The sequence below is a fragment of the Aquarana catesbeiana genome, linkage group LG02 (genome assembly GCF_042186555.1).
Source record: "Aquarana catesbeiana isolate 2022-GZ linkage group LG02, ASM4218655v1, whole genome shotgun sequence".
Lineage (NCBI taxonomy): Eukaryota > Metazoa > Chordata > Amphibia > Anura > Ranidae > Aquarana > Aquarana catesbeiana.
The window spans coordinates 52,644,218-52,716,306 of NC_133325.1; the positions used below are offsets into that span (position 1 = coordinate 52,644,218).

The 72,089-nt window shown below is 41.9% G+C and overlaps 1 protein-coding gene across 1 annotated transcript; it reads right to left on the reverse strand.

Annotated features, from left to right (window-relative positions):
• Nucleotides 1–34,201: 34,201 nt before the first annotated feature.
• On the reverse strand, nt 34,202–51,487 carry LOC141126868 (kelch-like protein 35). The gene is made up of 7 exons (XM_073612886.1): nt 51,275–51,487; nt 45,861–46,730; nt 44,177–44,361; nt 40,778–40,896; nt 39,354–39,542; nt 36,204–36,392; nt 34,202–35,242 (listed from the first exon to the last, which is right to left on the reverse strand). The coding sequence occupies exons 2-7, from the start codon at nt 46,727–46,729 to the stop codon at nt 35,054–35,056; spliced, it is 1,740 nt and encodes a 579-aa protein (XP_073468987.1). The 5' UTR covers nt 46,730; nt 51,275–51,487; the 3' UTR covers nt 34,202–35,053.
• Nucleotides 51,488–72,089: the final 20,602 nt, after the last annotated feature.

Here is a 72,089-nt window from a genome sequence, read left to right on the forward strand (position 1 = left end):
ACGAACGCGGCTGACAGAACAAAAAGGAATAGGCATTCCGGGAACCACAGATCAAAAAACCTGCGCAGGTAAGAAAAAGCTTTATTTTTCTTATATTCTGTGCTCCCCTGATTTGTGCCTATCCGTTCTGTCAGTTACGGTTCTCCTGGTTTTAAAACACCAGCCTCTGTAGTGGTGAGTCTAGAATTACTGGATATTTTAGTTTATATTGCTGGAATTATTTGTTTGTTTTGTCTGTCTTGTCTGTCTTGTCTGTCTTGTTGAGAAAGTGAATGAGCCTTGTCAAGGATGGTATGAGTTAGAAGGGGATTGCCGAACTAAGCAACGGAATGCGCCTTACCTCACACGATTGGGAACCTGAGGGCTTGTGAGCTTGGGGGTCTGACGCTTATGCTTAACCTCACATCTAACTCATAAACCATAGACGGGTTGAGAGTATAAGCCCTGTCTGCTCCATAAAGCAGGGATAAGAGTGTATGAGAGGGATTCCCAGATACGGGGAGGGAATAAGGTCTCAACAAAGTCCCGAGATCTAGTCGGATACCTGGCCACTTAAGGGAATGCTTGTATATGTTGTAGCCGCATTTTTGTATATGTTGTAGCCGCATTCTGGTTTGTTATTGGGCTAGCATATAAAGTAATTATTTATTATTGGGCTAGCATATAAAGTAATTCGGTTTCAGAAATCTCATTCCGGAGAGGTTTCTAGAATTCTAGCACCCTAGGAGGAAGGCAACGAGGAACTAGTGTAACTTAGCTGGTTTGCTATTGGGCTAGCATATAAAGTAATTATTCATTCTTGTATATGTTGTAGCCGCATTATATTGTACACTAAGTGTCCCACACGCTACCTAGGCAGGACTGTTAGAATGGGCCAGAGGAACACAAAACCCCGTCAGGGAATTGTGGCGCACTATACGGTGCCACAGATAATAAGGAACATTTATGGGAAAACCGAAGCACAGGACTTAAAGGATGTCCTTCGTAAATTTAAGGTGAAAGGAGCAGCGGGCTTAGACCCGGATGTATGGAGTGAAATAAAAAGGGACAGACAAGGAGAGGTGTTAGAGAAGCAATGGATGCGTCAGGTTCAATGCTTAATTAAGGTCTCAAATAGAGCGAAAGAAGAGGGGTGGAAATATAATCCAGATTGTGATGGTTGGGATATGAAAGATAGAAGAACAAAAAATGTCGAGGCTCCCAGCTCAGCCATCCCACCCCCATACACTGACGTAGAACACAAACCACACAAGATATATCCGGTACTTGAGGGGAGAGGATGGGTTTGTCAGGATTGTGGAGCACAAAACCCAGAATGGGCATATTTAGTGGAATGTCTTCTACAGCAACCAATACCTTTCACTGGTTGTTAAGTCCAATGGTAATTATTATTCTAATATTAATATCACTTACAATCACGAATATATGTGTATACAGGAAAATAAATAGGAAAATTAGGAGAATAGACAGGGTATACTGATAAATGTGTATTGACATCACCCTACTCCTATAAAACTCCTCTTCTTGAATTTTAAGATGTTGGTAATACCTAGGGGGATGGGTTCTACCCCTCTGACAACTCGCGGTCAGGGAAAGGACTCTGGGGAAAAACTGACTAGAACTTATTCATGAGGACCCAGGGGGAAGGAGAGGATGATGTCAAAGGGGGAAATTGATAGGGTTGAAATAATGACTTAGAGCTCCACTTTAATTGTTTCTGTTTTTTTCTTACCTGTGTACGTATCAATTGTTCTATTTAAATTGTTTGTGCTCCTTTCTTACCTGTGTACGTATCAATTGTTCTATTTAAATTGTTTGTGCTCCTTTCTTACCTATGTACGTATCAATTGTTCTATCAATCTGTATCTAGATGGAATTTGGAACTGCTGAATAATCATTACATGTTCGCTGATGAGAAACTCTTTGTACCTTAACCTCATTTGGTAATGCCGATAAGATTACTGCTTTTGGAACTAAAAGAAGTAAAGGGAGCAGTCCTTTTTTGGGATGCTCAGAACTTTGATACAGACATACCTGACTCTGTGTCTTAATTCCTATATGAAGCAATAATTAGACAAAGCAATATAAACTATAAGCAACTTATTTAAAAGTTGAACCTAACACTTCTGAAGGGAATTGGTTGTACGAAGTGCTGTATTTTGGCCTAGGCCAACAAGGCCCAGGCCTAGGGCGGCACTTTGTGGGGGGGGGGGGGCGCCCCGACCCCCCCCCCCCCCCCCCCGCACACAAAAAAGCCCCCCCTCTGCCTCCCGAGTCAGTCCATTGCTTTGCTGGCCGAGCATCTCTCAAATCCTGATCCTCTTCACTGTCTCTCCTTAAACCTCACACAGGACTTATCTGTGCTCTGACTTTGTTTCTCTTATCATCTCCCTGTAATCTGAAATAGGACTCTGACTCTCTGATAATTAACCCTTTGTGTCCTTGCTGTGCTTTGCTACTCTGCTTCAATGGACACATGTACACTGCTGCTTACATATATGGTTAACTCTTTACAGCTCAATATCTGCAGGCTGGTGATTCTGGAATCAATGGCATTTAACACCTTAGTGTCTGCTTGTATATGTGGTTAACCTTTCATAGCTCCTTGTATCTCTAAGCCCCAGTTCACATTGATGCTACTTTAAAATCACGCTATTTCACTTGAAGTAGCGCGATTTCAAAGTAGCAAGGTCAGCGTGATTTCAGGTGCTACTTGATAGACATTTGTGTGTCTTCATTCACAGATGTCTATTGAAGTCGCACCTGAAATCGGCAAAAGTAGTACAGAAACTACTTTTGCAAATCGGTGCGACGCTGCAAAATCAGTGTCGCACCGATTGGAACAGTGCCATTGCCTCCAATAGCCTGCGACTTGTCATGCGATTTTATTCTCTCAAATCGCATGACAAATTGCTCCAATGTGAACCTAGGCTTAGGCTCAGTTCACATTGGCTTTGATGGGCACTGACGAGGCTGCACTGATGAGCACTGATGAGGCTGCATTGATGGGCACTGACGAAGCTGCACTGATGAGCACTAATGAGACAGCTTTGATGGGCACTAATGAGGCTGCATTGATGGGCACTGACGAAGCTGCACTGATGAGCACTAATGAGACAGCTTTGATGGGCACTAATGAGACAGGTTTGATGGGCACTGATGAGGCAGCTTTGATGGGCCCTGATGAGGCAGCTTTGATGGGCCCTGATGAGGCAGCTTTGATGGGCACTGATGAGGCAGCTTTGATGGGCACTGATGAGGCAGCTTTGATGGGCACTGATGAGGCAGCTTTGATGGGCACCGATGAGGCTGCTTTGATGGGCACCGATGAGGCTGCATTGATGGGCACCGATGAGGCTGCATTGATGGGCACCGATGAGGCTGCATTGATGGGCACCGATGAGGCTGCATTGATGGGCACCGATGAGGCTGCATTGATGGGCACCGATGAGGCTGCATTGATGGGCACCGACGAGGCTGCTTTGATGGGCACCGACGAGGCTGCTTTGATGGGCACCGACGAGGCTGCTTTGATGGGCACCGATGAGGCTGCTTTGATGGGCACCGATGAGGCTGCACTTGGTACCCACTTTTAACCACTTCAATACTGGGCACTTTCACCCCCCTCCTTCCCAGACCAATTTTTAGCTTTCAGCGCTGTCACATTTTGAATGACAATTGCGCGGTCATGCAACATGTACTCAAATTACATTTTTATGTTTTTTTTCACACAAATAGAGCTTTTCTTTGGTGGTATTTAATCACCGCTGGGATTTTTATTTTTTACGCTACAAATAAAAAAAGACTGAACATTTAAAAAAAAAAAAAGCATTTTTCTTAGTTTCTGTTATAAAATTTTGCAAATAAGTATTTTCTTTTGATAAATTTTGACCAAAAATGATGCTGCTACATTTCTTTGGTAAAAATAACCCAAATCAGTGTTTATTTGGTGTTGGCAGTGATGGGGGACAGACAGATGTTTTATGGGGACACAGACATGTGTATGGGGACAGGGGTGCTTGGTGTGCTGTTTGTGGGGTGATCTGTAACAGTTCTCTGTGTAAAATCATTCTCGCACAGAGAGCTGTCACAGATCTGCCGCCCCCCCCCCGCCCCCCCCGCACTGAGCTTGGCGGGGAGAACTGTCACAGAGACATGCGTCTCTGTTTACATTGTGACGGCTGTGATTGGACACAGCCGTCACGTGATCAGGAGGGCCGATCAGAGCGCCCATATCCCGATCTTTGCTCAGCTGGATTCTGTGATCATAATGATCACAGGACCAAGCGCGCCTTGTGGCCGTGCTGCGAGCACTCGCTCTGAGGAACGTTACTGAACGTCCACTCAGGACAAGGAAATGACCACCAGGCCGTTTATGTGCAGTGGTCGGGTGGGAGGTGGTTAATGTACAGAGAGAAAGAGGTGGAGTTCTAAAAAAAAAGGTGGGGCCTAAAGAGGAAAGGGTGTGGTTTACAGATGACAGGGCGGGTCTTAAACAGAAAGGGGCTTGGCATTGACCGGAAAGGGTGGGTTGTATTTAAATTAGGGGGTGCACAAATTTAGTCAGGCCTAGGGCAGCACAAAACCTAAATACACCTCTGGTTGTACCAGAGCTTTCTATGGGCTTCATAACAAAGGGAGTGAATACATACACACATGCCAATTATCATTTTTTTATTTCTGAAAAATAGTTTTATGTATATATTTTTCTGATTTTACTTCACCAACTCAGACTATTGTGTTCTGACTCATCACATAATTCAGATTTAAAAAAAACATTGAACTAAAGGCTGTAATGTAACAAAATATGTAAAAAGCCAAGGGGGTGAATACTTTTGCAAGGCACTGTATTTAGGTTTTCTGTATGCTTACCTGTTGCTAGCAGCCTTCTATTTATTATTATTGTTTTAGCGCTGACTTATTACATCTATCTTCAAAATAAAAATTAGACGTGTGCAATTTATTTTGTAACGAATCGAAATTCGACTCGAATTTTGCATTATTCGGATGCATCCGAATGTCCGAATAAAAAAATAACGAATTTCAACTAATACGAAAGAAATTATAGTGAATATAACGAATTAATTTGACATGATTCGGTAATTCGTTAAAGGTCTAATGAAACAAAAGGTCAACTCAAAGTTAATCTTACAGTCCAATCAGCTGATTAATTTTGTGCTGGAGGTTGGATTACTGGCAAAGTGCATTCCTGAGAACTGAGTGAGAAGGGTGTTGTATTGTATTTGAGCAGAGGAGAAGAGATATTGTCATTGTGTGTGTTAATAGATTCAATAAGAAAACAACTTTCCAAACTACGAATCATTATCACGAATCAATATACATACATAAATATCTAATTTCAACTAATATGAAAGAAATTATACCGAATATAACGAATGAATTCGACATGATTCGGTAGTTCGTTAAAGGTCTAATGAAACAAAAGGTCAACTCAAAGTAAATCTTACAGTCCAATCAACTGATTAATTTTGTGCTGGAGGTTGGATTACTGGCAAAGTGCATTCCTAAGAACTGAGTGAGAAGGGTGTTGTATTGTATTTAAGCAGAGGAGAAGAGATATTGTCATTGTGTGTGTTAAAAGATTCAATAAACAAACGACTTTCCAAACTACGAATCATTATCACGAATATATATACATAAATATCAAATTTTAACTAATACGAAAGAAATTATAGCGGATATAAAAAATGAATTCGACATGATTCGAGATTCAGTATAACAAATATCGACACACTACGAATAATACCGAATTATCAGAAAACAAATTAACGTAACATAACGAATATAACAGAACGAAATTATGTATTTTACGAATGACAAGGAACCGAAACTAAACAAAATTTCCCGTTGTGCACAAGTCTAATAAAAATTGCATTGGATTCAACTTCTGTTTCTTATTAAAGAGTTAAGCTGCCTGTGGATGGTGCCAAGTCAGCAGGTGACCATACTATCTATGGAGGTATGTCAATGCATAAACCCACATTTGAAATAGAACAGGAAGTGATCGATTGAAAAAAAAATTGATCATATATCAAAGTGTGTATAGCACCCTAAATGGGGATTTCTCTGTTTTTGGGGGAGATTTTCTCTCACCGCATTTTGCTTCTACAGAGCAGAAATTGAAGAGAAATCTCTCTAAGGCCTCTTGCACCCTGTACTGATGTATGAGCATCAGACATTTCTGCCAGAGTGAGCTGTATATCACTAAGGCCTCATGAACACAGGACGTTTAATAAAACCGGCAACGCTGCTGCCAGGAAAAAGCAGCGTTAACCAGCTTTTAGCCTCGTTTTTGAATAGCGTTTATGGGCGTTTATGCCTGTTTTATGGCGTTAGTGTTTTTTTGGCATCTTTACACTAAAAACACTCCTTCTAATGTAAAAACGCCTAAAAATGCCAAACGCGGCTAAAAGCTCGTTACAGTGTTAAGCCGAGTTTAGCCGCGGTTTTTGTCATTTTGCATTTTTAGGGCTCATGCCCACAGGACGTTTTTTTTTTTTTAACTGCCTCTGAACCCTCCTCCATGTTGGCCTATGTGTCCATGCACACATAAACCTTCAGATGCGTTTGGAGGCATAAGCGTTTAGGGGCAGTAGAAAAACACGACAGCCTGTGCATCCAGGAGCAGGGGCTGTTGAGCTGTAAAAATTAAAAACGCCCAAAAAAAATGCTGATAAACGCTGTAACAAGCGTTCAGCCACATTTGGCGTTTTTATTTTCGTTTTTATATTATAGTGAGTTTTAACTGAATAAATGAAAAAAACGCTAATGGCAAAAATGCAGAAAAACGCTCATAAATGCTATTTAAAAACGTGCCTAACAGCATGTTTTTAACCCCGCTTTTTCCTGGCAGCAGGACTGGCATTTTTTAAACATCCTTTGTACATGAGGCCTTACAGCTAACAGCCTCTGCTCCTGGACACACAGGCAGTTGTTTTTTTTTTACTGTCCCTAAATGCTTATACCTCCAAACTCCTCTGAAAGTTTATGTGTGCATGGACACATAAGTTAACATGGAGGAGAGTTTAGAAGCAGTAAAAACAAAAAAAAAAAAAACTCCAAACGCCCCTAAAAGCAGCTGCAAAGACGTCCTGTGTGCATGAGCCCCTATACATATTTGCATGCATTTGTTAGTATGCACACTCAAGCATAAAAATTATTCTAGCTTTATTTTAATGAAGGAAGTGTGGCGTATTTGCGTATATACCTGCAAAAATACTGACTCTGATTTATGTTTTTTTTTTTTTTTTTTTTTATTACCAATCTATATGCAGTGCATGTTTATGTGCCTATGTGTACAGACACATTGAACAAAATGGGCTGCATTTATATCAGTAAAAAAAAAAATATGTCTTTATGTTTGACAACTGAGCGTTTTCAGGCAACAGTGTGCAAGAGGCCTAAAAAGATTAAAAAATAATAATTTAAATAATTTACTTTTTCTCTTTTTTTTTTTTTTTTTTTTTTCAATTTGGAAAAAGTAAAGTTTTGATCTACACAAAAGGTATGCAAAGTATACACGTTCGTGAAAAACATTTCGTTGGAAACCTGAACAATGCAGGAAATAGCGCAGACTTAGCCCATTCACACAGGGGCAACTTTGGATCCGACTTCAAGTCGCCCCAAGTCGCCCCTAGTCGCCTCAAGTCGCGCTACATGAAAAAATCAATGTAAATGAATGGATCTGTCTTAATGCACACTACTGCAGTCGCTCCGACTTCAGAAAAGGTTCCTGTACTACTTCAATCCGACTTGAAGGCAACTTGTACCCACTGATTTCAATGGAAGTTGCCTCCAAGTCTGATCACTGTTCATACTGAGGCAACTTTACAGGAAGCAGAAAGGAAACAGAAAGTAATTTCCTCCACTAAACAGCCAGCCCCCTCCTTCTCACACACAGCTGATAAGCTCTGATTGGCCACTTGTAAAGTTCCCTGTCCTGGAGGCGATTTCAAGTTGTGTTGTAAGTTGCCCCAAGTCGTGGTGTGATTCATACTCAAGTCGTGTCCAAGTTGCCTCCCAAAGTCACGCTGAAAGTCGTGTTGCCCCTGTGTGAATGGGCTCTTAATATGGTTTACAATGTGTTATCTCCAGATCTACACATAATAGGTGATATTGAATGTGAGCGTGCCATTTAGAGAAATGCTGCACCTGATACTTAAATATGGCTTCACTGGCTGACATTATTCTTCGGAATGTTGATATTACCACAATAACGCTGTTCAATGGAAGACAGTCTAAATATATAATGACACATTTTTTGCATCCTTTTACGTTATTTTTTTAAAGGATTTTTTGTGTTGTGTTTTTTACACATTGTATTCGCACGGATACTATTTTTGAGGAGTTTTTTGCCCATTTTATGTAATAATTTTGTATAGGGTGTTTTGCACTAATACTTAATGGTCACTTTATTGGTTCAGAGCATTGCTTTTATTTTTGTTAATTCACTTTATATATATATATATATATATATATATATATATATATATGCAAAGCTAAGAGCAGTGGTTCTCAACCTCAGTCCTCAAGTACCCCAAACAGGCCATGTTTTGGGAATTTCTCTTAGCTAAAATAGCTGTCCAAAATACCAAGCCATTGACTCTGATTTAAAGCACCCATGCAAGATAAAGGAAAACCTGCAAACTTGGCCTGTTGGGGGTACTTGAGGACTGAGGTTGAGAACCACTGGCCTAGAGGATTGAGAGAGTGTTACTACTTGGAACTGTGACTTTTACAAAACAATTGCTTTGGATTGAGCCTCTGGCTGCTTCACGTGTTATAGGGCGTACACACGGTCGGACTTTGTTCGGACATTCCGACAACAAAATCCTAGGATTTTTTCCGACGGATGTTGGCTCAAACTTGTCTTGCATACACACGGTCGCACAAAGTTGTCGGAAAATCCGATCGTTCTAAACGCGGTGACGTAAAACACGTACGTCGGGACTATAAACGGGGCAGTGACCAATATCTTTCATCTCTTTATTTATTCTGAGCATGCGTGGCACTTTGTCCGTCGGATTTGTGTACACACGATCGGAATTTCCGACAACGGATTTTGTTGTCGGAAAATTTTATCTCCTGCTCTCCAACTTTGTGTGTCGGAAAATCCGATGGAAAATGTCCGATGGAGCCCACACACGGTCGGAATTTCCGACAACACGCTCCGATCGGACATTTTCCATCGGAAAATCCGACCGTGTGTACGGGGCATTAGAAGTAGAATCCAGTAACCTTGCTGCTGAATGTTGGGAAAGCTCCTTGCTAGTATAAGCTAAACAGAATATCCTCAGTAGTGTCAAAGTCAATTTCATTGTGGGCCACATTAGCAGTAGAGGTATCAGGAGATCTCACAGGGAAGAATGAAGATTTTAGCACACCACTGTCTTCAGGGAGACTGGCTACATGTGGCAGTGCCCCCCCCCCCCCCATTGTTAGTTCCCAACAGTGTTTTTACTCACTCTGTCCTCTCATGCTCCCATGCCCCAGGAAAGCCTCCTCCTGTGTTTTAGAAGGATTCTCTCAGCACCCCAAGCCCCAGCCCAAGGCAGGACACCCCACCCAGACTAGGGAGTACCCCTGAGGGCCACTGGCAGCCTCCTCAACACTGTATCTCCATCTCTACCCGACTGCTCCTGCTGGCATGGCCCACTACTATTTATGAGGTGGTCTCAGCCTCCTGCCAGCCTACAACCGGGGACTGGCCAAGGCCTCAAACATGCATGGCAGCTCCTCCTTACCTCCACCCTCTAATTCTAGAAGATTCTCTAACCTTCTAGAGCAGGGGGAGGCTCCAGAGAGCTGGCAAGATGAGTCATCCAGCCCTTAAATATAGTGAACCCTAAACCAGATTCCATAGTTCTGAGCTAAACTATAATTTACCTACTCTATTTCTAGCACACACTAGAGGATGCTACACAACACCAATAAAATGGTTGATTTGAATCTCTCACGCTAAGCTATAGAAGCTTTTTTCAGAGGTGGGGGAAGCAATCAAACTCCCAGCCTGTGAGACCCTGAACAGGCCAGACCAAACTATCACTAGTTACAGAAGGAGCCAAAGCTAAATTTGCATCTTAATCTAGGAGGGTACTACACCCATCTCTAGGCCCTGTCCTTATGGGCCAACAGCGCAATAGAATTGTTCTTGTTTTCAAAACTGGTATATCTCATAGTAAAACCAGTATGGGAAGGGGAAAGGGAAAAATAACAGTAAATTTGTACGTTTTCTTGGAGGAGATTGTCACCAAGTCAGATAAAAAAAATCTCATCAGATGACAGAACTCTTTACAGAACACATACATACAGCCTGAGTAGAACCCTACTGTTATAAAAGCGGTATTAGACCACTGCCCTTTTCACAAAGTTGTGACAAATGACTGGCCAACCTCAGACCGCGCTGTCACTGATACGCAACGATGACACTCTCAACCTCACCCTGCACAAAGATTTTCCAGCTTGCAGGACCACAATCTAAGTACCAACAGACTGAGATCAATTGTCACTGGGTTTGGTTAACCAAGTATTTAACTCTTAAACTGCCACCGCCAACTACTTTTATAGAGAAATAGTAAACTTTCACAAGAGTAGCAATAGCAACTTATGATTTTAGAGTAAAATGTCTGTAAAACACGCTGTCACCACAGACAGGTATATCCAGAGATTTACACTACAGTAGAGCTCTTTAAGAGACAGGAATTCTTTTAGTTTGCACTGGAGCATTAGAGATCATTTTAACACTTTTCAAAATATGTTTTAATAATGAACAGGTCTAAAAATGGTGCAAATAAAATATTTACAGAAAAAAAGGTATTACAAAGAAACAAAGAGACAGTAATGCAACAGAGAAAAAAAAAAGGAAATGAGAGTGCCAATACTTAACAATGGCATGGTTTAGCCAATCAATCAAGCAAGATGTTACATTGGCTCTCATACGACTTGACAGGTGTTCCTTGGTTTGATATTAAACAAGAGCTGACAACTTCAGGGGCAATCCCCTTGTCGGTGAGGGGGGGGGTTCAGAAATGATCTGACCAATTAAGAGACTGAGGGATAGTCATGGGATGTCTCCGTGTTTATGGTCATGTCACAGATACAGTTTTCCATAAGTGTTACTATATCTGAATACCTACAGCTTACAGTCTGCTAATGTGCATATTAATGTCCAGCATGGAATTAACTTCAACATAGATATAAATATGACACTTTTTGGATGTCTACTTTACCCCGTAGGGTTAATGTGTCACGTTGGCTTCACCTAGAACAGCCCCCTTTCCCTTAAGGCAAGCAGGCCTACCGGTACATGGTTGCCCCCAGGACTTATACACAATGCTATAGTGCCTGACCACCACATCAGGGCAGATGCGAACTGAGCAAACCAAACTGATACTCGCAGTTAGCAGACAGATAGCATGGTTCTATGACAGTCCAGGTAAATGGCAGGCTGAGTTCAGGGAATAGTCCAATATCCAATCCAAAGTCATACACAGGGGAATGCAAATGAGCAAAGCAGGGCAGACAGACAGGGAGCTCGATGAGGAACAGCACAGGTATCACTTTCTATCACAAGCAAGGGACTGAGATTTTGGCTTGCTTATAACAGGTGACTGACCACATCAATCACCTTGCAGGTGGACGCAGACAGGGAGAATGCAATAGCAAAAACCCGGATGCTGGAATTAGGAGCAGGAGCACTTAAGTGATTCTGACAGTTACTAAATAACTGATGGAGGTAAATATGTCCTTATACTGGGTGTGCTGTCATTATTTCAGAAGGTATGAAACATACTGACATTTTAGAGTCTTTGCTAATAACCATTCAATCCAGAATGTGTATTGACCATTCCGCCAGCTGAGCTATTTACGACTGTTAGTTGACTGATAGGCCTGGGACAAGGCGGATATCTGTTAAAACTCTAGTTACTCAGGCTTGCAAATCTGATGTTTTTATTAGGATTTCTAGACTGAAATGTGGATTACTTGACTTGACCACTTGAACTACGCTTAAGAGATGTCATTGATGACAATTGGAAATGGGAAAGTCTTGGCATCTTGCAGGGGGAAGGAAGAAAAAATCCCTAGTGCCGCACATCCACAGAATCCTGTAGTGATGGTGGTAAGAGTGGCAACCTCAATCTGAGATCCTGCCAAACCATGCCCACAATGTATTTTGCTCCACCCCCGGAGCTTGGTCATGGGAAACATGGCATCTTACAAAAGCTAAGAAAATAGTTCGGCCAGTTGTTCCGGTGTGTGGAGTAGAAATTGATTGATTATCCTTCTTGATAACAATGTGAAAGGGGTGAACCTAACAATATTTAGGAGAGTGCAGACCACTGAGAGCAGGGGTGGCAATGGGTGAGTCCGCTCTGTCTATGGACTATGAAGGAGGACACTTGCAGTGCGCTTCCACCTCTTGCCCAGCTGTTGTGGATTTACCTTCTGTAAGGAGGAAGAAGAAGGCGCCATATTGGGATCCAGCAAGGGTGTCACAGCGAATGGATCAAAGAAACCTCAGAGCAATCACTCACAGGGAGAGTATTGATATTAAAACAAACTAAAAAAATATGAAATTTACCAATTTTACAGAAAACATTCCAATGATATTTAAACCTAATGTATAAAGTGTTATAAAAAGGAAATCCCTAATATCAAAAGACCACAATTGTGTTATAGTGTCAGTACTGCTGCCCACATTTCCTGTAAACAGTGAATAAAAATAATTAAAACAGTGCGGCATACTCAACAGTGAATAAATTAATAAATGAATAGATCATACATACTCTGTGAAATAAACAATATTTATTAAAAAAAAACATTAACTGAAAGTCCAATGTGTCTGTTCAAATTACACGTTATCATTAAACGTGAATGTTCTTAATGGAACGTGCAAAAAGTTCTTCAAGATAGTGCCAAAAAACCTCTTCTGAAATTCCACTTGTGACAATAAATCTCTAGAACATTTATTTAACCGCCGGTGCATATCCCATCACCAGCACACTGCTCTAACCTTATATTCCGACCTTACAAACATTAGGTCAAATGCGCTTTCCCCTTTAAGTGGGGGACACATTAACCATGGCTGTACTCCTCAATCCAGCACCCAGATGTTTCTCAATCCGTCTCCATCCTCTTCAATCCTTTGACCAAACTTAACATGGAACTCAAAAAGAAGAAGAATTAATAGCGCCTTTTATTCAAATTCAATGCACTTAACATTAAAAGTGCACATATTCTGGTGCACTGCAGTACACAGGCATTACAATGGGGGAAACCTTCAACCAAATGGCGGACCAGACACTTCCTGTTTGCATTGTGACATCACTGTCTCCTCCCAATGTGTTTAATTATTAAATCACGTGACTTCATCAGGTCAGTGCTTCGACAGGAGAAAGAGCATTGCAGCTGCTGAGGTCATATACTTTTACAAGAGATAGCATTGCACATGTGCAGGGCTTAGATGGGTGACACTCACTCTTGCACCACTAGGGGGTGCTCACCCTGACTGGTCTGTCCTAGAGAAGAGGACAGGACGGAGCTGTGAAAACCTTTGGGTCAGGCTTCACACCATGCACAGATGACCAACAGGTATGGAAGGAGCATAAATGGATCATTAAATCTAAAATCAGATTAGTTTAGCATTATGGAATGATGTTCATGGACTGCACAGGATATTTTTTTATTGTGAACTGACCCTCTAAGTTTCTGAATGTGTCCTACATTATAATTATTATTATTATAATACTGCATTTATACAGCGCCAGCAGTTTACAAAATAAAAGGGGGACAGTACGGTTCCAATACAACTCATGATAAGAGGGTTAGGGGGGTGCTGATCATCAGAATTTACAATCTATATATTTTAGCTGCCATGTAGATATCATTGTTCATCTGTATATTTATTGGAATCTAACCCATGATGTTTATGTCTTAATGAAAAAAGAAGGAGAACCTGCTCTCTTTAAACAGATTGATGTGATTACTCAGCAGTCACTATAGGATTGAATGCTGCGGTTACTTTAAATCTGAGATCATTCAGAGGTGACGGGGATAGATGTTGACGGCAAGTCAAGATTATATTCTCAGGAAAAGATGCCTGAAAAACAAGTTACAACGTAGAAGAAAACAAAAGATACAGGAATGTGTATACTGGTACATATACACCACTCGCTAAGGCCCCATTCACACCTGAGCATAGCGTTTTTGAGTGTTTTTCCGGCGTTTTGTCACGCGTTTTTTTGGGCATATTTGCGCGTTTCCATGCAGCGCTGTTCAGCGTTTTTGAGCTTTGGCGGTTTTTTTATTAGCCAATAGGAAAAATGATCATCTGTTTCATCATTTGTTGCTATGTTGTTAGATTTTGTCATCTGCTTCCTGCTCCAAAACCGCCCAAATCTGCCCGATTCGCGCGACAAAAAAGGGTCCAGAACTTGTTTGAGCTTCAGGCTTCAAGCTACAAAACGCTCAGGTATGAATGGAGCCTAAAGGACGAGTGTGAAATGTAATTAATGAACCATTATGGCACATGACAACATTGCCAGATTTATATACAGTATATACAGTACTGTGCAAAAGTTTTAGGTAGGTATGAAGGTTGCTGTAAAGTAAAAATGCTTTCAAAAATATACAGTGTATTTTAATTGTTTATTTTTATCAATTTACAAAATGCAAAGTGAGCAAATAGAAGAGAAAACTAAATCAAATCAATATTTGGTGTGACTACTATTTGGCTTCAACTCAGCATCAATTGCACACTTGCACACTTTTTACACTTGCACAAAGCCAAGGATTTTGTAAGATTATAGTCAGGTGTATGAGTAATCAATTATACCAAGCAGGTGCCAATGATCATCAATTTCATATGTAGGTTGAAAAAGTCATTAACTGAAACAGAAAAATCTGTGTAGGAGGCTTAAAATTGGGTGAGGAACAGCCTAACTCTGCTACTAAGGTGAGGTTGTGGAAGACAGTTTCGTGTCACAGGTCATACGCCATGGCAAGACTGAGCACAGCAACATGACCCAAGGTAGGTACAGTATACTGCATCAGCAAGATCTCTCCCAGGCAAAGAGTTCAAAGCAGACTGGGGTTTCAAGATGTGCTGTTCAAGCTCTCTTGAAGAAGCACAAAGAAACGAGCAACGTTGAGGCCCGAAGACGCAGTGGTCAGCCAAGGAAACTTAATGCAGCAGATGAAAGACACATCATGCTTATTTCCCTTCAACATCTGAAGATGTCCAGCATTGCCATCAGCAAAAAACTGCCAGAAACCAGTGGGACTCAGGAACACCCATCTACTGTCTGGAGAAGTCTGGCCAGAAGTGGTCTTCATGGAAGAATAAGCCATACCTCTGACGTGAAAACAAGGCTAAGCAACTCAACTATGAATGAAAACATAGGTGCTGGGGTGCAGAAAAATGGCAGCAGGTGCTCTGAAAAATAGAATTATTTGGTTGTGGCAGGAGGCAGTCTGTTTGGTGAAGGGCTGAAAAGCGGTACAATAATGAGTATCTGCAGGTAACAGTGAAGCATGGTATAGGTTCCTTGCAAGTGTGGGGCTGCATTTCTGGTCCAAATCATTTGGTGGAAGGGGGATTATGGTGTGGGGTTGTTTCTCAGGGGTTGGGCTTGGCCCCTTAGTTCCAGTAAAGGCAACTTTTAAGGTGTCAGCATACCAAGACATTTTGGACAATTTCATGCTCCCAACTTTGTGGGAACGGTTTGGGGAAGGCAGCTTCCTATTCCAACAGTGCACAAACAAGGTCCATAAAGACATGGACGAACGAGTTTGAGGGGGGAAGAACTTGACTGGCCTGCACAGAGTCCTGACCTCAACCTGATAGAACACCTTTGGAATGAATTAGAGCGGAGACTGTGAGCCAGGCCTTCTCATCCACATCAGTGCCTGACCTCACAATTGCGCTTCTGGAAGAATGGTCAAACATTTCCATAGACACACTCCTAAACCTTGTGGACATGATGTTGGAAGCACACAATTGTCTATAATGTCTTTGTATGCTGTAGCATTACCCTACACTGGAAAGACCTAAGCTGAAAAATTTGAAGGGGTCTCCACATATGTTTGGCCATATGGCTAGGTGTAAGGCCAGGTGTGCACAGACAGTGAGCCATAGAGTGTATGTGTACACGAGGAGCATTGTTTTCCAAGGGTCTGAGCTACAGGATGGTACAGGAATGCCATTGGTTATTATATTGGTTATTTAAACCACTTCATGAGCCCAGGGTGCCATGGACACACCCCCTGGGAGAATGCTGGAGAACACAGAGCTCACATTATTATGACTTTACTGTGACGTTACATGATTGGAGTGAAGAGAACAAAATGGTATATAATATGGGAATTCTTATAAAAAAATGGTAGGAAGGGCTGACATACGATTGGGGATCTTGCGTCTTAAATTTCAGCCTTTTTCGGGACTTGATCAATCTTTTTTTTTTTTTTTTCTCTATTTAATAAAAGAAAATTTAAACATTTTGGTGCACCCAGCTATATGAATTGGTTATTGGGATGTTATCTTAGTATTTCAAAGAAGACTTCATAATGGATAGCAATGATAATGGAGTAACAAATGCTCAATATAGGAAGTCTATACAAGTATCGAATTTTGGAACTGGCTTCTGGAAATGTAATAATATTGAGGAAATATTGAGACACATATGGGCTGTTTAGTATATAGCTTCCTGAGAATTGCAGCAATCCTATCAAAAGCCCTCAGTCCTGAATCAAGCTGGCTCTTGGGAAAGAGTTATGCAAATATCAAAATGCATTGATGGTGGGTATGGAAGAGTAGCCATTCCAAAGTAGACTGTGTTTGCATGCAGACCAGTGGCGGCTGGTGCTCTATTTTTTTTGGGGGGGGGACAAACCAACCGACCCCCCCACCCGGTTGTTCATTAAACCCCAACCCCTGTTGCTCGGTCGCACCTACCCCATCCAGTTCATGGGCAGCTTCAGTGGCTTCCCCCTGCGTCTCCTCCTCCGCGGCTTCCCCCCTGCTTCAGTTCCCGGCCAATACAGTCGCTTCTCCTCTCGGCGAATCGGCGCCTGATTGGCCGGGAGGAGAAGCAGCAAGACAATAGTGAATATTTATATATTTATAATATATAAATATTTGCTATTGTCGCACAACTGGGTGGCCCAATTAGAGCCTCAGGCTCTAATCATGTGCTTCAAAAAAAATTTTTTAAATCCATGCGCCTGGTGCCCTGCATGGAGATAAGGGGCCGGGTGCATGGATTAGGGGGGCGGCTCCCCTGCACCCCTAATGGAGCAGCCGCCACTGATGCAGACCAACCTAGGTAATGCTGAGCCTCCATATTTGAAAGAATTGAAGTCCAATGAATGAAAAGGGTGGGGCTTGAGACAGTCAGACTGAGGAAGAAAACCTAGATGATGCTGAATGTCCTCCAACCAGGAAATGAGGCGGGCTGAAGCTTCTGTTGCACACCTCAATTAGCTCACAGTGTGCAGTGAAATCAGAGTAAGGCCTCATGTACACTGCTGTTGCTAAACGGACGTTTAGGAGCAGTTTGGCATTTTTTTCAACTGCTCCTGAACTCTCCTCTATGTTATCAGTGCATGTACACAGGGTCGTTTACAATCATTTTTAGGCAGTTGAGTTTAGAGGCTTTTTTTGGAACGCAAAAAAATTTAAAGCATTTCAAACTGCAAGACTGAAGGAAGGGCTAGAATTCAGGTTTAATGAAAAAAACCTAGGCTTCAGGTTATTATTATTATTATTATTATTATTATAACAGCGCTTTACAACATGAGGGCAGACAGTACACTTACAATACAAATCAATACAGTAGGAATCAGAGGGCCCTGCTCATTAGAGCTTACAATCTAGAAGGGAGGGTCAAGTGGAACAAAAGGTAATAACTGTGGGGGATGAGCTGATGGAGAAAATGAAAATGCAGTTGTTAGGTGTGGGTAGGGTAAGCTTCTCTGAAGAGGAGGGTTTTCAGGGATCATCTAAAAAAGATAATAGAATAGGAGATGATCGGACAGATTGGGGTAGGGCATTCCATAGGATTGGAGAGGCTTTGGAAAAGTCCTGGAGGCGAGCATGGGAGGAGGTTAGGAGGGAGCGAGAGAGCACAAGGTCTTGAAAAGAATGAAGAGAACCAGTAGGTTGGTATATAGAGACGAGGCTAGTCATGTAGGTGGGGGCTAAATTTGTGGATGGCTTTGTAAGTAGTTACTATTTTGAATTTAATTTGTTGGGTGAGTGGAAGCCAGTGGAGGGATTGACAGAGAGAAGTAGCAGACACAGAGTGATTGGTAAGGTGGATGAGTCTGGCAGCAGAATTCATTATGGATTGAAGAGGTGATAGACTATGTAGAGGTAAGCCAATGAGGAGGGAGTTGCAGTAGTCGAGGTGAGAGATGACCAGGGAGTGAATTAAGAGCTTTGTTGTGTCATTGGTTAGAAAGGGGCCTATTCTGGAGATGTTGGAGGTTGAGGCGGCAAGATTTGGACAGTGATTGGACGTGGTGCTTAAAGGAGAGTTCAGAGTCCAGAATTACACCTAGGACCTTGGCATGCGGGGATGGGTTTATAGTTGTGCCATCGATTTTGACAGAGAGATCAGGGGAAGGGAAAAGGGCATATGGGGGACATGAGGGAAAGGCGCAGTTTGTTTTTATTGACATGGGAGGTTATATATACACACTATATTACCAAAAGTATTGGGACGCCTGCCTTTATATGCACATGAACTTTAATGGCATCCCAGTCTTAGTCTGTAGGATTCAATATTGAGTTGGCCCATCCTTTGCAGCTATAACAGCTTCAACTCTTATTATTTATTTTTTATTTATTTATTTCAGGTACTTATATAGCGCCGTCAATTTACGCAGCACTTTACATATACATTGTACATTCACATCAGTCCCTATCCTCAAGGAGCTTACACTCTAAGGTCCCTAACTCACACATTCATACATACTAGGACAATTTAGACAGGATCCAATTAACCTACTGGCATGTCTTTGGAGTGTCGGAGGAAACCCACGCAGGCACAGGGAGAACATGCAAACTCCAGGCAGGTAGTGTCGTGGTTGGGATTCAAACCAGTGACCCTTCTTACTGCTAGGCGAAAGAGCTATCCACTACACCACTGTGCCACCCACTACCCCACTGTGCCGCCCAGCATGTTTTTAACCCCGCTTTTTCCTGGCAGCAGGATGGCATTTTTAAAACGTCCTTTGTACATGAGGCCTTACCGCTAACAGCCTCTGCTCCTGGACACACAGGCATTTGTTTTTTTTCACTGCCCCTAAATGCTTATGCCTCCAAACTCCTCTGAAAGTTTATGTGTGCATGGACACATAAGTTAACATTGAGGAGAGTTCAGAAGCAGAAAAAAAAACTCCAGACGCCCCTAAAAGCAGCTGCAAAAACATCCTGTGTGTATGAGCCCCTATACATATTTGCATGCATTTGTAAGTATGCACACTCAAGCATAAAAATTATTCTAGCTTTATTTTAATGAAGGAAGTGTGGCGTATGTGCGTATTTGCGCATATACCAGCAAAAATACTGACTCTGATTTATGTTTTTTTTTTTTTTTTTTTATATTACCGATCTATATGCAGTGCATGTTTATGTGCCTGTGTGCATAGGCGCATTGAACACAATGGGCTGCATTTATAACAGTAAAAGAAAATATGTCTGACAACTGAGCGTTTTCAGGCAACAGTGTGCAAGAGGCCTAAAGAGACTAAAAAATAATAATTTAAATAATTTACTCTCTCTACTTTTTCCAAATTGAAAAAAAAAAAAGTTTTGATCTACACAAAGGAAAGAATGCAAAGTATGCACGTTCATGAAAAACATTTCTTTGGAAACCTGAACAATGCAGGAAATAGCGCAGACTTAATATGGTTTACAATGTGTTGTCTCCAGATCTACACATAATAGGTGATTTTGAATGTGAACGTGCCATTTAGAGAAATGCTGCACCTGATACTGCAGGTTAAATATGGAGTCTCCTTGTTCACCATTTTCCCTTCACTATCAGAATGTCCTCGGCTGCCGTGCCTGTCGTGAGTGTCGCCCTCCCCATACCCGTGGGGCTGCCCACCTCAGCTCCCGGTGTGGAGTTATTTCCCGGACTGTCTGTGGGGCCTTGTCATCGCACCTTCAGCATGCCCAATTTGAGCAAGTAAGTCTTGGTTACGGTGGTTTGATATCTTACCCCTAACCTTGTTCCTGCAATTCTTTTTGTTTTTCATTTTTTAAATTTTTTCCTAATCCATAGATATCACACGTGCCTGCTCCTGATGAGTGGCTTCAGCCACGAAACGCGTAGAGCTCTTGATGTGCCGTGTCTCCACGAATGTCATTAGAACTTCAAGTCATGATGTGTTCTGTACTTTCTCAGGCCAACGAGGCCATAGGTCCTGCAGGTTATATTCTTTCTTATCAATAGTACACACCTTTAGTCTGTGGTGAACCTGGGAATTTTTAAATATTTCTATACAAATATGTTTACTTTATGTTGTTATCATGTTTTACCAATTTAATGTGAGTCATGCATATTTTTATTGCTACCAGCATATATACTTTGAACTGTGTTCAACAGTTTTATCATCTATGTATGTTAATCTACCTCTGCTATTTTTGATTATGTATGTACTATGCAATGTGTAATAAAATTCCTTTAAATTCACTCTATTACTCTTTGGGCTGTCATATGCTTCACACAAAGTCCCACATTCCTGGTATATGGTTATATACCCCCTTTTTTTCTTTAAATATAGATGGGATGGATGTCTATGTCCTTACCAGGTCATGACATCATATAAAGTCCCTAGGGATGGAAATACTTGATCTTACCAGATCATGGCTTCCTAAAAGTCCCTAAATTCCCCCCTCTGTTTCCCCAATCGTCTTAAATATGGAGTAGAAATTGATTGATTATCCTTCTTGATGACAATGTGAAAGGGGTGAACCCAACGATATTTATCTATGGACTATGAAGGAGGACACTTGCAGTGCGCTTCCACCTCTTGCCCAGCTGTTGTGGATTTACCTTCTGTAAGGAGGAAGAAGAAGGCGCCATATTGGGATACAGCAAGGGTGTCACAGCGAATGGATCAAAGAAACCTCAGAGCAATCACTCACAGGGAGAGTATTGATATTAAAACAAACTCAATAAATATGCAATTCACCAATTTTCCAGAAAACATTCCAATGATATTTAAACCTAATGTACAAAGTGTTATAAAAAGGAAATCCCTAATATCAAAAGACCACAATTGTGTTATAGTGTCAGTACTGCTGCCCACATTTCCTGTAAACAGTGAATAAAAATGATTAAAACAATGCAGCATACTCAACAGTGAATAAATGAATAGATCATACACACTCTGTGAAATAAACAAAAATTATAAAAAAAAAAAACATTAACTGAAAGTCCAATGTGTCTGTTGGTTCAAATTACACGTAATCATAAAACGTGAATGTTCTTAACGGAATGTGCAAAAATTTCTTCAAGATAATGCCAGAAAAGCTCTTCTGAAATTCCACTTGTGACAATAAATCTCTAGAAAATTTATTTCACCGCCGGTGCATATCCCATCACCAGCACACTGCTCTCACCTTATATTCCGACCTAACAAACATTAGAATTACGAAATAATGCCACAGGATTAGAAAAGGGGGGGTGTTCAGTTTACAGGTACCATCATCCTTAGGAAATTCTTAAGGTTTGGGGAAGAAGTGGCAAGGACTACTCCAAACAAGTCCTACCTCACCAGAGGGAAAAGTACGTGGACTATTGCGGTACCTCATGGACGCATACAATATAAGTAGAATTTCAGTTTATTCAATTATAAATATTAAAAAATCTATAGAAACAATACAGATTAACAACAGTACAGTTAGGAAGTGTTACAAAACAATAAATGTTTGAGTAGTGATACATAAAGCCCGCATACGTAAATGAAGGCAGGTTGAAATACTTAAGGACATAGGCCTCGACAGTTTCGCGGTCATGCCGCTTCCTCAGGAGGCGTCCAAGTAAAGTATCTATGAGGTAAAATAATCGAAATTACATATAGATAATTATGAGAAATAATGCAAGTTATATAACATAATTTTGGAGTGATTAGTCAAATTATAAGAAAACAAAACTCACCAACCACTGCCTCTTCGGGCTTAGTCGGCACTTGTGAGACGCCCACTTAGGGCGTTCCCCCTGGGGCGAGCACAGGGGGGTTTTTGTGACACAAAAAGCTGGTGTAAAGAAAATGTATAATAATGTCTAATGAGCGTTGATGTGGGATATAAATTATAAAGTGACTCTCACCACGGTGAACAGTGTGAAAAAAATAGTGAGGGAATGGGGGGAAAAGAAGAACGGGAGGGGAAAGAAAAGCGGGAGAGAGGGGAGAGAAAAGACAGGAAGGGGAGGGGAAAGGAAAGGGAGAAGAGGAAAAAGGGGGGGGGAGGGGGAAAAAAGGGGGGAAAGAAAGGGGGGAAGGGAAGGGAGGGGAGAGGAGCTGGAGGGGGAACAAGGTTAGGGAAAGGAAAGGGGGGAGAGGGAGAGGAGGGGGGGAGAGGGGGGAAAGGGGGGGAAGGGGGGATGGGTTGGGCAGGGAGAGGGGAGAGGATAAAGAAGGGGGAAAGGGAATGAATGGGGGGATTTGGAGGGAAAGGATAGGAAATGGTGACCAGGAGGAATGGATAGAGATAACCCTCCACACTTGTGAGGCACTCACAGAGTAGTATAAATATAAAGTATAACCCACCAACAAATGGATGAAAAAAGTAAATTAATTGTTACTGGCACCCGGAGATAGTTATTGGTTTCCAGCGACCACTTCAGGGAACACTGTAGCATAGATAGACAAAGAACAGTCCTTGGAATAAAAAACATAACATTAGAAAAAAGTTTCTATCTGGGGGATGATGCACCCACAGGGCCCCCCCGTGGGAGAACTCAGCCCTGACAAACATTAGGTCAAATGCGCTTTCCCCTTTAAGTGGGGGACACATTAACCATGGCTGTACTCCTCAATCCAGCACCCAGATGTTTCTCAATCCATCTCCATCCTCTTCAATCCTTTGACCAAACTTAACATGGAACTTAAAAAGAAGAAGAAGAATTAATAGCGCCTTTTATTCTAATTCAAAGTACTTAACATTAAAAGTGCACATATTCTGGTGCACTGCAGTACACAGACATTACAATGGGGGAAACCTTCAACCAAATGGCGGACCGCACAATTCCTGTTTGCATTGGGACATCACTGTCTCCTCCCAATGTGTTTAATTATTAAATCACGTGACTTCATCAGGTCAGTGCTTGGACAGGAGAAAGAGCATTGCAGCTCCTGAGGTCATATACTTTTACAAGAGATAGCATTGCGCATGTGCAGGGCTTAGATGGGTGACGCTTGCACCACTAGGGGGTGCTCACCCTAATGACTGGTCTGTCCTAGAGAAGAGGACAGGACGTAGCTGTGAAAACTATCAGAAACCTTGGGTTTACTCCATGCACAGGTGACCAACAGGTATGGAAGGAGCATAAATTTTGAAATTTAGTTCAGCATTATGGAATGATGTTCATGGACTGCACAGGGTATATTTTTTATTGTGAACTGACCCTCTAAGTTTCTGAATGTGTCCTACATTATAATTATTATTATTATAAGACTGCATTTATACAGCGCCAGCAGTTTACAAAATAAAAGGGGGACAGTACGGTTCCAATACAACTCATGATAAGAGGGTTAGGGGGGTGCTGATCATCAGAATTTAAAATCTATATTTTAGCTGCCGTGTAGATATCATTGTTCATCTGTATATTTCTTGGAATCTAACCCATGATGTTTATGTCCTAATGAAAAAAGGAGAACCTGCTCTCTTTAAACAGATTGATATGATTATTCAGCAGTCATTATAGGAATAAATTCTGCAGCAACTATAAATCTGAGATCATGCAGAGATACAGGGATAGATGTTGATGGCAAATCAAGATTATATTCTCGGGAAAAAATTCCTGAAAAACAAGTTACAACGTAGAAGAAAACAAAGACACAAGAATATATCTGTGAAAAAGAGGGATAGGTATGGCGCTGCTCTTATTAAGAGGTGACCTACAACCTCTAAATGCTTGAGGGGTGTGTGTCACAGGTGCATTTAGTGCAAAAAGTGACAATAAATGTGCAGAAAAAAAAAACTTGTATATTCACAAAAATGCACAAAAAAATCCTACCTAACCAATTATATATATAATATATATTGTTATGTTCAATATATATCCTAACCGCTTATACAAATATTTATTTTCTGCATCTTTATTGTCACTTTTTGCACTAAATGCACCTGTGACACACACCCCTCAAGTATTTAGCGGGTGTAGGTCACCTCTTAATAAGAGCAGCGCCATACCTATCCCCTCTTTTTCACATTTCTCCTAGATTTACCTTAGGGTGAATTTATTGATAGAGGCTGCAGCTCCTCATTTTTCATTTTCACCATAAGCGCGGGGGTCTAACAATCTTTTCACAAGAATATGTATACTGGTACATATACACCACTCGATATTCTTGAGCTACGCTATAGGACGAGTGTGAAATGTAATTAATGAACCATTAGGGCACATATCGACATTGCCAGATTACATTTATAATCAGTACTGTGCAAAAGTTTTAGGCGGATATGAAGGTTGCTGTAAAGTAAAAATGCTTTAAAAAATATACAGTATATTTTAATTGTTTATTGTTATCAATTTACAAAATGCAAAGTGAGCAAATAGAAGAAAAAGCTAAATCAAATCAATATTTGGTGTGACTACTATTTGGCTTCAAATCAGCATCAATTGCACACTTGCACACTTGCAAAAAGCCAAGGATTTTGTAAGATTATAGTCAGGTGTATGAGTAATCAATTATACCAAGCAGCTGCCAATGATCATCAATTTCATATGTAGGTTGAAAAAGTCATTAACTGAAACAGAAAAATCTGTGTAGGAGGCTTAAAATTGGGTGAGGAACAGCCTATCTCTGCTACTAAGGTGAGGTTGTGGAAGACAGTTTCATGTCACAGGTCATACGCCATGGCAAGACTGAGCACAGCAACATGACCCAAGGTAGGTACAGTATACTGCATCAGCAAGATCTCTCCCAGGCAAAGAGTTCAAAGCAGACTGGGGTTTCAAGATGTGCTGTTCAAGCTTTCTTGAAGAAGCACAAAGAAACGAGCAACGTTGAGGCCCGAAGACGCAGTGGTCAGCCAAGGAAACAATGCAGCAGATGAAAGACACATCATGCTCATTTCCCTTCAACATCTGAAGATGGCCAACAGTGCCATCAGCAGAAAACTGGCAGAAACCAGTGGGACCCATCTACTGTTTGGAAAAGTCTGGCCAGAAGTGGTCTTCATGGAAGAATTGTGGCCAAAAAGCCATGCCTCTACCTCTGACGTGTAAACAAGGCTAAGCAACTCAACTATGAATGAAAACATAGGTGCTGGGGTGCAGAACAATGGCAGCAGGTGCTCTGCACTGATGAGTCAAAAATTGAATTATTTGGCTGTAGCAGGAGGCAGTCTGTTTGGCGAAGGGCTAAAGAGTGGTACAATAATGAGTATCTGCAGGTAACAGTGAAGAATGGAGGAGGTTTCTTGCACGTGTGGGGCTGCATTTCTGGTCCAAATCATTTGGTGGAAGGGAGATTATGGTGTGGGGTTGTTTTTCAGGGGTTGGGCTTGGCCCCTTAGTACCAGTGAAGGCAAATTTTAAGGCATCAGCATACCAAGACATTTTGTACAATTTCATGCTCCAAATATTGTGGGAACAGTTTGGGGATGGCAGCTTCCTGTTTCAACAGTGCACAAACTAGGTCCATAAAGACATGGACGAGCAAATTTCAGGGGGTGGAACTTGACTGGCCTGCAAAGAGTCCTGACCTCAACCTGATAGAACACCTTTGGGGATGAATTAGAGTGGAGACTGTGAGCCAGGCCTTCTCGTCCACATCAGTGCCTGACCTCACAAATGCGCTTCTGGAAGAATGGTCAAACATTCCCATAAACACACTTCTAAACCTTGTGGACAGACTTCCCAGAAGAGTTGAAGCTGTTATAGCTGCAAAGGGTGAGCCAACTCATTATTGATTCCTACGGACTAAGACTGGAATGCCATTAAAGTTCATGTGTGTATAAAGGCAGGTGCCCCAATACTGGTAATATAGTGTGTGTATATATATAACCTCTCATGTCAAATAAAACAACACCTTTCCCTCATGTCCCCCATATGCCCTTTTCCCTTCCCCTAACCTCTCTGTCAAAATCAATGGCACAACTATAAGCCCATCCCCGCATGCCAAGGTCCTAGGTGTAATCCTGGACTCTGAACTCTCCTTGAAGCACCACGTCCAATCACTGTCCAAATCTTGCCGCCTCAACCTCCGCAACATCTCCACAATACGCCCCTTTCTAACCAATGACACAACAAAGCTCTTAATTCACTCCCTGGTCATCTCTCGCCTCGACTACTGCAACTCCCTCCTCATTGGCTTACCTCTACATAGTCTATCGCCTCTTCAATCCTTCATAAATGCTGCTGCCAGACTCATCCACCTTACCAATCGCTCTGTGTCTGCTACTCCTCTCTGTCAATCCCTCCATTGGCTTCCACTCACCGAATTAAATTCAAAATACTAACTACTTACAAAGCCATCCACAAATTAGCCCCCAGCTACATCACTAGCCTCGTCTCTAAATACCAACCTACTCGTTCTCTTGGTTCCTCTCAAGACCTCCTGCTCTCTAGCTCCCTCCTAACCTCCTCCCATGCTCGCCTCCAGGACTTTTCCAAAGCCTCTCCAATCCTATGGAATGCCTTACCCCAATCTATCCGCTTATCTCTTACCCATTATTCGTTTTTTCAGACGATCCCTGAAAACCCTTCTTTTCAGAGAAGCCTACCCTACCCACACCTAACAACTGTATTTTCATTTTCTCCATCAGCTCATCCCCCACAGTTATTACCTTTTGTTCCACTTGACCCTCCCTTCTAGACTGTAAGCTCTAATGAGCAGGGACCTCTGATCCCTCCTCTTTGATTTGTATTGTAAGTGTACTGTCTGCCCTAATGTTGTAAAGCGCTGCGCAAACTGTTGGCGCTATATAAATACTGTATAATAATAATAATAACCTGAAGCCTAGGTTTTTTACATTAAACCTGAATTCTAGCCCTTCCTTCGGTCTTGCAGTTTGAAATGCATTAAATTTTTTTGCGTTCCAAAAAAAGCCTCTAAACTCAACTGCCTAAAAATGATTGTAAACGACCCTGTGTACATGCACTGATAACATAGAGGAGAGTTCAGGAGCAGTTGAAAAAAATGCCCAACTGCTCCTAAACGTCCGTTTAGCAACAGCAGTGTACATGAGGCCTTACTCTGATTTCACTGCACATTGTAAGCTAATTGAGGTGTGCAACAGAAGCTTCAGCCCGCCTCATTTCCTGGTTGGAGGACATTCAGCATCATCTAGGTTTTCTTCCTCTAGGAATCATCTAGGTACTAATACCCATGAGAAGTCCAACAAGCTCATACAGTATATACAGTATGTGATGACCAGGAGTTTGCAAACTGTTCTGTCTCAAATATTGCTTTTTTTTTTTTTTTTAAAAAAGGATGTACTGCTTGACATCCTGGGGGGTATTTACTTAAACCGGAGAGTGCAAAATCTTGTGAAACTCTGCATGGAAACCAATCAGCTTCCAGGTTTTAGTGTCAAAGCTTAACTGAACAAGCTAAAATTAGAAGCTGATTCACTACCATTCACAGCTGAACCAGATTTTGAGTGCACCAGCTTTAGTAAATCCCCCCCCCCCAAGTCTGTATGAGCAGTAGGGTAACTTGTTCACTCAACAAGTTCCACAGGCAGTTAAAAATAGACTCCATTGTAGTTTATTCTACCTTGGCATTACAGAGGTTTTTTTTTTTGGTTCTGTGTTATTCTTACTGGTCTGAAGACATTAGACAAGAAATACCAGGACAGAGTAGTCTACAAGCAGCGAACCACTAATCCTACATCTGCGCCAAATGAAGATATTAAAATATATATAATGGCCCTATATAAATTTAAAATTTCACTATACCAGCTGCCACTTTAAATAATTAATTTCACTTCTATAAATTTACCCAAATCATGCAGCGATTTTATTAACCAAAATATAAATATCCAATAATTAACATATCAATAACATACCAAAACATAACAAACAGTTTATTAAAGAAAGGAGCCACAAGGTCCCAATAGGCATAAGACCAAGACCGTACCTGCTAGTCACTTCTCAGGCCTCCAGCCGCATAACCACCGACTTGGGGACAACTCACAGGTACACATACACCAACTGGGAGCCGTACCTGAGATGGGTCCCTACACCGTACCTTTTGTGCCCATATGACCTAAAAGAACCTTGCACCCCACCACCGCCACCACCACACAAACCTGCACCTTAGGTTTGAGCACTTTACTTCCTTCCAGCTGGAGACCACCCCCTGTTCAGCCCCCTAATCACTTCCTCTAAAGCTCCACCTAGCCCCCATACCATACTTTGAACAGCCCTCTATCATGCACCTGAAAATGCCCAATTGCTATTAACTCCTTGTATCCCAAGCCCCTTTAGCCCCTGTCATGCTGGCCCTCCATTTATTGCCTTGGGGTTCTACTCTGGGCCTCTCTATAATGTCAAAACAGCATTTTAATAGAGATGGAGGCTGTGAATAACAACATCATCTAAAACACCACGTGTGCAAGGGTGAAAAGACAGTACAGTCCACTGGAGAAGTCCTATGATTCAAGTCTTTAAATCCATCTACCGTTGTAGTTATGGTTGCCACCTCATCCCTTTAAACCCTTACCCGTACCCGTACACATATTGATTGCACAGGTTCTGTGGCTGATTAAGGTGGTGATTAAACTCACTTGGTGCCTTATCTGCATTTAATTAGCCTCAGAACCTGTGTAATTCAAAGGTGTTTGGGTTTAAAGGGATGAGGTGGCAACTTTAGTTGTAGTGGAAAAAATCCCATCCAAATACACACTGGCATGCAATCTTCATCGAGTAAGGCTCCATTCACACTAGCGCGTTTTTTGATGCATTTTGCATTTTGCAGAAATGCACGGGAATTTTTTAACATGGGTTCCTATGGAACATGTTCACATCAATGCCTTTTTGTTTCTCTGCATTTTTGGAAAGGGTCAGGGACTTTTTTTCATGCAAAATGCAGCGTTTTGCATGTAATAGAATTCAATGGACAAGCATCAAAAGTGCACCGTTTTTGCACCGTTTTTGCAGCATTTTTGATGCGTTTTTGATGCGTTTTTGCCGTTTTTTTTTTTTTTTTTTTTTTTTTTTAATTTTTTTTTAGACTGTAAAAAAAACTGTAAAAAAAAAAAAAAAACCGCAAAACGCAAATCGCGGCAAAATCACGGCAAAATCACGGCAAAAACACCGCAAAAACGCTGCTCAAAAACGTGGCAAGCATGAAAAAAAAACCTCCAAAAACACCCAAAAGCAACATGCATAGGTGTGAATCGAGCCTAATTCTCGATTCACACCTATGCATTTTTAGTGCTTTTTGCATTTTGCAGATCTGCACTACAGAACGTGTTCCATAGGAAACCATGTTAAATGGACTGTAGTGCAAATATGCAAAATGAAAAAAGCACTAAAACTGCATAGGTGTGAATCCAGCCTAAGAAACACTTGTCACCGCTTCCCCATCAAACATGCACTCATCAGATAAACATGCCTCACATTCTCAGGCTCCGTAACTGCACATAAATGGACTACACAGTAAGGCCTGATTCACACTTATGCAGGTTGCAGTTTGCATATTGCAGGTGCATTTTGCGTTTTTCAATACACGCTTTTCACCTGTTGAAGTCTATGGAACCAAAAACCAGAAAAAAGGCCCTGGCCCTTTCCCTGTAAACAATGTTAACTACTTACGGACCGCCCACCGCAGTTGTACATCAGCTCTTTGAAGAGGAATATCGCTGTAATGGCAGCAGCTAGCTGCCATAACCCCAGTATCCTCTACTTCAGTGGGTGGTTCCCTTTTTAGATAAAAGTGGTCTCTGCGGCGGATTACGTTGTAAATCCTTGTGTTTTTTCACCTTAATGCATCCTATGCATTAAAGTGAAAAACACCTGGCAGTCACCGCCCCCCCCCAAGCCCCCCATTTTACTAACCTGAGCCCCTTCATCTCCTCAGCGGGGACTCGCTGTCCCTCTCTCCACGGGGTCCCGGCTCTTGATTGGATAGATTGATAGCAGCGCAACCATTGGCTCCTGCTGCTGTCAATCAAATCCAATGACGCGGGCAACAGGGGCGGGGCCGAGTCCGGCATTCGTGTCTGTGGACCCAAATGCTGGACTCGGGAGCGCGCCCGCAAGGTAACCCCCTCGGGAGAGCGCTTCTCCTAGGGGGTTATCTGATGCGGGGAGGAGCCACGAGAGCCGCCGGGGGACCCCAGAAGAGGATGTTCGGGGCCACTCTGTGCAAAACGAGCTGCACAGTGGAGGTAATTATGATATGTTTGTTATTTAAAAAAAATAAAAAACGATCCTTTACAATCACTTTAAGGGTAAAAGTTTGTCGCCATTCCACAAGCAGGCGCAATTTTGAAGCATGACATGTTGGGTATCAATTTACTCGGCGTAACATTATCTTTTACAATATAAAAAAAAAATTGGGCTAACTTTACTTTTTTCTTATTTTTTAATTTAAAAAATGTGTATTTTTTCCAGAAAAAGTGCGCTTGTAACACCACTGCGCAAATACAGTGTGACATAAAGTACTGCAATGACCGCCATTTTATTCTCTAGGGTGTTAGAAAAATATATATATAATATTTGAGCGTTCAAAGTAATTTTCTAGCAAAAAAAGCAGGTTTTAACTTGTAAACACCGAGTCTGAAAAATAGGCCCGGTCCTTAAGTGGTTAAATGGACTGTAGTTCATTTCTGCAAAACTGAAAACACGCTAAAAAATGCATAGGTGTGAACCAGGCCTTAAGTGATCCATCCATCTACGGCCACCTCCAAAATAAATAGTCACTCCCAGATGGTTACGAATATAGGGGGAGAACGAGTTTCCTGTGATGCTTGTCATTTATATTTTTGATGATATTTATCATTTTTATTGTTTATATTAGATGTGCAGAGCTGCTATTTACCAACATTGTTGCATTATTTGGGATAGATTTATAAAGGTGTAAAGACATTGCTTATTCACACCAGACCTTGTGGTGGTAAACTGAAACTCAGCTATATGGGGAAGCCGGTTTTCTATCAGATTACCGTTACATTGTGCAACAGAAGTGACGTGCCGACCCAAAAAAAACTTATTGCGCATGCGTTCCACATCGCGTTCCACGGCGCTATGCGTTCCACACACTTCATCTGACGGGTAGCGGTAATCTGATAGAACACCCATGCAGACATCTCACTACACCCAGCGTATATAAATAAATATAGTAAATTGACATTGGTGATGCTGTTTTGATGTTACATTTTGAAAGAAGCTGGACACCAGCAGTAGGAAGGTGGCGGAGGCCATGTTGGTACACCCCACACTGCTCAGCACTAAACATTTAGGCTTTCAAAATTGAACATCCAAACAGCATCACACATGTTAATATACTATATTTATTTATATACACTCACTTTAGTGCTAAAATTACTCTGAAATTCAAGACATAGATGGGTGTAGCAAGATGTCCGCATGGTTGTTCTATCAGATGACCGCTACCTGTAAGATCATGAAGTGTTTGGAACGCATAGCGCCAAGGAGCGCATGTTGGAACACATAGCTCATGCGCAGTAAGAATTTTTGGGTCAAAACGTCACTTCCGTTGCACAATCGCGGTAATCTGATAGAACACCGGGAATGTCTAGCTAGGGGGCTGTACTATCTAACAGAAACAAAGAGGGGGCAGGGGTAAGGTAACAGGGGAACATATCAACACATATCACAAACACACAAATCTTTGACTATATACCATGTTTCCCCGAAAATAAGACCTACCCCAAAAATAAGACCTAGTGCTTTTTTCCAGGAGGGCAACAATATAAGCCCTACCCCAAAAATAAGCTGTAGATGGAGGTGCCTGTGTACTCCTACGGGTATAATCCTCTCTGTTACGGCAGTGTGCTATGTTTGTGTCTCTGATCTAGCGGTGTCAGGTGCCTATTGTACAGAGCGGCATTTAGTTGATCTCCCCCCTGGTCTCCTCCTCTTCTCCCGGCTGTTGGCGGGGGATCTCGGCCCCCCTCCCTCTGCAGAGCTTCCGCGGGTCATGGAAGATAAGGTAGTCTCAGTGCAGAGCCTCTGCAATCAATCAACATGTCATACTGTGTGTGGTATGCGGAATGGACACTCCTGTCTCCACAAGGTATTTACAGACCTTTTTTTCTTTACATGCTGGTGTGCTCTCTTTACATGCTGGTGTGCTCTCTTTACATGCTGGTGTACTCTCTTTCGCGCTCTGAGTATTGCGGAGGAGGGGGCCGGCTTCCCACCGGTGGCGGCTGGGATAGGTGGAGGAGAGCGGAGCTAAGGTGTTTGGCACCATTGGATTGCAGGGGCACACACATTGTGTATTGTGTGCTAATGTAACAGAGAGGATTTTGGCATTTTAACTTTGTTCAAACTGGGGATTCCTGACAGGCAGGGAGGGAGAGAAGACGGCACAATATATGGTAAGACCTACCCCGAAAATAAGCCCCACTGGGTCTTTTGTTGCCAAGATTAATATACTGTAAGACCTGAGCTTATTTCGGGGAAACACGGTAGTAAATAAGAACATCAGTGAAGAAGAAAAATTACTTCTTTGCAAAGATTTTTCTAACAGAAACAAAGAAAAGTTTTTTGTTTTGTTAAAAAAAAACCCAGTGGTGCCATAAAAAAAAAGATCTATCTGTCTGAAAAAAAATTATAAAAATTTCAGATAGGTACAGTGTTGCATGACGGCACAATTGACATTCAAAGTGCGACAGCGCTGAAATCTGAAAATTGGCATGGCCAGGAAGTGGGTGAAAGTGTCCAGTAGGCAGGTGGTAAAACCTATACCCCAAAAAAAGTTTTACAGGGTATCAACTTTCAATGATTAATTACATTAACTAGTTGTCACCCGCTCACCGTCAAATGACGGCGGGGTGGCTCTCGCTCTGGGATGACGTCTGCGGCCTAGGAGACGGCGTGACCACGATCTCTATAAAGAGCCATGGCTGCGGCTCTTTTACAATGTGATCGGCTGTGTCCAATCACAGCCGGTCACATGTAAACACAGAGATGTGTGGCGAGGAGAGCCGATCAGCGGCATCTCCTCACAGGAGACATCTACACATGTAATCAGTGCCCTGATTACAATAGCTTCACCAGTGCCGAAAATAAGTGCCAGCGATGAGTGCCCACCAGTGCCAGCGATCAGTGCCCATCAGTGATGCCAGTCCTTACTGGCTATCAGTCACGCCTATCAGTGCTGCCCATCAATGCCCATCATTTTCGCCCATCAGTGCCACCCATCAATGCCCATCAGTACCGCCTATCCGTGCCGCCTATCAGTGCCCACCAGTGCCACCTATCAGTGCCCACCAGTACCGCCTATCAGTGCTGCCTATCAGTGCTCATCAGTGCCACATATCAGTGCCACCTATCAGTGCCCATAAGTGCGGCATATTCGTGCCTCGTCATCAGTGCCACCTAATCAGTGCCCATAAGTGTCGCCTCATCAGTACCCATAAATGCCACCTCATGAATGCCCACCAGTTCAGCCTATCAGTGCCGCCTCATCAGCTCACATCATGTAAGGAGAAAAATTACTTAATTACAACATTTACAGACAGAAACTAAGTAAAAAAAAATGTTTTTTTCACATTTTTTGGTCTTTTTTTGTTGTAAAAAATAAAAAACCCAGCAGTGATTAAATACCACCAAATGAAAGCCCTATTTGTGTGAATGAAATGAAAACATTTTCATCTGGGTACAGTGTAGCAAGACCGCGCAATTGTCATTCAAAGTGCAACAGCGCTGAAAGCTGAAAAATGGCCTGGGCAAGAAGAGGGTGTAAGTGCCCTGTAGGCAAGTGGTTAAACTGAAGGCTTTTATTGAACACAAATACAACATAATTGCATAAGTTTATTTATTAAATAATTCATATACTGTATACAAAACAACGACATGCATGCAATGTTAACGAAAGAAAGTTTCAATTAAATATATAAATAAGGGGCCACAGGCCCTACTTAGATTAGTTGGGGACTTTTAAAGATGCTGCCACCGTTCGTAGGGTTACCGGCAGTGAAGCTTTTTGGCTTCACAGCCAGTTCCCTACTGTGCATGTGCGAAGCGCGCTCGGCTTTCTGAATGGCCTGGCGGTGGGAGAAGGAGGAGGGGGGCCGAACTTCGAGTGATTGCGCTGTGGCGAGATCTCTCGGAAGTGGAGATCTCTCTCCCTGAGGCCAAGAGATGTCCTTGCTGTTGTTTCTGGTTTGGCTCACTCAATGGACTGAAGCAGCACATGCCGTGGTTACCCTACCTGTAAGGGAGCATTAAGATTTTTCAGCAAGCTGGGCATTTTCTCAGAGCAATACACTGTTGTAGAAGCGACCATCCCCTACAATAACCCCAAAATAAGCGAATACACATGGGATCAAGTCACCTATGGCCAGCATTAGCCGGGTAGCAATAGAATGCATTACATGTCATTACAAGTCATAAAGGTCCCCATTCCATTGTCATGTTCCTTGCCTTGATTTGTTGATGTATAATGACTCTGAGTCTATATGACTACACCATGCTCAGTCCGGTGTTCACAATGTCCATTTCTTGGTCCATATAACAAGGATAACAGGAGAGCTCCAGTGGTGACTGTCCCTCTTGACCTGTTAGCGCCAACTCTCTCTTTGAATCCTCTCCTGTGCCTCTGTTAGCGCCAACTCTCTCTTTGAATCCTCTCCTGTGATTGGTCAGTTCAGTCATGTGCTCTGTCTCCGCAGAACTGTGACACATCCGTGGTGACTGATGCCGCGTAGCAGTGGCTGCCCCTCGGAAACCATATTTGTCCTTGGATCGTATACAAAAGTTTTCACTGTCCCTTCGCCGTTCTCATCTCTACCGCCCATAATATTGATCTTCCCTCCGCAGACAGTCACCCCGCAGCTTTCCTGCAGAACAAGAGAGACATCAGTTCAGTTTTATTACAGCTGAACTCTAGCGTTCAGTCTTGCACAGTTGTACCGCCTCCTCTCCTCTACTGAAATGCTTTACTCTGATCTCAATGCACACTGTGAGCTTCTTACAAAGCTGCAGCAAGTCAGACAGAGGCTGTCTCATTTCCTGGCTGAAGGCCATTCAGCATCATCTAGACCAGAGGTGCCCAACCACCAGATGTGTCCCGCCACCTCCTGCTCTGCGATGGCGGGTTGGCAAGCCCAGATCGCGGGTTCCCGACCCACCATCCCCGATCATCAGTATGAATGGAGCCGGCGCTAGAGGAAGCATGCGGCTGCAGTAGAGGGCAGAGCCAATTTTTCCTGTATAGGCGCCTGCTCCTGTCACAGGTTGAGTGATACCAAATGCACTCTGCCTCCTGGGACAGCAGAGGTTCCCCCATCACATCTGAGGTTCCCCCTTTACATCAGAGGTTCCCCATCACATCAGAGCCCTACATTAGTCCCCCCCTTTATAAAAACTTCTCATCACATCAGAAGCCACACCATTCCCATTAGATGCCACCCCATACATCAGGGTCCACCCAATACATTGGAGTCCCCCACCACAGAGTCTCCCCATCCCATCAGAGCCCTACATTACTCCAGCAGCATAGAAGAAGGCAGGAGGTGGAGCAGGTCTGGATAGAGGTGCACTCTGTCCTCTCCTAAATGCAGGAGGAATCAACATCATGATTTGCCATGGTGCGGGCAGGACACCATGCGTCCTGGCTCTAGACCTTCAATGGTTTTTATGAGGCAGGTGGCCGGTCTGCACCATGGTGACACATAATGCTGATCTAGGGCAAACTGTCCCTTCTTTGCGGCACCTCTCTTGCACATTTTAATATACATTTCTAAGTCCAGTGTTGTGGCTTCTGTCTTGCATTGTGCTGTGTTTTCGATCTGTTCTCACCAGTACACCAGGTAATGCAGCCACCTCGCTCCACACATCTGACTCCGGCTGGTATTTGAAGATGGTGCTCATTAACCCGCCGACAACATAAATCGTCCCATCTAGCTCAACCGCACTGATACAGTCCTTCTGGAATGGGGCTGGAGACTTATAGGTCCATTTATCATCCATGGGATCATAACACTGAACCTGGAAGACATATAACTTTCATCAGATTGCTGAAGGATTACAATTTTCCCACAAAATTCAAGATGGAGGGAAATACAGAGGACATGCTAAAACAGTATCTCTTAATGTCTATAGACGCATTTGTTTGGGTTAGTTTTGGTAGTATGGAAAGGTTAAAATACCCATTAGTAGACATGTGCACAGCCAAAAAATGTGTTCATTTTCGTTTTCATTTCATTGGTTTATTATTTATTTCGTTTTTCGGGTCATTCGTTATGATCGCGATTCGTAAATTCGTTCATTCGTAAATGCGTTCATTCGTACATTCGTACATTCGTAAATTCAAACATTCATTCATTCGTACATTCGTACATTCGTACATTTTTACATTTGTAAATTAGAAAATTCGGAAATTTGTAAATTCGAAGTTTGAAAATCCAAAAACCCGAAAATTCAAAAATCTGAAATAGTAACTAACTATTAAATTATAGGTATTGTAATTTCCTTTCAAATTTGACTGTCAGTGAGTGTAACAAATACGAATTCATCCGAAGTTACGAATTATCCAAAACGAATGCTGCATCTAAACAAATGGAACGGAACAAATTAATAATAAATAATAATAAAACGTTGTGATTATTATTATTGTTATTTATTATTATTACCGTAATTCATTACGTTCCATTCTGTTTTTTCGGATCATTCATAACTTCGGATAAATTTGTATGTGTTACGTTCACTAACAGCCAAATTTGAAAGGAAATTACAATACCTATAATTTAAAAGTTACTAGTAATTACTAATAGTTAAGTTATTATTAGTTAACTATTATTTCAGATTTCCGAATTTTCGAATTTACAAATTTACGAATTCACTAATTTACTAATGTATGAATGTACGAATGTACATTCGTAAATTGCGAATGTACGGATGCCCGAATTTACAAATGTCCAGATTTATCGAATTTACAAATATTCGGAAAAAATTCGTTAAACGGGTTTTTCGTTAATTCAGATATTCCCGAATTAACGAATTTGTCAAAATTAGTTAAAAACTAATTCGGAACGAAACGAATTGCACATGCCTACTCATTAGTTTATTTTTTTCACTGTTTATGTATTGATGGGGAAACTTCCCTTCACTTCCTGTCCCAGAGACGCAATAAGTTAGAGGAGATCTCCCAAAGTTAAAGGAATTCCACTCTTATGCCGCGTACACACGACTGGTTTTGCCGTCGGAATAAACTCCGAAGGTTTCTCTGACGGAACTCCGGCGGAATTCCATTCAAGCAGTCTTGCCTACACACGGTCAAACCAAAGTCCGACCAAAGTCTGACCGTCCAGAAGGAGGTGACGTACAGCACATGTGACGGGACTAGAAAAAGGAAGTTCAATAGCCATAAGCCAATAGCTTCCGTCTCGTACTTGCTTCAGAGCATGCGTCGCTTTTTTGGTCCATCGGAACAGCATACAGACGAGCGGTTTTCCTGAATTGGTTCCGTCGGAAGTATTTAGAACATGTTCCATTTCTAGGTCCGTCAGAATTTTTGAAAAAAAAAGTCCAATGAGGCACACACAGGCATGCTTTAGGCAGATGTCCCCATTGGCAGATTGCTCCTTACCTTTTGTTCTAGGGATAACTCTAACATTTTTTGATTTCCCCTCACTTTCTATCACATTGACAATGATCAACAATAAAAAATAAAGGGGATCGATCTCCTCGATTGGGATACAGAAAGCAATAAAACATGACAGATGGTCTAATCCTTCCATAACTCTGTTGAAAACTAAAAAAACATGGTCAATTTTCTCAACCCTTATTGTGTTGATGGGGGAATCAAGTGATTTTCTTGCACCGATGATAGAAGGAAAACAAACTGCATAAACTATGGGCTGACTAACTCATCTTGAGGACATTGCTCTCGACTGCAAGTAGGCACAGAGCACTTAGTCTTTAATGGGCCATCATGGTTCTCAGATAATTCTTTATCAGTGCCAACCTTTCTCCCGAGCAACTAGTGGCCATCATGCTCAATTGTCCCTTTTGCCCCCCTTTTAAATCCGGCACTGGCCACCATCAAATGAGAGATCAGTCAGCCAGAGCTCAAGGACCCCTAGAAAATTCTGTTGGAACCCTGGAGTTCAATTAAACACTGGTTGAAAATGGCTGGCCTAGAGCTACTATCATTTGTTTGGCCAACTTCTGGATTACTCACTTGCTTGTGCTAGAGTTCTAGTACTTAGAATGTAGCGCCGTCCCCAGTCTTCTGTAACATTATAATATTGACCAAGCTCTCTAGGCTTCTAGTAATGAGCTGACTGTCACTCACTTGTCTATAGTAGACTTCTAGGCCTAAACTGACTTATGTCTGATTCAAACAGATGGTCCTGTACCAAAGGAGGGGGAAGGAACCAATGGACTGACTCAAGTATGAATGTATACTCAGCCAAAAAGATTACGGAAAACAAAATAAAAAAGCCCAACTGATCACTTGATCTTTTTACCATCAGTCTTCCATGTTTCCATGTTTGTTAATTTTATCTATAGCTATTGAGCTCGGAAACAGCTCATCAGCATGACAGACATGCCGGGAGCTCCATTTGCTAGCTGAAAATGAAAATACTAAACATTCATAAAAAATATTGACTGACTGACTGAAAAAAAAAGAAAGTATACAGGTATGTCTTTACTTTTTTTAGTCCTCACCATACTAAATTAATAAAAAAAGTATACAAAACCACAATGGTCATTGGGAAGAATTACCATCTTACAAATAGCTAAAAAGATCAGTGGTGTCAGTGGGAACTTATGTGAGAGGTAAAAATTGCTCATTGCATAAAGAACCCCTGGTAAACTCTGGAGAAACTATTGGGTTCCATGGAACCCTGGTTGAGAAACCCTGCAATAAACATTCAAACATAACTGACTTTATTACACAATCTATTTGAATATTAGAACTGTAGAATTAGAACTGCAGATTACCTTGTCTGTGCTCTGATGATCATCTACTGCTCCACCAATGACATAGAGCTTGTTCATACAAGTGACCACCCCTGCAGAGCTCACAGCTTCCAACATGGGAGTGGCAGTAGTCCAGGCATTGGTGAACGAGCTGTACCGTTCCATTGTGGTCAACCTACTCTGACCATCAAAGCCGCCAACTGCGTAGATCTATGGAGAAGAAGAGAGGCACTTTATATTATTAGGGGAATTTTTAATATTGTCATAAATGTAAAATCAGTTATATAAAATTGTATTTTTTATAGACTCACAGGGATTCACTAATGATCTCCTCCCCTTCATGTCATATTCCTGGTAGGTGGTTGGGGGGGGGGGTGATAAAAATGCAGGTCAGCCACCTCTTCTCACTGTCTCTCTGCCATTCATGTGAATGAGGTCTTACCAACAAGTGTGACCTCCTCCAGTTCTGGCAGGTCTCCAAACATTGATGCAGCTATGCCCCCCATCCCTTTAACCTACTGCCCCCATCTACTCTACTTGAGGGTTCCACATCACTCCCGTTTGGCTACTGGGTGGCCACTGATGATGTAACAGGAGGAGGGCCTAATGGTGAGCCAGATGTAGGGTGAGTGTTTATGTTTTGTTACTTTTTCCTCTTCTCTTTTATTTCTTTTACTGAGCGTTTTTTTGTATGGTGGGTGGGCTACAACATAAGCAGACCTAGCATAATGCCAAGTCTGCCTTAAGTACCCTTGCAAAATGGAATTGATAACTTGTTAAGCTCCATGTACACATTTACACACAATTATTTATTCTTTGCACTGTGTGTTGGTTTTTATATGTACATACAAACTGTGACTTTTCCTTCTATATATATATATATATATATATATATATATATTTTTTTTTTTTTTTTTTTTTTCTAAGCAGACGCATTGGAACAATCAGAACAAGTTCTGTTAGAGACCACACTAAAAGCATAGCTCCCAACTGTCACTGATTTCGAGGGACTGTCACTGATTTGGAGCAATGTCCCTCTGTCCCCCTCATTTGTCCCTCATTTTGGTCTGATCTATATAGTTGTATATAAAATGCACTTTTTATCTTTCAAAAAGTGTTTCCCAGTGCTAAACCTTTCATCTAATTTAAATTAAATTGCTGAATTTGTAAATTTGAAAGCCAATATAAAGGAATAGTAGTGGTAAAAAAAAAAGCCCTTGTGGATTTAATTAACCTTTTTTATTTGGTTAATTCTCCTTTCAGGGGGTGTGGCAGGAGGCGTGTCCTATTCCTACATACGTTTGCTAGTGGGTGTCCCTCATTCCCATCTCAAAATGTTGGGAGGAATGCTAAAAGCTGCAGATAATCCATAGGATCCTGAAGAGTCAGAGGGGGTCAGTGAAGATTTATTGGTCCATGGTTTGCAGTTACCCTCCCACACACACCTGTCCCTTCAGTGCCACCATTCCGTGTCTCCATCTCCCTGTGTTCAGTGAGGCGACTTTAACCCAACTGTTGACGTTGACATTGAGCATCCAAACATGCCGGCTGTCTATATGACCACCTGGAATTTAACATAAAAAAACAATTGTTCATTTTTTGTCTGTAGTAGTCCAGACACATTTTAAAAAAAAAATTATCTCCTATACCTCTGCAATACATACGCCCCATGTTTATGCTTTAAAAAAACAAAACAAAAAAAAACTAAACTAATTACAAAAAATACCTTCTAGTCTGCCAGATATTCAATGAGCTCATAACTTCCTGTTTGAACTGACAACACTGCCTCTGCTACAATGAAATCCAAGACAGTTTTGTCAGCATTGCCTTTGTTCTCCTCTGCTGGACTACATAACACCTCTCCCGCCCTCATCCCTGTAACATAAGGGGGAGGTGAGCTGACAACGGTGCCTCTGCTACACTTAAATCCTGGATAGTGTTGTCAGCCTTTTTTTGGGGGGGGGGGCCTACATAGCTTGTCTCCCTCTCCTCATCTCTGTAATATAAGGGGGAGGTGTTCTGTACTCCAGCAGGGGAGGACTCAGGCAGAGTGGATAACACTGCATAGGCTTTTACTGCAGCAGAGGCAGAGCTGTCAGCTCACTACAGGAAATTAGGAACTCGCTGTATTTCTGGCAGGAACAGCAATCATTTTTTCTGTACTTGTACGCTGGATTCACACCTTTGTGTCTTTGCTTGATGCATTTTCCCTTAAAATAAATAAAAATGCACCATATGCATGTCAATGCATTGCAATGTGAGTTGCAAACTCCATGCATATGCTGCCATGGCAGGTTTTTGAACCCCAAGGACACCCCAGTGCTGCAAGGCTTAAAGAGGAACTGCAGTCTCATAGCTCCCAACTGTCCCTGATTTGGAGGGACTGTCCCTGATTTGGGGCAATGTCCCTCTGTCCCTCATTCCTCCTCATTTGTCCCTCATTTTGGTCTGATCTATATAGTTGTTTATAAAATGCACTTTTTAACTATCAAAAAGTGTTTCCCAGTGCTAAACCTTTCATCTGATTTCTAAATTGCTGCATTTGTAAGTTTTAAAAGCCAATATAAAGGAATAGTAGTGGTAAAAAAAAAGCACTTTTTTTGTTAATTCACCTTTAAGGGTGTGTGGCAGGGGGCGTGTCCTATGCCTACATACATTTTCTAGTAGGTGTCCCTCATTCCCACCTCAAAATGTTGGGAAAAAATAGTGTCCAGCTGCATTCTCTTTAGATATATATAATTTTGCGCTGATTGCATTTTTATCTTGTATTATAGTGTGTCATAACTGTTCACAAAACAAATGGCAGCCTCTTTCTGCAGCAGTGGTGACGCTAAATAAATGATAATACATTGTGGATAATACATTTGTGCTCATAAGTTTACATACCCTGGCAGAATTTATGATTTCTTGGCCATTTTTTTTTTTTGAGAATATGAATGATAACACAAAAACTAACCATGAGTGAAAGAAAAGTTTTGGTGTTATCATTCATATTCTCTGAAAAATGGCCAGGAAATCATAAATTCTGCCAGGGTATGTAAACTTATGAACATAACTGTATGAGAACTTTTGCAGTAAAAAAAAAAAAAAAAAAAAAAGGCTCAACCATCACAAAATTTATTTTTACTACCACTGTATGAATACAAGTTTGTAAAAAAAAAAAATACGAAAGTCATAACAGTGGCACCTAGTGACAAAATTACAGAATGCATTATTATGGTTGCACCCACAACCTTCCTACAAGTCAGTGTTGCCAACCTACCAGATTGAAATTTACTGACACCACACCCAAAAATTACTGGCACCGCCACGTTTTTACTGACATATCCAAAAGTTACAAAATTACAGTTTTAAGTGCAAATTAGAGTTTTTAGGCTACAAACAAATACAATATGCAATCAGCAATATGATTTAAGGTTAGATAATAAGGCAAAAAACATATTTCTTATTTTATTTTTGATATAGTAAGTAAGTAGCTCAGGGACTGGCCTCAGGAGGGCAAGAAATTAGAATGGGCGGCACACACATAAAACTGATGATGAGACCCCCCGACACAACACGTCCCCTCCTGAGTCACAGTGACAGTCTCTCTCCAAGCCAAGCGGTCCCTCCAGTCCACTCCAGTCTAAACAGCACTGACGGTCCCGGTCCCAGCCCGCCTTGCTCCCATACCGCAGACCCGCACACGAGGCTCTGGCCGCTCTGCTTGGCTCCCTTGCACCATGACATCACACGACATGCTCAGGCACCGCCTCCGCCAGAGCCGCCCGATCACACTGTAGCAGGCACTTGGATGGTCCCAGCTGACTCCGGACCAAGCCCAGTGTCACAGCCATATTTTTTACTGGCGATCTTTTACTTTTACTGGCATTTACTGGCAGGAGAAAATTGCCTGTTTTTAACTGGCTGCCAGTAAAAATACTGACGGTTGGCAACACTGCTACAAGTGCAACTACGGGCAAAATAAACAATGACAAATATGATTCAATCTGGCAATAGCATTAGCACAGCAGTTTCTGAGTCATGCCTGTATATTTTTTAACCTATTGATTCTGCAAGTAGATCTGTTATTCCTTCACTTCCAACACTATTATTATCATTATACAGTATTTATATAGCACCAACAGTTTGTGCTTTAGAGTGCTTTACAATATAAACAAAACAGCAACATTACAATTCAATATAAGAGGGTTAGGAGGGCCCTATTACTATTCGTTCTCCATGGAAAACACACAGCAGCATTGTCAGCCTGAGGACAGGATAGTCCTAGAAGGACATAAATTGATTTTAAAAGAGAAAGAAACAAATTTGAACCTTCAGCTGACACATTGGCGGTCTCTGCACCCTTTTACTGTGAACTATTTGGGATACTTTGTGAAGATATACTCTTACCTCTGTGAATTACAGATACAGTGGAACCTCGGATTGCGAGTAACGCGGTTTACGAGCATTTCGCAATATGAGCTGTGTTTTTTTTTTTCAATCCTGACTCAGTTTGCGAGCGTTGTCTCGCAAGACGACCAGGATTCAAGCTGCTGGGATGTGCAGTACCGCATTTGGCCAGAGGTGCGGGGGGCGCCGGTTCCCGAGTGTCTCCGAACATCTCCAAGTGTTTCTGAGTGTCTCCGGCGCCCCCCTGCACTTCTGGCCACATGCGGTACTTCCTAGTCCAGCAGTGGCTGTGGAACGGATTATCTGAGTTTCCATTATTCCCTATGTGGAAACTCGCTTTGATACACAAGTAATCCAAGGTATTACTATACCTTCCTTTGAAGGTTCAGCGCTCCACTGTACAAAGAGCCACATTAAATGACCAACAAGTGCCCATATGTGTTAATTCATACCTGAGATATAAATATTATTCTTCAATGCGCAGGTGGCCATCTCTGATCTGATGTATCCTGGGAGTCCAGAGAGCCCCGCCCACTGTCCCGTCTTAGGGTCATAGCTGTCAATGTATGGTAACTTTAAGTCCCCTTTCTTGTCACAGCCACCAATCACAACAATCATTTCAGACAAATCCATGAATCTGGAAAGATATAAATCAGATATGGTGCTCAGCTATGGTCACAAATTTTTAAAGTGACCTTTTCACCAATTTTGTACAGCAAACTTCATAGTTTACAGAATTTATGGGCAATAAAGCTCCACCAAATTTTTTTTATTTTTTTTTTTTTTTATGAATAACCTTGTATGTACTATACATAAGACCAATTATGAGTAAATTGTCAAAACCTCAAAAAAAAACTCAACCACAAAGAAAAAAAACACAAAAAATACAGCAAAATAAAGTGCAACAACGTGTAAGATTATTTAATATTTTGGAGTATTTATTGTTAATCATGATCACTAATAAAAAAATAAAAAACACATAAATAACCTAAAAAAAAAAAATAAATGCAAAAAATACTTTTTGTCCCTTTCATTAATATTATTATTATTTTTTATTTTTTTTTACATTGTGTTGTTTTATTTTAAAGTAACATTTTAGTACGTTTCTTAGACAAAAGGAAAACAATAAAATCCGTCTCACCTACAAGCAATGCTCAAAATCAGGGTCGGTTTACAAACACCCTAACACATCATAAACCTGAACCTTATGACTAAACATGAGCAAAATTCAGAGTTATATTTTGGCATAAAGTTCACAATTTTGGCATAATGCTATGTAGTAAAGGTTGGAAGGGCAAAATTAAGATGGGCAGGTTCCTGGAGGTTACAAATGCTGCTTACAGCTATCCTTGATCTGTTCTTAAGCCAAAAAAATACCTGTCATTGTCGTGGTCTGCAGTCCTATTATTTTAGCTCTTTTTTTCAGAAAGAAAAATAAGACAGTAAAAAAATAAAAATAAAAAAAAATAAATAAATACAACTATACAGAAATGTCAAATAGATTAAAAAAAAAAAAAAAAAGCTAAATTAAATAATTTAAGCTATCCTACATACAAAGAAAATACCAATGCCAAAATAAGAAAATAAAAGTAAATCAGAGAATTTATTTATTTTTATTATTTATTTATTTTTGCGAAATTGTGAAAATGTGTGAAAAGTAGAAATTAAAGGCAAAAGACAGAGTGAAAAGGGATTAGAACACCTTTCAGTTTTTATTGCTGTCTGTGTCCCCATTAGGGATATAATTATCCTCTCTATTTGTCCGGTTTTCCATTATGATTGAAAGTGAAAGCAAAAGAAAATCCCAAATTTTGGATTGTCCCTAGAAAAGTAATATAGGGGAAACCGTTCTAGTATACTAGTTTCGGTGGCCTGGGAGTCCCTTAGGGATTATCTAAATTTGCAGGGAATTCCTCTCACTTCCTGTCTTAGCTATGGCACAGGAAGTGAAGGGATATCTCCACCAATGGGACACAGATGTACAAAAAATAAACTGACAGGGGTTATAACCCTTCCTTACTCTATGCAAAATTAAAGTTCTACTTTAATGGAAAAATCCGTTTCACCAAAACCACTCCGCTCATCCCTACTAATGACATAACCTATAGACAAAACAAGTAAACAATATATTATTACCTTCTTGGCCTCATCCTAATTGAATTGTGAGTGTCACCTAGAATATGGTACATCTGAGCTTCGTAAAATAAAGGGAAACACTCTGGGGAATCTTGGATGATTTTGTCCATTTTCACCTTCTCCAGAAAATAAGCAGGGTCCAGCATGGGCAATCTGACATGTTCTAAAAGATCCTTTGGTATCTTTTCCTCTGTTGTTTTATTTTTCTTGACCCATCTCAAGACGGCTTCAATGACCACCTCCTCCTTGGGCACCACCAAGTCATCACTGGATAGGTACTCGATGAGTTCTTCTTTGCTTAAGTCCAAGAATTCCTCCTGCATGGAAACTTCTGTAAACCTTTCCAACATCATCTTCTTGGTTTTATCAGCCAAAGAAGGAATGGATAATGTGTCTGCAATCTTCTTTATCCCTACACAGTTCAAAGGGTCAAGTTGACATTCAAGAAATTTCACGCAGAGGTTTCGTAAACTGCTGATGTCAAGGAAGTCTGACATACAGAGGATCTCCTGAACATTTTCTTCTTGAATTGTAATTCTTCCTTCATACATGAAGTCCAAAACTAGAGCCATGTATGACGCTGAAACTTCAGGAAGGTTGACCATGCTAAGATGACTTTCTTTGAGGTTGCTGGTGAACATGGCCTTAAAATAGGCACTTTTGGTAGACAGGATGACTCGGTGGCAGGGGAATTGCTGACCTTCTACTTGTAGCGTTAGATCGGTGAACAACCCATTCTTCCTCGAGATGTTTAAACTCTCTAGAATTTCCATAGCATAACAAGACCCAACACAGGGACTAGAATCTCCATGTGTTATATTTTCTCTCATGGGACTTTGAAGACACTTGGTCCTTGGTTCTGTTTTCATCCTATAAAGCAACATATCACAATGAATATATACTGTAAATGATAGAAAATAAATGGACCTTTATTTGATAATTTAAAATTTTATGTAACTATAACAAAAAATAACTAGCATTGTCTTATTTTTTTATAGTACCACCTTGTCGCTTTAGTGGTGCTTCAAAGCCTCCATAGAAGTCTATGACAAAGCTCACTTGAAACACCTGTTGAGAGCCTTTAATTCAGCTTTAGCTTTGCTTTGTTTTGGAGAAATTGCAGGTATGAGATATCAGCACACATACAGGGCATCTGCCAAGCTTCATTAAAGCTTCCAAAAAGCACCACTGCATTTCATGGGCACTGATCTGGCTGCATTTAATGGGCACTGGTAAGGCTGAATTTAATGGGCACTGGTAAGGCTGAATTTAATTGGCACTGGTTAGGCTTCATTTATATGGCACTGGTAAGGCTGCATTTATTTGGCCCTGGTCAGGCTGCACTGATAAATATTTTAGTACACCATTTGGTTCAGAATATTTTTTTTTTTCTTGTTTTCCTCCTCTAAAACCTAGGTGCGTCTTATGCTCAGGTGCATCTTATGGAGCGAAAAATACGATACACATTTTATGGGACCTAATATTGTGATGATTGTAATTGTGATTGCGGTATTTTTTGTTTGATATTCATTATTATATAAGTTTTTTTGCAGTATAATGTCAATATTGGGTAGTGCAAAACCATATTTTGTATTACTATTTGCTTGTGATTTGGGAACACATTAAGGTGTTTGGCAGCAATCTCTTACAGGTTTTGATTAATTTTGCATCCACTGATTGGTAGCGCACAGAGTATTGATTTAAATATTTTTGTTTTATTGGTGACAACCCCTTTTACAATTTTTTTGCCAAGTAACAGTAAATGTGGGGTCAGGACAAAAAATTCACAGTCCACATAAAAGACCATAAGAACAACATATAGAGAGATGCATACCACTGAGCATGGTTTAAGCTACATTTTCCCTATAGAATGTATGTGAATTATGTGTAATAATAAAACATGGTGCTGATCAGGACAGAAATGCTGACAGGGGACAACAACTTTCAGCAAGGGGAGTATCCATGTGTGTTGAATCCTTCAATAAATCCTCCATTGAAGAATTTTGCTCTTTTGCAAATTTTGTACAATGCTACGGAGCATCCGTATTTAATAAGTGTGATACAGAACGATCTGCCAGTTCAAAATAACTACACAAATCTATGATGTTATCTAAATACAATGCATTATTAGGGTGAGATTTAATTCAAGCTAATAGCTTTGCAAATTCTGAGTCATGGTGCAGCCAATCAATAATTGCCATTAGCAGACGTATTGTGTTAATGAGATGATATCACTTTGCCTCAGGGCAGGGCAATGTCACTTTGATGCCAAGGATAATATTTCCAGTTTATAATGATGCTACCATCATGTTTCTGGTACAACACAAAGCAAGCGAGGATTTTGTTTTTAATAATGTCCTGCCAATTTTTATTTATTTTTATATTACAAAAAAAATAAATAAATAAATATATATATATATATAAATATATATATACACAGTATATATATAAATATATATATACACAGTATACACAGTATATATATATATATATATATATATATATATATATATATATATATATATTTATATACACACACACAATATATATATATATATATATATACATATATATATATATATATATATATATATATATATATATATATATATATATATATATATATATATATTTTTTTTTTTTTTTTTAACCTGACCAGTTCTTGTTTTAAAACATCTAATGTTACTGTAATCAGTATTCTCTGATGTGTCCCACTTCTATTAAAGCTAAAATTTACTTTCTGGTACAAACCATGGCAATATTAGTTTGAAATTAAAATAAATGTATTTTTTTTTTTTTTATTGTACGTATTTTGTTTAATACACACATAAAACAGTATGGAAAATAAACAAATGAAAAAAAAAAAACAAATAAAAAACAAAAAAAAAAAAAAGATTTCCCATTTAAAAAAATAATTAAAAAAAAAAAAAGATAGCGGAGGGGAAAGGGGGGGAGAAGGAGTTAATAAGAGCTGCTTTAGGTTTACTGAGCCTAGGTTCACACACTGGTGCGTGCAAAACACCTGCATGTGTTTCGCACCTGAATCGCACCTCATTCCTGTGCACATGACATGCGATGTATTTGCGGTGCGATTCGAGCCGTACAGTTTGTAGGGCTCAAATCACATTGCATCTGCACCAAAATGGTGCAGGACCCTTTTTATTCCCCGTGCAATTGCTTTGGAGTGCGACGGGGGGAAACGGAGCGAATTGCGCATTTCCCGCATTGCGTAAAGCCTCGTACACAGGATCAAACTATCGTACGAATTTTCGTCAGTTTTTTGTTGCATGCTAGTCTCATGTCGAAGGTGAAGAGGCTACTTACCGTCTGAAAATTTTCCTACGACAGAATACAACTTCAGAAGTGACGTCACGTGTTAAATAGTTTTGTATGTGTTCCTTCGTGTCTGAGCATGCGCAGTCTTGCTCTTACGATTTTTAATGTTCGAAAACCATACTAATTATAGGAAAATCAGACTTTTGTCATCCGAAAATTCGGAATTTGCTGCCGAAAACACCGTACTAACGATCCGAAAATCGGCAAATCGTTCATCAGACGAAGTTTTACTTCCGATTATCTGATCGTATGCACGGGGCTTTAGTGTGAACCTGGGCTGAAGGTTAATAAGGTGCTAAATAGAAACAATACAGTATTTATATAAAAAAAAAGAACAAGTTAATTTTCTTTGCACTTCCAAGGTTCCTGGAATTGACTTTGCCCTGGTTCACACCGATGCGATGTGGAAAACGCACAAGATCCACTGCATTTCCCCGCATTGCACTCCAAAACGATCTCACGGTGTCCATGAAATCTGCTGCGGGTATCAATGTTAGATCAATGACACCCCAAAACAGATCGCAAAATGCAGTGCGATTGCCTGAATCGCATTGCGTGGGTGTGAACACCCATGTGATGCGATTCAGGTGTGGGGGGAAAAACAGGGACCTGCACCATTTTGGTGCAAATGCAATGTGATTTGAGCCATACAACGCAGTAGTGTGAACCAGAGCAAAGTCAATTCCAGGAACCTTGGAAGTGGAAAGAAAAGTAAGCTGTTTTTTTTTAATACATATTATTCCTATTTAGCACCTTATTGACCTACAGCCCTGGTTCACACTAATGCGATGCGGGAGACGCACAAAGATTTTCTGTGTTTCCCCGCATCGCACTCCAAAGCAATGGGGGGAGAAAAAAAGGGTCATGCACCACTTTGGTGCGGATGCAATGCGATTTCAGTCATACAAAAGGTACGGCTCAAATCGCACCGCAAAGACATCGCATGTGATGTGCACAGGAATGAGGTGCGATTCCTGTGCGAATCACATGCGGTGTTTTGCACGCACCAGTGTGAACCCAGGCTCAATCTGCAGATTAAAAGGACACACCCTTGATCTGCACATAACAGAACTTATAAAAAATACATTGTAACAATAACATGGTATATATGTGACATACATAATAAAGTTATATATTTATTAATTTAAGGAATTTCCAGATTGCAGGGTTGATTTTTGGAGGCGTCCCTGAAGACCCTGGGGTACAGAACAGGACTCCCATTTCCCAGTGATTTTTCCACGTATAGGAAGCACAGTGAGTGGGGAGGAAAAGGAGGATCTGGGCACAGAGCTACCCTTAAAGCATTTAGATATAATTTTTTTGACCATAATCCAAGGTCTTCAAGTGGTCACCAAAATGTTTTTTTTTTTTCTTATTAAACAATTATTTTGCAAATACATATTTAATACAGGGGGCACCCATTCTGCCATCACATTGCTTTTTTGGGATTTCTAAATCTTAAATCCTAAATATCACATCTAAAGCTGTTTGCTTTCAGACTGTCTCTCTATGACTGAAATTCTGTAAAGCCTCATCTGAACTGAGCAGATAAGGAGAAGAAGGGAGAAGGAGATATGTTATGTTTCTGACTTCTTCAATGGTGTGCATATTATTAAAAGATGGAAGCATTGAGCACAATAATAAATTAAACAAGCATCTCTTTTTTTTTTTTTCAGCAGAGCTCCTAAGACTAGCCAGGTAGACATGTAAGACAGCTGCAACTAACATTTGGTAATTAATGTAATGTATTCCTAGATACCATGTAATATTAATAAGGAAAATAATGTTTTAACTTGTTGTATTCCTGAACATAATTAAAAAAAAAAAAAAAAATAAACAAATAAATAATTTAAAAAAAAATTATAAAATAAAATAAATAAAAATAAAGAAAATAAAAAAATAAAAAATACAAATTTAAAACATGAAACTCTGCATTTCTATTTAATACATCACACTAATCCTAGAGATTATATCAAAGACAGGCCCTGCAGGCAACTGACGATGAACATGCAATAGATCTCCTATGATTACCCAGCAGCAGCTCCAAGAACAAAGGCATTGTCATATTGTTACATTACCTGGATTAAAGGGAAGTGGCTGGCTCAGTGTCTTGCAGGAACTTGTACAACCAAGTGTCAGTTGGAGACAATCTTCTCCTTTATTTGTATTCAGCAGAGAATGGGGGCAGATCTGATGGCAGAAAACCAAAAAAATGTTGTCTGTTTCCTCCTTGTGAATGGAAAGTGTGTTGTTGAAGCTCAGCTGTGTGTCAGCTCCCTGCAGGAGGAGGAGGCGTCCTATACAGACAAAGGCAAAGGGGGCTTCAGTCCCTCTCCTGGGGGATTTATAAACTGGATTATACATGAAACAGACCCCTGGAGATAATTTCTCAATGTGCTGGAGGCTGTCATTACTGCCAGCTGTCCCTGATTTCTGGAAGTGGCTTCTGCCTTTAAATGTTTCGAAAAAACTGCCATTGTTAAGAGTTCCTGTTTTTTTTTAACATGACATGGTTGCACCATTTTTCTGCACACTAGGCAATTATTACATTTTAAAGTATGGGTATTGCTGGGGAAAAAAAAAAAAAAAAAAAAAATTATATATATATATATATATATATATATATATATATATATATATATATATATATATATATATATATATATTTTTTTTTATATATATATAATTTTTTTATTTTCTATATAGAGAGAGAGAGAGAGAGAGAGAGAGAGAGAGAGAGAGAGAGAGAGAGAAAATAAAAAAATATATAGATATAGATATATAGCTATAGTTAGATAGATAGATAGATAGATAGATAGATAGATAGATAGATAGATAGATAGATAGATAGATAGATAGATAGATAGATAGATAGATAGATAGATAGATAGATAGATAGTCTCCGCTCTATTTCATCCCAAAGGTGTTCTATCGGGTTGACTCTGTGCAGGCCAGTCAAGTTCCTCCACCCCCAAACTTGCTCATCCATGTCTTTAGGCCACATTCACACTGAGGCGCTTTTCAGGCGCTTTCACGCTAAAAAAAGCGTCTGAAAAGCTCACGAAAACCTATTTCCATTAATATCAATGAATGCTTTCACACTGGGGCAGTGTGCTGGCAGGGCGGTGAAAAAATGCCCCTCTCCATTAAAATGAATGGAAAGCTCTTCAAAAGTGCCTGAAAAGCTTCAAAAGCGCTCAGTGTTTTACTGGCGGTTTAGAAGCGCCTCAGTGTGAAAGGGGCCTAACAGGCGTTTTAGAGCTAAAAATAGCACCTGGAAAACGACTCTCCTGTCATTCCAGTGTGAAAGCCCGAGTGCTTTCACACTGGAGCGGTGCGCTTGCGGGACGTTAAAAAAAGTCCTGCAAGCAGCATCTTTGGGGCGGTTTAGGAGCGGTGAATACACCACTCCTAAAACGCCCCTGCCCATTGAAATTAATGGGCACCGCTGCCAAAGCGCCTGCAAAGCGATTCGGCAGCAGCACTACACGGGCAGTATTAACCCCTTCTTTGGCTGTTAGCGGGGGGTTAAAAGCACCCTGCTAGCAGCCGAAAAGCACCGCTAGAACAACGGTAAAGTGCCGCTTAAACTAGCATCGCTTTACTGCCGACGCTCTCACCACTCCAGTGTGAAATTGCCCCTATGGACCTTGCTTTGTGCACTGGTGCGCAGTCCTGTTGGAACAGGAAGGGGACATCCCCAAACTTTTCCCACAAAGTTGGGAGCATGAAATTGTCCAAAATGTCTTGGTATGCCGACGCCTTAAGAGTTCCCTTCACTGGAACTAAGGGGCCAAGCCCAACCCCTGAAAAACAACCCCACACCATAATCCCCCCTCCACCAAATGATTTGGAGGGGTGGCCCAATACTTTGGGAATATAGTGTGGATGAGCGAGTTTGGGGTGGAGGAACTTGACTGGCCTGCGCAAAGTCCTGTCCTCAACTGATAGAATATCTTTGGGATAAATTAGAGCGGAAATTGCGAGCCAGACCTTCTCATCCACATCAGTGCCTGACCTTACAAATGCGCTTCTGGAAGAATGGTCAAACATTCCCATAGACACACTCCTAAACCTTGTGGACAACCTTCCTAGAAGAGTTGAAGCTGTTATAGCTGCAAAGGGTGGGCCAACTCAATATTGAACCCTATGGACGAAGACTCTGTGCCATAAAGTTCATGTGCGGGTAAAGTCAGGCGTCCCAATACTTTTGGTAATATAGTGTATGTACATCTAATGTATTTTATTTGTTATTTACCTGTAAAAGCCTTCCTTGTGTAGACATCCAAAAGCCCTAAGACTGCTGCTGGGTGCCACCATCTTGGATGTGACTTCAGCAGCCCCAGCAGACTCAGCTGTGTCACTCAAGTGACATTCTATACAGTAGTTTAAAGAGGAAGTAAAAACTGGTGGATTTTACTTCCTCTTCATTTCCCTGCAAGGGTAAAGCATAATGGGCTCCAATGCATCGCAAAGTAGCCTATTATGTGTCACTTACCTGAAACCAAAGTCTGCAATGTCACCGCTGTCCCCACTAGCAGGGAGTGTCCATCTTCACCCCTCTTACTTCTGGGGCCACGAATTCCGGCTCTGTGACTGGCCGGGATAGCGTGACGTCACTCCTGCGTATGCGCGCGGGAGCCGCTAGTCACGGCATGACCCTTTTAGAAATGGCACGATCTGCCCTTTCTAAAGTGCGCATGTGCCGTAGACATCGATGCACAGCTTTATTGTAAATATCTCCTAAACCGTGGAGGTTTAGGAGATATTTCCAGCACCTACAGGTAAGCCTTAATATAGACTTACCTGTAGGTAAAAATGATTGTCCACTTTAAGACCCCTTTCACACTGGGACGGTTTTCAGGCACTTTAGCCCTAGAAATAGCCTCTGCTAGACGTCCTCCCATGCTCAAGCGGCCTGCGTGCCCCTTGCAGGGAGCACGCGACGTGCTCTGTGATCAGCGAGTCTATGGGACTCGGCTGATCACAGATTGGAGTAAGGGGTCGATTCCGACCCCTTACCACGCGATCAACTGTCAGCCAATGACAGCTGATCATGTAATGTAAACAGAGCCGGTAATCGGCTATTTTTTCTCCTCACGCTGGTAGCCGATCGGAGCTAGCTGCTCCTTCTGTTGGCCAATAGAAGGGGCAGTCAGCTCCGAGCCTGTAGCCTTTCACCACTGCATCCCTGATTGAACAGATTACAGCCCTGCCTAGATCCAATCAGACGCCAGTGACATCACTTCCTGTTCCACGGTCCATGCTGGTCAGTGGGGAGCGTCTGGGTTCATGTTCTCCTGGAGAAACACTGTGATCCATTCCAGCCAGCTGCTCAATCCTTTCCAGCTATCCGGAACAGCGGTGGGACCCACAGAGCCATGTGGAAAGCCAGGACTGCACTTTACTTTGACAAGCATGCATCTTCTATCATCTTGTGATGCCGCGTACACACGGCCTGACTTCCCGACAATCTAGGAGGGAGGGTCAAGTTATACAAAAGGGTAACAGCTGTGGGGTATGAGCTAATGGAGAAAATAGTGCAGTTGTTAGATGGAGGCAGGATAGGCTTCTCTGAAGAGGAAAGTTTTCAGGGATCACCTAAAAGTGGATAAATTTGGAGACAGTCTGACAGATTGGGGTAGGAAGTTCCAGAGGATGGGCGAGGCCCGGGAGAAGTCCTGGAGGCGGATATGAGAGGAGGTGATGAGGGAACTAGAGAGCAGGAGGTCTTGGGAGGAACAAAGAGGGCGATTAGGTTGGTTTTTTGAGGCTAGTTATGTAGCTGGGGGCAGAGTTGTGGATGGCTTTGTAACTTATTGTTAGTATTTTGAATTTAATTCGTTGGTTGAGTGGCAGCCAGTGGAGGGATTGGCAGAGAGGGGTAGCAGACACTGAGCGGTCTGTAAGGTGGATGAGTCTGGCAGCAGCATTCATGATGGACTGAAGGGGGGATAGTCTATTTAAAGGTAAGCTAATGAGGAGGGAGTTGCAGTAGTCGAGGCGGGAGATAACCAGGGAGTGAATCAGGAGCTTTGTGGTTTCATTGGTTAGAAAGGGACGTAGTTTAGAGATGTTGCGGAGGTTGAAGCAGCAAGCTTTGGAAAGTGATTGCATGTGGGGCCGAAAGGATAGTTCAGAGTCCAGGATAACACCTAGCACCCTGACATGTGGGGATGGGTGGATGGTTTTGCCATTGCTCTTGACAGAGAAGTCAGGGGAAGAGGCACGTGGGGGAGGAAATATTATAAGCTCGGTTTTGGACAAGTTGAGTTTGAGGAATTGGTGTGACATCCATACAGATATGTCGGCTAGTAAGTTAGTGATATGTGAGGAGACTGATGGAGCGAGTTGAGAGGTGGAGAGATAGATTTGTGTGTCATCAGCATAGAAATGATATTGAAAGCCGTGAGAGCCACCAGCTGACCGAGGGAAGAGGTGTAGATTGAAAATAAAAGTGATCCAAGAACAGAACCTTGGGGGACCCCGACGGAGAAGGGAAGGGGAGTGGAGGAAGTAAAAATTTACAACATTGTATAAAAAAATAAGAAATAAAGCTTTCATCAAATGGAAAACAGCTAAAGCATTTTTTTAAATCAAATCCTTATACAGTCTGAGGGCAAGTATGAGGACAGCATGACACCCAAAAAACTCCAGTTTGACAAGCCTACGCTAAAGGAAGCTGAGACCTGCATCCTACTGCTGTGACCACTAGGTAAATAGCATCTGGCCCTGTTTTCCCATAGTTTATACTGGTAGGGAAACTACAGCATCTGGTAATGGGGGGGGTTGGTGGGCTAAATGGAGCAAAATATCCATTTCAATGATGAAGGTTATAAATCAGTCCTCAACGTATGTAGTTTTCAACAAAAGTTTTATGTGGCGAGGTGCTACAGCAGGATCAAGCTATACTGCGTACAATAAGTAGTTCGCTTCCACACTACATAGAAACTGAGTTTTATCAGGGGCAGGTGTTCTGTCCACCAGATGTTTTATATTGATTATTTGTACCTGTGTTAAATGTACATGCAAAATGTGTAATTTACTTAAGACCATCATATGTGGTGTGCAGGCTCCATCTAGCGTTCTTTTGTGGTATTGCTGCAGTTCTGTTTAATTGTTTATTGTAAGTAAAGAATATGCCAGGAAGAAGAGCTAGCCCAGCAGGAAGCATCTCTGAAATTGCAGCAAGCTATCTTAGAAGCTAACATGCAGAAGCTGGCAGTAGAAAGAGACGCTGCCGCCACCATTGCAGAAGCAAAAGCTTTAGAAGCAGCCGTCAACGATGAACCAAGACTAAGCAGCAGCATACCGGGTCTAGAAGAGGACCAACAAGATTCTTCGCAACGCACGACAGATTATGTCTACCAGCACTGTGACCCAAGCAGCATCCCTCCACAAGGTAACCAGCCTTCATACAAGCATGAAACACCAGTCTTCACTCCAAAGGTGTATGCAACGAGCCGGTACGAACTGCCTACTTTATGCAAGTTTGAACCCAGCGCGCTTAAAGAAGAGACCTTTACCAGGTATGCCTTTACACTGAACCACAATACACCAGCAGCCTACCCCAATGCCAATCAGGCTACTGTAGACTTTGCCAAGTTGCTGGCCAAAGGAGAGTTAGTTACCCAAGGACTTGTCAAATTTAGTGATCGCCCTCAACACTACAGGGCATGGCGATCCGCTTTCCAGAGTGTCATTCAAGGTCTAGATCTATCCTGCAGGGAACAGATAGAACTCCTCGTAAAGTGGCTTGGCAATGATTCTGCTGAACATGCCAAAAGGATCAGAGACATTAATATAAACCACCCGGAGATAGGCCTTACAAACATCTGGAACAGGCTGGATAGATGTTATGGCTCACCAGAGGCTATAGAGAGTACACTGTTTAAAAGGATAGAAGACTTCCCAAAAATGCCTAGCGGAGGTTACCAAAGACTCAGAGATTTCAGTGACCTGTGTATGGAGTTACAAGTTGCTAAAGCAGAAGGAGACTTTCCTGGCCTTTCTTATCTTGACTCTGCTAGAGGTATTAACTCCTTAGCACAAAAACTTCCTTATGAGTTACACGAAAGATGGATTACTCATGGCTGTAACTACAAACGAAAACACAATGTACCTTTTCCACCCTTTGAGTTTGTGGACTTTGTAGACAGACAAGCAGGAATGAAAGATGACCCCAGCTTCATTTTTCCAGTGTCTTATACCACTTCTTCTGGCCCTAAACAACTCAGAGCTCCAGTAGCAGTGCACAAAATTAACATTTCTTCCCACAGATTTGCAGAGTCTCAGCCAGAGGATCAAGACAGCGACCCTACTAAGTTCTGCCCTCTACATAAGATGCCACATCCTCTTCTGGAATGCAGAGCCTTCAGGACAAAGACCATCCAGGATCGCAAAGCTTTCCTCAAAGAGAACAACATCTGTTACAAGTGCTGCTCTTCATCCACACATTTCGCCAAGGACTGTAAGGTCAGTGTCAAATGTACAGAATGTGACAGCACAGAGCACAACACAGGCCTACACCCAAGGCCTACTCCAAGAACTTTCCCATCTGTTCAAAGGGACAAGGAGCAAGGTGGGGAGACCAAGGACTCTAGTACAGACGCCATAGCAATCACTTCACAGTGCACTGAAATCTGAAAAGGAAGTGCAAGTGGCAGGTCCTGCTCTAAAATCTGTCTAGTGTGAGTTTACCCAAAAGGACAAAGGGACAAAGCAGTCAAGCTCTACGTTATCTTGGATGATCAGAGTAACAATTCACTAGATAGATCTATGTTTTTTGACATTCTAAACCTTAAAGGCCCCAGCAGCGCTTACTCCCTTAGGACTTGTGCAGGTACAGTGGAAACAGCAGGGAGAAGAGCTGACGGCCTAAAAATTGAATCTATGGATGGTAAGACATGCCTACCCTTACCGACTATAATAGAGTGCAACCAGATGCCAGACAACAGATCAGAGATTCCCACACCAGACGCAGCAGCTCACCAGACTCACTTGAATCACATAGCACATCTCATACCGAACTAGATGATCAGGCTCAGATAATCTTTCTCCTAGGGAGGGATATCTTGGAAGTCCACAAAGTAAGAAAACTGATCAACAGTCCTAAAAACGCCCCATTTGCCCAAAAACTGGATCTCGGGTGGGTCATTATAGGTGATGTTTGCCTGGGAGGTGCACACAAACCTGCATCTGTTAATAACCTGCTCACTAGTACCCTTGAGAATGGTCGTCCTTCTCTTTTCCAACCCTGTCAAAATCACATCCTCATAAAGGAGCTACCACACAACAACCCTGTACCTCTTCCCTTCCTAAGTCCCCTCTGTGATAGCAATACCTATGACAACGACCAAAGCGACTTAGGAAGCACAGTGTTCAGGAGAACAAAGGAAGACAACCAGGTAGTAATGTCCATGGAGGATAGGCTCTTCTTGGAAGTTATGGAAAAGAGTATGGAGAAAGACGGGACTAATAGCTGGGTTGCACCTCTTCCCTTTAGATCACAAACACAACGTTTGCCTAACAACAACAGAGAACTAGCATATAAACGTCTCACTTCCCTAAGACACAATCTTCAAAGGAAACCAGAGAAGAAAGAACATTTCCTTTCCTTCATGGAGAAAATATTCCAGAATGGTCATGCTGAGATAGCCCCAAACCTCAAAGACTCAGAGGAATGCTGGTACTTACCCATATTTGGGGTCTATCACCCTAAGAAGCCAGGGCAGATTAGAGTGGTGTTCGATTCTAGTGCCAAGCATGAGGGTGTCTCTCTAAACGATGTCCTTCTCTCTGGCCCTGACCTGAACAACAGATTATTAGAAGTACTTCTTCGCTTTCGCAAAGATTCAGTCGCATTCATGGTAGACATACAACAAATGTTGTCTATTGTTTTCTTGTTAAAGAAGAACACCGTAACTTTCTGAGGTTTCTCTGGTTCAGGGACAACAACCCCTCTGGAGACATCACAGAATACCGCATGAGGGTACACATATTTGGCAACAGTCCTTCCCCTGCAGTTGCTATATATGGCCTCAGACATTCTGCTAGAGTGGGAGAGTCAGAGTATGGGTCAGATGTCAGACAGTTTGTGGACAAGGATTTCTATGTAGATGATTGCTTGAAATCACTACCCACCAATGAAGCCGCAATCAGTCTCCTCAAAAGAACTCAGGCAATGCTTGCGTGTTCCAACTTAAGACTCCACAAGATTGCTTCCAACAGTAGAGAAATTTTAGAAGCCTTTCCTGTCCAAGATCATTCTAACGAGTTAAAGGACTTAGATCTAGGCACAGACTCACTTCCCATGCAACGCAGCCTTGGTTTGCTTTGGGACTTAAGATCTGACACGTTTACTTTCCAAGTAAACACAGAAGAAAAACCCTTTACCCGTAGGGGTGTCCTGTCTACCATAAACAGCCTGTATGATCCCTTAAGCTTTGCAGCACCTGTCACCATCCAGGGTAAAGCACTACTGAGAGACTTAACCTGTGAGTCATTAGATTGGGACCACCCTCTCCCCACCGACAAGAAGAACCTATGGCTAGAGTGGAAGGACTCACTAACAGCTCTATCCAACCTTAAATTTCCTCGACCATATGCTCCTCTGTCATCTGCAGACGTTCAGATGCAAAGACTTTGTGTGTTTTCCGATGCTTCTGTTAAAGCAATTGCTGCTGTAGCTTACCTGAAAACCATAGACACTAAAGGACAATGCCACATAGAGTTCCTAATGGGGAAAGCAAAACTTGCACCACTTCCCGAACACACCGTACCCAGGTTGGAACTTTGTGCTGCAGTAAAAGAACTTCAAATTCCTTCTAATTTGGACGTTCTCAGAGTAGAAAGATACTTGAGTGAACAAGACTGCACGCGGATCTTCAACGCACCTCTCTCTTCTCACATGGGAGGTGTTTGGGAGAGGATGATAGGCATAGCCCGCAGAATTCTTGACTCTATCTTCCTACAAGTAGGAACTGCAAGGCTTACTCACGAATGTTTAGTGACATTTATGGTAGAGGTTACAGCTATCATTAACGCCAGACATCAATTTCAATTGACTCTCAAGATGCAGTGGTTCTCACACCTGCCATGTTACTCACGCAAAAGACTAGTCATGCCGGTGCTCCAGCTGGAGAGTTTTGTGAGAAGGACCTTTACAAACGTCAATGGAGACAAGTACAAACTCTTGCCAATACCTTCTGGAACCGGTGGAGGGAACAATATATATCTACTCTACAAGTAAGGAGAAAGTGGCACACTGAAAAGCCTAATCTTAAACCTGGTGATGTTGTGCTCATGAAAGATTGCCAGACACTTATGCTGCATACACACGAGCGGACTTTACGGCAGACTTGGTCCGGCGGACTCAGTCGGATAATTCGATCGTGTGTGGGCTCCAGCGGACTTTTTTTTCCCAAAAGTTTGACGGACCTAGAAATGAAACATGTTTCAAATCTTTCCGACGGACTCGAGTCCGGTCGAAAAATCCGCTCGTCTGTATGCTAGTCCGACGGACTAAAACCGACGCTAGGGCAGCTATTGGCTACTGGCTATCAACTTCCTTATTTTAGTCCGGTCGTACGTCATCACGTACGAATCCGTCGGACTTTGGCGTGATCATGTGTGTCCAAGTCCATCCGTTTGTAAGTCTGGCGCACCTACGCTACAAGGTCTGTCGGAAAGATCGTCGGACCAAGTCTGCCATAAAGTCTGCTCGTGTGTACGCGGCATAAGGAATATGTGGCCTTTAGGTTTGATCACCAAAGTACTGCCAAGCAAGGATAATCCTGTCCGTAAGGTCGAGGTCAAGATCTTTCAACAGAATGAGGTTAAAGTATTCTTGAGACCAGTGACCGAACTTATTCTGTTGCTCTCTACTGAGGACTCTGTTAGTGACATCCCTTGATGTCAGGCGGGGAGTGTTTTGTCCACCATATGTTTTATATTGGTTATTTGTACCTGTGTTGTTAAATTTACATGCAAAATGTGTAATTTACTTAAGACAATCATATGTGGTGTGCAGGCTCCATCTAGCGTTCCTTTTTGGTATTGCTGCAGTCCTGTTTAATTGTTTCTTGTATGTGTAAATAAGGAAGTTGTCAGCAAGCAGGAAGTTCTGGGTAGAATCTTGGCAGGAAGTGAACCATCCACCATTCTTTTCAACACATTGCAGGAAGCAAGTCATGTCTTTCGCAATCTATCGCCATCATTCCTTAGAGAACTTCAAAAGTAAGTTTTTATTATCTCATCTTGTACTGTATATCTTTGTTTATGCTATGTATGCTGTATTGTATGCAAAATTATACTTATTGAGGTCTATTTCTGTTATTTTGTAGTTTCACCTGGCTTGTTCTAATAAAACTGAGAAACTGAGTTATTGGGATAAGAAGGTTTAGCTAGCTGTCCCAGAGACAGAACAGCAGGTATGACTACCTCATACAGACACAAAGCATTAGGCACCTTTCAGGGCTGTGCATTGTGATATAACTCAGGGACAGTAACACACAATCAATGGTATTCAGCATTGTAGTGCCATTCTATAATAATGACACCATGAAAAACGTTAAAAGTGAGCCTCAATGCACATGCAATTCAGCACACCACAATTCGCAAATATATGTTGTATTGGCAAAGAAGTCGGACCAGCCTCGTTTTGGATTTTAGGTGTTTACATGTTTAAAACAGTTTTTTTTGCTAGGAAATTACTTAGAGCCCCCAAACATTATATATTATTTTTTTTCTAATACCCTAGAGAATAAAATGGCAGTCATTGCAATACTTTTTTTTGCATCGTATTTGCGCAGTGGTCTTATAAGGGCACTTTTTTTGGAAAAAATTCCCTTTTTTTTTATTTAAAAAAAATGACAACAGTAAAGTTAGCCCAATTTTTTTTTATATTGTGAAATATAATGTTACGCCAAGTAAATTGATACCCAACATGTCATGCTTCAAAAGTGCGCCCGCTCGTGGAATGGCGTCAAACTTTTACCCTTAAAAATCTCCATGGGCGACGTTTAAAAAAATTCTACAGGTTGCATGTTTTGCATTACAGAGGAGGTCTAGGGCTAGAATTATTACTCTTGCTCTACCGGTCGCGGTGACACCTCACATGTGTGGTTTGACCACTGTTTTCATATGCGGGCGCTACTCACATATGCGTTCGCTTCTGCGCGCGAGCTCGTCGGGACAGGGCGCGTTAAAAAAAATTTTTTTAATTATTATTTATTTTACTTTATTTTATTTATTTTTTCACTGTTTTTAAAAAAGAAAAAAAATTTGGATCACTTTTATTCCTATTACAAGGAATGTAAACATCCCTTGTAATAGAAAAAAGCATGACAGGTCCTCTTAAATATGAGATCTGGGGTCAAAAAGTCCTCAGATCTCATATTTAGACTTTAATGCAAAAAAAAAAAAAAAAGTCGTTTAAAAAAATGACACAAAAAAAATTTGCCTTTAAGAGAAGTGTTTTGAATGACATATAGAGCATGTTCAAAATATTTCCGTCGGAAATGCCGACGGAGTTTAGCCCGTTGGCAAGTCCGACCATGCGTACGCGGCATAAGTGTTTTTAATATTATCCTAATAAAGTCATCATTTTAATACTACACTCAGGTCGGTGCCTCCCCTTCCCTGTTTTTTCCATGCCACCTACCAGTGCCCTTCAAATATTTGTCTTTTTTTGTTTGTTTAGCAAAAAATAAAAACCCAAGTGGTGATTAAATACCACCAAAAGAAAGCTCCATTTGTGTGAAAAAAATGATAAAATTTTCATTTGAGTACAGTGTAGCGTGACCGCGCAATTGTCATTCAAAGTGTGACAGCACTGAAAGCTAAAAATTGGTCTGGGCAGGAGGGGGGTTTAAGTGCCCAGTAAGCAAGTGGTTAATGATAATAGAATATACTGTGTTACACCTTTAACACACAACATGAATTCACATTATAGCATGTATTCAAAACAAAAAACTGATTACGTGTTATTTATTTTTTTGCCTTTGTTCAGCGCATCATGCTGATTTTTTTCAACTTTATTTGATGTGTGCATTGTGGTGATGTGCGGTGCCATCCAGTGCTGTGCAGAAAAACGCAAACATGCCGCATGGCACACACACCAGTGTTGCTGTGTAAACTGAGCCCTTAAAATAAAAACATTTTTTTATTACACATAATAAAACATGCTATAAACATAACCACATTTTTTTCCAAAGCCACACAGACTGCTCCTCTTACCTTTATATAAATGCACTATTAAATTATATAGGACCCTTCATCTAGTTTATTGGAGTAACTAGCTTATCAAGAGTGCTTATAAATCCAAAAATGTCAATTTATTATCCATAATGTAAATTTAATTTTGTACAACTTCACATTAAAGCTTCAGGTTTCAATGTGAGGCTGAAATGTTGACAAAGCCCCACCACAATCACTTGTTGGTGGCCCGTTTCTGCTGCAGGCAGCATCTGCTCATCAACTGGCATGACTATTATTATTATTATTATTATTATTATTATTCATTATATAGCGCCAACAGTTTACGCAGCGCTTTACAATATAAAAGGGAGACAATACAGTTATAATATAATACAATACAATACAATAGGATTAAGAGGGCCCTGCTCAGAAGAGCTTACAATCTAATAGGGAGGGGCAGGTGGTACAAAAGGTTGTAACTGTGGGGAATGAGCTGGTGGAAGTGGTAGGAGATTAGTTGGAGACGTGATAGGCTTTCCTGAAGAGATGAGTTTTCAGGGATTGCCTGAAGGTAGCAAGAGTAGGGGCTAGCCGGATAGATGGAGGTAGCGAGTTCCAGAGGATGGGAGAGGCTCTGGAGAAATCCTGGAGACGAGCATGGGAGGAGGAGATGAGAGAGCTTGAAAGCAGGAGGTCTTGAGAAGAGCGGAGAGGACGATTTGGGTGATATTTGGAGACAAGATTAGTGATGTAGCTTGGGGCAGAGTTGTGAATGGCTTTGTATGTTGTGGTTAGAATTTTGAATTTAATTCGCTGGGTGATTGGGAGCCAGTGTAGGGATTGAAGTAGAGGGTTGGCAGACACTGAGCGGTTGGTAAGGTGGATAAGTCTGGCAGCAGCATTCATGATAGACTGAAGAGGGGATAGCCTATGGAGCGGTAGGCCAATGAGAAGGGAGTTGCAATAGTCAAGGCGAGAGATAACAAGGGAGTGAATGAGGAGCTTGGTGGTTTCATTTGTTAAAAAAGGGCGAATTTTAGAGATGTTACGGAGGTGAATTCTACAAACTTTTGACAATGATTGGATTTGAGGCTGAAATGACAAGTCGGAGTCTAGGATTACACCTAGTACCCTGGCGTGAGGGGAGGGACTGATGGTTGCATTGTTGATTTTGATGGAAAAGTCATGGAGGGGGGCACGGGCGGGGGGGAATATTAATAGCTCAGTTTTAGAGAGATTTAGTTTAAGGAAGTGGTGCGACATCCATGCTGATATGTCAGTTAGTAAGTTAGTAATGCGAGAGGAGACTGAAGGAGTGAGGTGAGGAGTAGACAGATAGATTTGGGTGTCATCAGCGTATAAGTGGTATTGGAAGCCGTGGGCAGTTATTAGGTGACCAAGGGAGGTGGTGTAGATAGAGAAGAGAAGGGGTCCAAGAACCGAGCCTTGGGGGACCCCCACAGAAAGGGGCAATGGAGAGGAGGAGACAGAGTTGTAGGTGACACTGAAGGAGCACTGTGATAAATAGCCAGAAAACCAGGATAGAGCAGAATCTCGGAGGCCAAGGGAATGTAGTTTATTGAGAAGGAGCGGGTGGTCAACAGTATCAAAGGCCGCAGAGAGGTCAAGTAGTAGGAGTATGGAGTACTGGCTGTTGGTTTTAGCAGTTAGTAAATCGTTAGTGAGTTTTAGTAAGGTAGTTTCCGTGGAGTGCTGCGAGCGAAAGCCAGACTGTAAGGGGTCAAGAAGGTTATTTTCATTGAGGTAGGAGCTAAGACGGTTGTAGACTAAGCGTTCTAGAAGTTTAGAGGTGAATGGGAGTAATGAGATGGGTCTTAAGTTGTTCAGGTCGGTAGGGTCCAGTGAGGGCTTTTTAAGAATGGGAGTGATCTGTGCATGTTTTAGAGGGGAGGGGAAAATGCCACTAGAAAGGGAGAGATTGAAGATGTGGGTGAGGGAGCATAGGATAGAAGAAGAGGGTGACCGTAGTAGTTGTGAGGGAACAGGATCCAAGGGACAATTGGTTAGGTGGGCATTCGAGAAAATTTTTGTAACCTCTTCCGTAGTAGCCAATTCAAAAGAGGAGAGGGTTGAATGTGCTGCTGGGCAAGGTATGATGGGTGGGGAAGATGTACGCACAGTGGAGATGTCCTCACGAATTGCATTGATCTTGTCTTTGAAGTGATTGGCAATCTCTTGGGCAGTGAGTGAGTTAGTGGGTAGAGGGGGTGGTGGACGAAGCAGAGAGTTAAAGGTTGAGAAGAGCCGACGGGGACTGGATGACAAGGAATTAATAAGAGAGACAAAGTAGGCTTGTTTGGCAGCATGGAGGCATGAATTGTATTTTAGAAGGGCAGATTTATATAGGGTGAAATCTTGCAGGCATTTGGTTTTACGCCACAGTCGTTCAAGAGCACGGCAATGTCTCTTGAGATTTCTAGTGTTGTCAGTTTGCCAGGGTTGTAACGGTCGGGGCCTAATTCTGCGTGTGGTTAGGGGAGCAAGTGCATCTAGTGATGATGAGAGTGAACTGTTGTAGACAGAAGTGGCCAGGTCAGGACAGGACAGGGGAGAGATTATGTCATATAGGTTGTCAGTAGCAGAATAGAGAAGAGAAGGGTTAAAGTGGCGAAGGTTTCTACAAGTAATTGTTTGCTGCTTGGAGGGATGGGTGGTTGGAGGCAATAGAAATGACTACCCCCAGGATGAGTCCCGCCCACCACATGTCCCTCCTCCAAAATACTTCTCCTTCCATTGATGCTAGGTAGGGTTGGTTAAGTATTAGAAGTGTAACACAGAACAGTCAAGCTGAAATAGGTATAGTTAATGCTGGATCAAGCAAATGTAGCCCTTACCCCTGTAGGAGCCGCTGGTGATGATGGGTCTTCTGTTCTGCCATGACTCTTGAAACTGCTCGTGCCCCACTGACACACTTGGTCATACACCAAAGCCGTCTACACCTGTGGACTTAACGGTTAGCAGTCTACAAGACTAGAGGATAAGGCAACAAACAGCTTAGTGGTAAACCAATTGAATATATTATTAAGCTCAAAGCAACACAGCTTAAATCAGTAAACGGACAATTATCCAAACATAAAGGCACTATGGTCAAAGACCCACTAACTGGCACTCAAAGGCTATAGCAATGTTAAGATTAACTATGACAGATGCAACTAGAGTCTTTGTAGTGGCATCTACGAATTAACAAAAGGTAAACAAGTCCTTGTGCACACACTATGCATGTAGTGTGTTAGTGTTTGAGACTCTACTGAATGGGGTACCCTTGGACGTGGCTGAAAGTACCTGGTGCCTGATATTTAAGGTTTGTCAGCTTTCTGTGGGGCCCTTCTTTAGGTGGTGCACTGTCCCTTTAAGATTGTTCGTAGGAACAGAGGCTAAGCTGCTAAGTAGGAGCAGTCTATCAGAAGTGTGGTGGGTATTTAGGAAATGTAGTTCAGCTCACCACTTCCTGGCAGGCTCATCAGATCCCAATGACTTGGGATCCCAGTTCTCAGTTCCCAGCAATCAGGTCCTGGATCCTCACACAGATCAGATCCCGAAGATGCAGCAACTCTCTCTCAACTCAGTCTCTGAAGGCAGCTCTAGCAGGCTCAGGTGCAGGTCCGTCCTCTCTCCTTGATGTGGATGAACAGGCACAGCAACAGGTCTCCTTAACTCCTCTCTAATGGCTCCAGTACCTCAGATGTGGGGCTCAGACCCTCACAACAGATCTGTCCCCGTCGCTCTTTTCCCTGAACTGCCCAGACGTGGATCAGTTTTCCCAGGAACACTATGAAGTTCTACTCCTCTTCTCTTGTGAGAATTGAAGCCCAGCAACCATTAGTCTCCATAGCAGGTACAGTGCAGCGCCCCCTTTAGGAACTACTATTCCTATTATTAATAGCTTCTGCCCAGCAAATTCTCTCTGAGGCTTCCAATGGCTCCTTCCCTTCCTACACAGCCATGAGAAAGAAAAAAACTGGCTGCATTCCCCCTGTCACTGTGCAGCAGGGGGCGAGCAGGGGACAAAGTGAAGCAGCACCTGGCTACACAAGCAAGCCACAAATAGCTGTGTAATAAGCGCTGGATCAAGCAGTCAAGCTGCAGAAGCTTTGCAGTAAATGCTTGACTTAGATTATAAGTAAAAAAAAAGGGCTATGAAATGAGCGTTGGACAAAACAAGCCACGTTTGTTATTCTATAAACACTGAACATTTAACCTAGCTTTGCATTATCTCTATAGGTGCCATTCTGGGGTACATGGCTGTGGTTGGGAGACAATCTCAACGTTTTGCTGGCATTACCAGCTTTTTAAAGGGAACCCCTTTGTGACCTGACATCTCAGTCCATCTTGACTGCTTGATCCAACAACCAATCAGAATTCTTCACTAATATGACACCAGCAAGGTGAAGTCTGATCATTTTGAGAAACCGGTGAAAAAAAATATGGAGCTGCATAAAAGCAGGATAGAAAGTATACTATTAGATTCCCCCATGTACATACATAATCATGCATAGAAACAAGGTGTTTTGCCTGGCATGATGAAGTTTTTTTGAGGTTTTAATAATGTAACCACATGGTGTGATTTTACTAAGGCTGGGTCCTCACCCCCTCAACCGTCTTCTGGGGGGTTGATGGCACTGTTAGGGAAAAGTCAGGCTTCAGTACTGGTGGTGGTGCCTGTTTAGGTCACCTCAGGACAGACTGAATGGGGGGAAAATAAAGTTCTGGCTGACGGTAGCCTGGTATCAGCAGCTCCCCCAGCAGCTGCGATGGAGCAGTTTGGGCAACAGAAATGAAGGAAGACAGGGTTCAATTGGCTTAGCAAAGGGTTATGTAAACATTTTTTCATTTGGAATCAGGAGTACATTGAGATAATTTCAGTTTTACCAATGGAGAAGGGTAAGGCTTAGGACGAAAAGCGCAGGTGGCACCTTATTCCGTGGACTTCCATAAATTGGTTGACCAGTGTGTTTGAAAATTGTTTGGCTCTTATTTGCTATATGGATTCAATAGCTGACAAGCATAGGGTATATAGTGGCTCAGTGTGGCTACATTATGATGAGCAGTTTCACCAGAGAAAAGCTGTGCATCCTGGTGTGCGCTGGGACCACAAGGACATCATGTAGTGTAGTAAGCTTATGGCACAGCTCTGGACATCAGACCAGCTCTTTCAAGTGGCAGTCGGCAGGAAATGAGCCTTAGGGCAGCCAGCTGGGCATAAGAAAGGCTATTGTTGGCAGATCCATGGCAGTACTTGCCATTTCGGAACTGCATGCCGATTCAAGGCTGCAAAGGCTCACATAGTTTGCAAAGGAAGCTTCGGTCTTTAAACCTCGGGGCTGCAATTTATGTTTTTTTAAAAAGTATTTTTCAGAATTTTTCAGTTTGTTTGCGCCCCCCCCCCCAAAAAAAAATTTTTTGAGCACCAAGCGCCATTGGAGTAATGGGTGGTGCTCAAAGAGCCTCAGGATCCACTACCTGGATGATTTTTTTTGGGCATAAGCCCACTGAGTCCTTCACTTTGCTTTATTACACTCTTTAGAACAGAATGCCAGGACCTTTTAACTCCCCCTAACACCAGACAAGGTGGACTTTAGTAAACCTTTTTTGGCTAGTGGACACCAAAGACCCCCCCCTTCTCATAACCAACAGTTATGTTATTTGATTATTGTAACTGTTAATTGATTTGTGGTTAAAAAAAACAAACAGCTGCTGTAACTGTCAGATTGTTTTTGTTGGGGATTTCTTTAAAGGGGTGGCAGTTAACAAATCAATCAATCATGACACAACAGGGCAAGTGTAGTTCACTTATCTCCCGTGTGTCATATTCAAATATAGTGATAACATCTGATATAAATAATGATTTTATTTTACCCCCCGCTTTACTTTTCCCTGTAAAGGAATTCCTCAGCCCTTGCACAAACACAATAACAGCCACTGTTTAAAGCTTTGCCCTCCCTCTGGCTGTATTTCTTTTTACCTTATAACCTCCTTCATAAAAATACTCCTCTTTCCAAGGAAGCTTGTAAATGCCAACAGGCTTTGGCGGATGTCCCATCTATGCCTAGCCATTGATTTTAAAGTCCAGAACAACATACATAACTGCTTCAATACCGGGCACTTTTACCCCCTTCCTGCCCAGGCCAATTTTCAGCTTTTAGTGCTGTCGCACTTTCAATGACAATTCCGCGGTCATACAACACTATACCCAATAAAATTGTTATCATTTTTTTGAGACAGATAGAGCTTTCTTTTGGTGGTATTCAACTGCCAAAAGAGCGAAAAACATTTTCTTCGTTTCTAGTAGAACATTTTGTAAATAAGTAATTTTTTCTCCTTCACTGATGTGCACTGATGGGCTGCACTGATGTGCATTGATGAGGGGGCACTGATGGGCTGCACTGATGTGCACTGATGGGCTGCACTGATGAGGTGGCACTGATGGGCTGCACTGATGGGCACTGATGAAGAGGCACTGATGCTGATCAGTGCTGCATATCAGTGCCTCCTCATCAGTGCCCAACAGTGCCACCTATCAGTGCCTAACAGTGCTGCCTATCAGTGATCATCAGTGCTGCATGATAGGCAGCACTGTTGTGCACTGATAGGTGGCACTGTTGGGCACTGATAGGCAGCACTGATGGGCGGCACTGATGAGCACTGAAAGGCAGCACTGATTGGCATCACTTATGGGCATTAACTGGCATCACTGATGGGCACTGTTGGGGCTGCACTGATAATCAGTGCCCTGATTATCTGTGCAGGTCTTACCTGTGAGGAAATGCTGATGATCGGCTCTCCTCTCCTCACACGATTTCAGTGTGAGGAGAGGAAAGCCGATAACCGTCATTTCCTTGTTTACATGTGATTAGCTGTGATTGGACACAGCTGATCACATGGGTAAAGAGCCGCGTCATCTGCTCTGTACCGAGATCAGGGATGCGCCGTGTCCTGGGGACACAGCGCGCCTCCTATCAACGCGCTGCGCGCTCGACGAGAGTGGGGCGTCATATGACACTGTCCCAGAACGATAGAACCAACTGGCAGCTGTCATTTCCTTATATGGCGGGCTAGAGGTGGTAAAAGAGGCGCTGGGGACTTTTTAGACTTGCATGTGAAGTCAGTTGAAGGAAAATGTCAAACAAGCTCAATAGCTTTGGCTAGGTGGCTCCCAAGCATGGCTTCCTTGATGGGCACCCAATAGTAGCTCAAACCATAGAAATACAGAAAGGAGCACAGACCAAAACCAGATAAGAGTCCAAGATCATGTTACCGTACTTGTTGGCACAAACATTGTATAAAAGCATCCAATGTGTTACAGGGACAACACCACTCCTCGTTCATCAGAGCTACAAGAATAAGCAAAAAAAAACATATATGAATATTCGCTTTCCTAACACTAAACTGCCTCTCTGCCAATCAGGTGCTCGGTTCTGTTACCCGTAACCTGATTGGCTGAAACGACAGGCACTGTGATTGGATGCCTATCAGGCAGCAGCATTTGATATGGCACAGTGGAAGCATTTGATGGGGCACAGTGACAGCATTTGATGGCACAGTGAGAACATTTGATATGGCACAGTGGCTGCGTTTGATGGGCACAGTGGCTGCGTTTGATGGGCACAGTGGCTGCGTTTGATGGGCACAGTGGCTGCGTTTGATGGCACTGTGGCTGCGTTTGATGGCACAGTGGCTGCGTTTGATGGCACAGTGGCTGCGTTTGATGGTACAGTGGCGGCAATTGAGGGGCACAGTGGCTGTGTTTGATGGCACAGTGGCTGTGTTTGATGGCACAGTGGCGGCAATTGAGGGGCACAGTGGCTGCGTTTGATGGCACAGTGGTGGCAATTGATGGTACAGTGAGGCTGCAATTGATGGGGTTTTTTTCAGAATTTTTCAGTTTGTTTGCGCCCCCCAGCCGCCACTGAAATTTACTGACATTATTCCACTTTTTCCTTACAGGAGGTTTCACTTAAACCCAACCTTTAACTGTCAATTTGTCACCAGGAAAGGGATTCTGATCCTACACACCATCTGGACTGCTGACATTTATTACACAATGATCCTTCACACATGTCCAGGAAATGTTGTAAAATGAAGGATGGCGACGACACAGCGATAGCAGTTCTTTGCCTTATACTGTGGTAAACTGCAACAGAGTTGCGTTGTGTTGGGTAAATGTTGGTGTAGTCCATGCACACACCAACCAATGTACAAGTGTGTATATTTATCATTCCAGTTATTAAGTGCACACACATACTGGGCTCAATTCACGAAACAGCATCTATCGCTTTAAGATTAGCGGTAAAAAAAGCTCATAATGTTTTTCAAAAATTTCTTTGCAGTTGATTACAAAACACTTTGAAAATTCTGCATGTGCTATTGCTTAAAAAGTAATGTGGTATTTTAGTAGTGAAAACATGCGGTATTTTAATGCCGGCACCTGCCAGTGTCCTTAACAACCAGTGAATAACTGGTTGTTAAGGACGCAGCAGGCGCCGGCTCCTTAACAACCATGCTGCACCCTTAACAATCATGAATCTGCTGTCAGTGGGGTTTGCCAATAGACAGCATAATGTAAACAGAAGAAACATTACATAAATAAAACCCCAAAAAAACAAACAACAAAAACCAGCATGCCCGCCCCCCCCAATCCCTACCATGTCCTTTGAGTATGGTAAGAATTTTAAG

What these genes read in the sequence shown, in the direction of transcription:
- LOC141126868 (XM_073612886.1), bottom strand. Translation starts at nt 46,729, where the DNA reads ATGAAAACAGAACCAAGGACCAAGTGTCTTCAAAGTCCCATGAGAGAA. An exon ending in GAATAATATTTATATCTCAG is followed by an intron (nt 40,897 to 44,176) that starts GTATGAATTAAC and finishes GTTAAATTCCAG; the next exon opens with GTGGTCATATAGACAGCCGG. An exon ending in ATCATCAGAGCACAGACAAG is followed by an intron (nt 36,393 to 39,353) that starts GTAATCTGCAGT and finishes TATGTCTTCCAG; the next exon opens with GTTCAGTGTTATGATCCCAT.